Source organism: Emys orbicularis, chromosome 1 (assembly GCF_028017835.1).
Source record: "Emys orbicularis isolate rEmyOrb1 chromosome 1, rEmyOrb1.hap1, whole genome shotgun sequence".
Classification (NCBI taxonomy): Eukaryota; Metazoa; Chordata; order Testudines; family Emydidae; genus Emys; species Emys orbicularis.
Window position 1 is genome coordinate 131,307,529 of NC_088683.1, and position 72,089 is coordinate 131,379,617.

Genomic DNA, 72,089 nt, shown 5'->3' on the forward strand with positions numbered 1-72,089 from the left:
AGTTTACCAGTACACAGCAACACTACACAAAAGTTTAGGACAGTAGCTGAAAGACAACAACCAGTTCAAGCTTAAAGGGGAATTTACACAGGCATAATGTCATTAATTGTTTTATAATTTGGGCACAGCACTGGGATTAGAACCAGATTTTTACAAACATGCCCTGAGATCTTTAGTGACTTCAAGTGATCAAGATTTTTGTTTTACTTCTCGTCTAAAAGACAGCACTGTAACTTGAAGTTAGATGCTAGGACATTGCATAGAAAGAAAGAGTACTTCTTGTGTAAAGGGCTAGAACCTTCCTTTGAGATTTAGAACCGCTCTGTGAGTCACATTGACTGACACATCAGGCTGGTCCTATTTGTTCCAACTGAGGAGCACAAAAGGGTTTCAGTGTCTGTCTGGGGCAGAAGAAACAAGGGACAAGGTCAGAGATATCCTGCAAGGAAAATCCCTAGGTATGGACATCCCAAGCCCAGACAAAAGTTTAGTCTGAGTTCTTAGGTTTCGTTTGCATTTACTTAAGTTAACGATAAAGGCAAACCCCAGGAAAGGGGCATATTTGAGCCAGATTCTATGCTCTTATATTGTGTTATGAGCAAGACGGAAATGCCGCCTGTTATCCAGAAACCTCCATCAGCACAAGTAACACAGCACAACCTCAAATTGAAGAATTGGTTCACTATTGCTAAAAGGAAAAAAATGTCAAATGAATCACCATCATCACTTTCCGCAGCACAAAGGTGTTGCTTACATGTGTCTGTGACAAACTGGCCCAGAAATCTGTATGGTCACCAGTGTCTTGCGAGTGGACTCAAATTGCTGGGTACTATGTGCTTCCAATCCCAATGGGTCTGGGTAGAGTCACACAGACATACTCTCCCCTAATCTGAGCTCCTCTTCGGTGGGTCTGTGGTTTGTCAGTGTTTCAGGCTGGGAAGAGTGCCCCCTGCCTCTTGTTCCCACATTCCTTTTATGGCAATGGTTGGCCCCCTGCACACATCAGGACCCTACTATAAAATAGGGTCGTGCCTCTGTGCCAGGTGCTCACACTCCCAGCCCAAAGGGTAATGCTTCTCCCCTCTCCCTTCCCGGGTGTGCCCCTCTGCAGAAACACTGCTGGTCCCTGGAGATGGCCCATGAGTTCAGAATCATTGAAAGTTGAGGGTCCCAGTTTGCAGTCTTGATGGCTCTTAGGCTAGGTCTACACTACAGCGGGGGTCCGACCTAAGATACGCAACTTCAGCTACGTGAATACCGTAGCTGAAGTTGCGTATTTTAGGTCGGCTTACCTAGCGGTGAGGACGCGGGAAAGTCGACCGCTGCCGCGCTGCCGCCGACTCCGCTGCCGCCTCCTGCCGAGGTGGATTTCCGGAGTCGACGGCAGAGCGATCAGGGATCGATTTTACCGCGTCTTCACCAGACGCGGTAAGTCGATCCCTGATAAACCGATTGCTACCCGCCGGATCGGCGGGTAGTGAAGACAAAGCCTGAGTGATGATCTTTCAGTGAGGAGTTAAATGCCTTTCCCCAACAGACTGCCCCATGGCAAGTCCAAACTAGCACAGCTTCAGAGACAATATTTCAACACAAGAACAAAACAGACTTCACAGTTTTTTAGTCACTTCCCATTCCGTCACAGAGTCTCATTCAAGAACAGACCCAGCCTGACTCCACTTTGGTTGTAGGATACAATGAGATCACAGCTCGAGGTTGAAGCAAGAGAGGGAATTCTTCAAATGGAACTTTTATGTCTTGAAAATGGATGCGTGGAAACAGTGAACTCTGTGTATGTTGGGACGGGGGCAAGAGACACATTCCATTTACAAGGCTAGTCCATTTCAGTTCATAGGTGTCAAATTCGACTGGGGTTTGAAATTTTGTTCAGAAATGTGGTGGAGGGGGTAGGGGGGAGAGGGATAAGGAGGATGGCTGGGGGAGTTCTGTATGTTTGCATGCAGCCATAACCAACTAAGACACGTAGAGGCTAATACAACTTCCTGTTGATTCCCTCATGAATTCTGACCCAATCCCAGGTGCTGATAGCTGCAAATTTTTCCTAAAGAAGGAACTCTAGATAGAAAGTCACATTTTGGGGAAGGGCATATTTTCCAGGGCCCCCTCAGAACCTGACACACCCTCTCTATTCATAGATGTGCTGTTCTGTCACTATACGTTTGAATACATGAACACTATATACACCTCTACCCCGATATAACGCTGTCCTTGGGAGTCAAAAAATCTTACCGCGTTACAGGTGAAACCGCATTATATCGAACTTGCTTTGATCCGCCGGAGTGCACAGCCCCTCCCCCCCCATAGCGCTGCTTTACCGCGTTATATCCGAATTCGTGTTATATTGGGTCGTGTTATATCGGGGTAGAGGTGTATTTGCATACACTGCAGGTTTCCCAACAGCAGCTTGGAATAAGAACTCCCTTTGCCAATCGGCACCACAAGAACTCTTATGTCCTTCAAAATGTGGAAGGCCTGAAATGTCAGAGAGGTTTTGTAGCACAGCTACTGATGGCACCGCCCCTCCCACCCCCAAGTAGTTCTGCAATGTTTAGAAAACAAAAAACAGGTTTGAATTTTTAACTTACCTTTGTCTCTGCACTTCTTTCACTGTGCTTAACCAGGCTGTGTCCAGGGAGCTTCTGTGGTCTGAAGCATCCCTTTCACAATATACTGAAGTTCAGTTTGGAAAAGTAACATTTTATGTCCTTGAAATTCCACATGGATGTTTTCTGTGCTCCTGCAATGGGCTATGTGAGACAATAACCCTCTGTGTCTTGTCCTGTTCCAGGCCCCTCAACCTCTACTGGCTGCAGCTCCTCCCCAGCTCACCCACACGGCAGCAGAAGACTGAGCCAATGTTCCTTCACAGGCCGTTCCAAGGGGAAGCGTTGCTGTGATGAACTTATGGTTGAAGTTCTGGAGAGGGCCAACAACCAGGTCCAGTACCAAAGACAGTGGAATTATAGCTAGAGGAAAGGCATGGCGAGAGGCAAAAGGAGAGCCTCAGACTGGCTGCCCTGCTTGAGGACAGGGTTTCACCGTGGGAACAGGAATGACAGCTAAGTGGGGAAGGACAGAGCTCAGCAGAAAGAACTGTTTGAATAGCTGATATCATTAATAGCTGCAAGAATACCTGCTCCTGCTGCATTACCTGGACCATGGCCTGAGTCCCCTCCGCAGCTCAGAAGCAGTTTGGAAGACTCCTGGCCCATTCAATTGGGCTCCATGAGCAACTATGTCCCATGCAGGCCTCCATATTGACGCCCTCCCCTGTGGATTCCTCCATCCCCTCCCCCATGGGCAAGTGCACAGCAAATGGGGAAGGAAGGTAAAGGAGAATGGGGGACCAGGGGACATGCAATACTGGGGCATTTCTGTCTTGGACATGGTTTCACTGTTTGCACTTGTTCATGCACTTTGTTTGTTGTTGTTACTGGTGTGTAGGTGATGTAATGGCAGCTGGCCTGCCTGGCGATGGGTGAATGTTGTACTTTTTCTAATAGATGTTTACACATAAAGCTTTTCATTTCATCAAAACAGTTTATTACTATCACTGCATCACATCATACAATGTGTATCTGAGATAATAAAGGTAAATACACGCTCAGGGACCATTAGGAATTAGCATGCAAATACTGCGATTCACTGTCCCACACCATTTCATAAGTGACCATATCATTCATAAGTATGTTGCATGGCAATCAACTCCCCACTCCTGCCCAAGCACTGAAACTCCCACAATAAATGAGCCCCACCCCCATCGGCACATTCATAAAGGCACTATTCCCCTCTCCCGCACCTTCCATTGGGCCATGCAAGTCCATAGCATGAGAGCACAAAGCATCCCTGACTTTTGTTGCCAAGGTGCATCCAGCTCCAGCAGTAGTAGTGCACTTTCTGGCTGAGTGTACCGGTTCACTGGTCCCTCGCTGCCATTCAGAGGGAAATGGCTCACCTCTGGCTTCACAGAGATTGTGAAGAGCACAGCAAGCCACATAATGTGCACAGCGCTGATGACACTGGGATCCAAATGGGTCTGTAGATCCAAATGAGCCTGTCCATGAATGTAGACGCCCTAACAGCAAAAAATGCTGGCATCATGAATTTTTCCAGTGCAGTCCATGCTGACATTCATAAGTCGATGTCTGTGGTCCATGAGGGCCTGCATAACAATGGGGTAGTTCCCTTTGGGGTTCGTGTACTTACGTGCTCCTTGAAGAGGGAAATTTACAGGCATCTGAGTCCCATCAATGGCCCCATCACAGTTTGGAAAGCACATTCCCTCTAAGACAGAAATTACCTCAGGAATATCATTTATGCTGGCCACCTTGGGGTAAAGCACATGCCTGATTGCCTCAGAAACCTCTGCCTCCACTTTACCCACAGTTGATTTTCCAACTGCAAGTTGGTTGGCAACAGACCAGTAGCAATCTGGGGTTGCCAGCTTCCAGATGGTTATAGCAACCCGCTTCTGGACTGGCAAAGCTGCCCCATGTGTGTGTCTTTACATTGGAGGGTCAGGGCAAGCTGCCCACCAAGCTCCTGAAATGTAGATTTCTTCAGGTGAAAGAGCTGGACCCATTGATAGTTGTTCCAGGCCAGTATGACAATGTGGTCCCACCAGTCTGTGTTCCAGAAGCACTAGTCTATGTAGGGGGCATCAGCAGCTGTACCGAGTGTCATGAGCAGCATCAGCCAGTTCAGCTGTGCCATGTCTGTGTCCTCTTCCTCCTCTGTCATTAGCTCTGTCAGGTGCCTTTGGTGGGTCAGAAAATGCTACCGAAATATCCACCAGCATCTCATGGAAGCTCTGCCCATTTCCTGGCATAGGAGTGAAAGCACAAGCAAGAGGAGTTCTTCAAATGGCACCTCTTCCATGTTTCTGGCTGAGGTTGCTGGGAGCACACAGACCAAAATGACTATTTGGCAGGCTGTTCAAACTTTCTGCAACATGCAGGATGAACAGTAAAGTGCACCACAGAGCAGCATGGCCAAAGGGCCTTGAGCCGCCATGTTTCAGGAGGGCACTAGAGAGTCTGGGATATAGTTGGTTTGACTCGGATCTGAGTGCTGCAGTGTGGAGCCCAGAGCCCCAGGTTCAAGTCCAATTAGAAAATTCTTAATGTAGGGTAGATAAGCAGTATAGATGCTCAAGCCCTTGGTTCTCTAACTCAGGATCAGCTGCTCCAAATCCCACTAATCCTGGGCTTACATTGCTGTGTAGACATACCCATAGAGGCTGTTTCTGAAAATCAGGCCCTGGTTTTGCTAGAGTATTCTTTGGATGGCTCAAATGTGGATTATGAATAAACACTATTTTCATTTAATGTAACTGTGAAATGTATTTTGTTGTATTTAGGATTTAAGTTTACAGAAAAAAATACTGCATAGATACACAAAGGAAAGAAATAAAGCCATAATCCATTAGATGAGGTGGACGTGCAGAATGACACTGATGACTAGAAGTTAAGCAATCCCACAAGAAGCAGTGTTTATTCCAGTCTCATGTCAAGGACTGGTTACCTAGTGACTAAAGCAATATATTATGTTTGCCCTATGGACCATTCTAAATTGATTAGGTTTTGTGTACTTGTGTTACTTCCAATCTTCCACTGCATCCTACAGAGATATAATTTAGGAAGAGGATGTTTGCAGCGGTCATAAAACCCAAACAAACTTCTTCTTTGATTAGATATAGAGGCCAGTGTCACATACGAAAAGTTTTGGATCAAAAATGTTCAGACTAAGATAAACAGTTGGGTTTTTGATGTTATCACTGAAAGGCAGTTATAAAACTATAAAATGAGCACACCTTGTTATCTTAGCTGCAAATTGCATTTGATTTTCAAAGAAATACACAAGTGTTTTCAGAAGGTAACATGTATGGCCTAATCTTGCAAGGTGCTGGACACTCTGAGCTCACTGCCATGGGAGTTGATAGCGTTCAGCGACTTACAGGTAGAGAAGGGGCGCGTGGAGATGTGTGTGTGTTTCTGTTACGTATAATAGATTTAGAAAACAAAAAACTGGAAGCAGGCTATGGTCTCTGTGGCTTCCGGGTTCATAGTGGTACTACTAATGGTAGATGGAAATTTCCTTCCTGTGAATATGTTACTATGAGAAAGAAAAGAGCAAGAGAGACAGTACAACAAAGATAATGAATGGACTAAGGCGCATTCTGCCAAGAATAGCCCAGAAATGTGGGAAGCCAATGATAAAGACTGAAGAAGAGGCAGGTGAAGAGTTATTACTGCCAATCCTCTTCCTCATACATTTCTCATTGTTATATTTAGATGACTGGGCAACAGAGCATCTTCCTGACTCCTGCACAACTTTTATGCAGAGAAGACCCAACAAGGGATTTCTTCACAGCAGCACTTCTCTTTCAGAGAGCAGGGGCCCAATCCTGCTTCCATTCAAATCAATGGGAATTGTTCCACTGACTTCAAAGAAGCAAGATCCAGTTCTTAGATGGTACTTGACTACAAAAGTTTCCCAGACACACTAATCAGTGGCATCTCTTAATCTACCCACTTCCACTCAGAATTAAAACTGCATTTATTTCTCAGCGGTAAAGTGGATTTTTTTTAATACAGCTCACTATGTGATGCTCATGCAATGTAAATATCATTAATAAAATATAGTAGGGGGCTGATTTTCCTGTCTTTTACTTCACTGACTCCATTGACTACAATGCAAGGTGAGAATCAAATCCCACATATATGCAAAAAGGGGAAGGGGATGGGGGGGGGGGTGAGTTAGACCAATAGGCTTAGATTCTTGGCTGCTGGTGAGGTGCTCACAGCACAAATGATGCTTGGATGACCCTGTGCCAGGCTGTTATGCTAGCTTTAGAGCAGCCTGAAGGCTGTTCTAAATTGCACAAGTTGTTAATGGTACCAAGGGGCTGTTATAACATCAGGAGAGCACTGGGACATAGGGAAGACTCAACCATCGTGCCTGTCCTCCAGCCATACCTCCTATACAAGGTTAAGGGAGGGATGGCAGCATAGGAACCAATGCACTGGCATTACACTACCAGGGAATGTACCTACACTGTACTGATCTTTCCACAGTTGACTACACTGGCTTTTGGACCATGTTGTACCAGCAGTGTAACACAAATCAGCCCAGCATAGTGGAGAATCTGGGACACGGAGTCATAACTTTACAATTTCTGACTTTTGTGCATGTAAAATCTCCCCACATAGTTGGTTACAAAGTTATTGTTTATTTTCTGGCTGGAATCCAAACTTCTCAATTGCTGCCAACTAACAACATTTTTAAATATGAAATATCACCAATGGCTTAATCAAGGAAATGCTGAAGTACAGCCATGCTTTAAAGAAGGATCACAATGAATTATTCTTGAGCTCCACGTAATCACAGTGGATAATGAGTATGATTATACTGAACTTACCCAATAAATATGACTCCATCCTTGGGATCAGCTGCAGATGATTTTCTCTCAAGTCTATTCAATTCTAGCCAAGTCTGTCAATGAGCTGAACCCTCTGAGAGGCCATATTGTCCTCTCTGTTACACCACTGGAGTCCTGTTGACTAGTGCTGCACTAGCCTGACTGAGAAGGGAATTTTGCTCAAGATGTTGGTGACGTTATATTTAATGGGGAAGGTTTTACTATTTTCACAAGTATGGATTATCACTGAAGATGGCTCCGTACTCGCACAATTCAGATAGAATAGTCCCAGTTCTACTCTCAGACGCATGGTTTGTCCATGAATTTGGAGAATGCAGTTTACCCATCTCTCTAAAATTCTGATGTCGTACCCATAAGCAGTGCAAACAGTATGACAGGGTCTTTCATTTTTATTAGTGTGCTGGATAGCTATCTCATGAATATTTTTTAATTAATTTCTGAAAATAACTTTTAATTGTTGGTCTTGGGGGCAAACCATTCATAATGTTTTGTCTGGCTGACATGCCCAAGTTTCTCTTCTGAGGCTGGTATTTAAAACAACTATTCATACGAGGTTGGAAGTGAATATTTAAAGATATTGGGCCTGAATGTCAGAGGTGAAGACCGTGCTAAATTCTAGTTGAAGTCAATGTTTGCTGTGGGTATATGGCAGCTCAGACCCTTTTGTTTATTTTCTATAGCTGTTGCAGGACTGGGATGAAGGAAGAATTGTCTGACTCTGAAAGATGACATAATGGCTACAGATCATATGGCTACAAGAGGGAATGATAAAGTAACTGGTTTTACTATAAAGTGTAAAGATCCACCTGGTACTGAACCATTTTGTTGAGACAGTGCCCACAGACACTTTCTGGGGCTTGAGACATCCATTCTGATCTGAGGGAGCCTGTGACAAACTGCCTGATGGAGATACAAAGAGCTTTCCAATATGCAAACTGTTCAACTTGGTTAACCCATGTGTGTAGCTAAACTTTGCCATCTGCTTAGTGCTATTTCTTGTAACAACATGCTGAATTAGTATTATTCCAACTACCCTTTTAAAACGACAATTTGGGCCTGATTCTCATGCCCACTGAAGTTCAATGGCAAGCCTCCCTGTGACAGTCTGTACCCTTATGTTCACCCCTTGTACAAGACCATGGTAAACTTTGTACAAAGTATGCCTTGTGAGGTATCATTTGAAAACTCATAGTTTGCTAATCATTATTGTCCTGGTAAAATGTGTGTGGCAACACTGTATGCAAAATTATAAGATTCTACTGTATAACATTACTGAGACATGTTCCAAATTTAGAAAAGCAGGCACAAACCAGTTTCTCAAAGATAAAAGGCAAACTGATGCCTCAGCCAGGGGTCAACAAAATCAAATGAACTATCATCTGGTTAAGTGGCCATTCTTTGGCAGGAAAAAGAGTGTGAGTGAGAAATCTACATTTTGGCAAAGAAACAGCTGGAGGATCCCATTGCCCCAAACTTCTGTCTCCTGAACTTCAGCTAGAGGTGATTTTCAAAGAAAAAGAGAACGATAAGAAAGGGGAGCAGATGCTCCCAAAAGATCTCTTCCTTCATCTCTACTCGCAGCACAACAACACTTGAAGGAAAAAGGAAATATAATTGGGCTGGGGAGGGATCCTCGCAGAAAGGAATTCAGCCAGTAAGACTGCTAGAACATGTGGTGAGAGAGACCTTTGCTTTGAATTCACTCTAGCTTCTTAAGTTAGGTATTAGTTGCGTTTTACCTTTTATTTACTTGTAACCAATTATGACTTTTATGCCTCATTACTTGTAATCACTTAAAATCTATCTTTCTGTAGTTAAATAAACTTGTTTTATTGTTTTATCTCAGCCAGTGTGCTTGGATTGAAATGTATGGACAACTCCATTTGCGCTAAAGTTTGTGCATAACATTTTCTATTAATAAAACGATGGACTTTATATAAGCTTGTATTGTCCAGGAGAGGGCTGGGCAGTACAAGACACATGTTTCTCAGAAAGCCTGGGACTGGAAATTTCCTGGTGTTGATCTACAGTGTAATTCAAGAATAGCTGATTGTAGCACTCTTGCAAAATAGCTGGAAGTAATTTACATGCTGAAGGCTGTGTGTGAGCAGGCCAGGAGTGGTTGCTCTCACAGTGAAGGAGGGTAAAAGGCACCCCAGGTTGGAGAACTGAGGGAACACAGCTGTTCAAAAGTCCAGATTGTACCCTGGGGAATGTCACACTCCCATTGTCTTAAACAGGCTATCAGAGGCTGGCCTGGTTCCATGCTGAATAGGCACCAGTCTGTTGCAAGGGACAGTGTGTCTTGGAGACTGGTGACTAGACTCTTCCAAACTCAGAGGTCTTAGAAGCACCACTCGTTTTCAGTGCCAGACACCCTAGCCCACAGCAGTGAAAGCAGGTCACTGTGGGCAGGTCTGCTAAGTTTTGCCAGTCTAAGAAGGTCAGCATACAAACTAACAGAATCACTGTACAGGCAGTCTGAGCCACAACCTGGGTAATTAAGCATGGTGATGATGGGCCTCTCCTTTCTTCTTAATCAAGGAAATATTGATGCAGTTTTGAGTACAATAACTCAAAACATTGACTGCTATTGATTAAGGGGGAAAGAAGTGTATGCTGAGCAGTTTGTATCTACTGCCTCCTGTAGCTAAAAAAGATAAGAATCAGTTTGACCATCAGAACTGACAACGAGGGAGAAGATAGGACAGTTAGAAGAGAGGAAAAAAAGACATAGGGTAGTTTTCTTTCACTGTTTCGGCTCTTTATGGGTATTTCCAAAGAACGGAGAGAACAGACATTAGCTCAATCATCTCTTCTCAAAAACCTTGCCTTAGAACAGGGGTCGGCAACGTTTGGCACGCGGCTCACCAGGGTAAGCACCCTGGCAGGCCGGGCCAGTTTATTTACCTGCTAACACGACAGGTTCGGCCGATCGCGGCCCCCACTGGCCGCGGTTCGCCGTCCCGGGCCAATGGGGGCGGCGAGAAGCAGCGCGGGCGAGCGATGTGCTGGCCGCGGCTTCCCGCCGCCCCCATTAGCCCAGGATGGCGAACCGCGGCCAGTGGGGGCCGCGATCGTCCAAACCTGCCGCGTCAGCAGGTAAATAAACTGGCCCGGCCCGCCAGGATGCTTACCCTGGCGAGCCGCGTGCCAAACGTTGCCGACCCCTGCCTTAGAATTTGGTATTTACTGGACAAAATAAGTGATTCTTGAGGAGTCTTTGGTGGCTTTGCATGACCTCTTGACACATCTGTCTCTCTGACAACTCCTAATCTCTTCTAGAATTATACATGTAATAATTCAAGAGAAGATTCTACTATGCTACTTATAGATATTGGGCAGCTTAGATACTACATTAGCAGAGAATGGCATAAATCTGTCTTCTGAACTCATTTGAACTGGCCAAAGGCTTTTTCCACAGGCATATGTGTATTGTTCAAGAAAGGCTGTGCTATTTACACTGGGCTATTGTACATTAGTTCGTGTTAACTTTTGTCCTTTTCTTCTTGTGTGTAGTTAAGAACGTTGGCTCTTTAGGGAAGGTAATGTACCATGCTATGTTAATGCTAGTTAATACTAATAGTTTGCTTATATTTATTTTGGTCATTATCAATAAACAAATCCAACCATTTCCCCTATTTTTTTCTGCCACTTTGAACCATATTCATCTTCTTGTGTGTTGCATTTTTCCTTTTTGTTTTTCATTAAATTTTAAAGGAACTCCTGAGAATAGTCGCTTCTGAAGTCTGAAGGGTATTTTCCAGATGCTGAAGTAAAGGCTATAGAGTAAGGCTAACTGCTTGCCACATTTCTGAATTTCTGTCTCTGTCTGACAGATCAGTTAACTTGCTAGAATCACAGCTACTTGTTTTGTTTAATTATGTAACTGTCACACATCCACACCTTAGCTGGGATGTGCCCCTCCAACCAGGAGCAAATGAATTCTGTACAACTGTTGAGACCATGCAGGGCATAGCAATCTTGACGACTTCATTCTGCCGAGTCTGCAAAGGCCAAATATGTAGTCCTGACTTTGTTTTCAGGGTTTTTGAAAATGTGATCCTTTTGTTCACTGCAGGGCCAGCTCCAGGCACCAGCCGACCAAGCACGTGCTTGGGGCTGCACCTTGTAAGGAGCGGCCAATCTTGGGGTGGTGGGGCGGCGCTCGGGGGTATTTTTTGTTGTTGTTGGTTTTGGTTCAGTGGGGCGGCGCTCGGTGGGGGTTGTTTTTGGTTCGGCGGGGTGACGCTGGGTTTTGTTTTGTTTTTGGTTCGGCGGGGCGGCGCTGGGGGGGGGGGGGTTGTTATGGCGGGGCGTTTTTGTTTTTTTTTTTGCTTGGGGCGGCAAAGAAGTTAGAGCCGGCCCTGGTTCAGTGTCTCTGAAGCAGTGAGATCTTCTGATTTGCTCTCTCTCTCTCAGATCTGATCCACTTTGACATATATGATTTGGCTTTTGTTTTTTCAGGCTTCTGGAAATCAGTTGAATATTACCTGCCTCATCCATTTCTGTATAACTTTTCTTTTTTAATTCCTGTTTTCTATGTGTGCTATTTATATTTTTGTCTGTATTTTTAAAAATCTTTCTTGTCATAAATTTATTTAGGGCGAAACTGTGATCGCCTTAGTCATGCAAGCAGTCCTGTTCAGTGCAATGGGACTACTTTTCTGAGTAAGGCAATCACAACTGCTATTCAATAAACATTCATTTTGCTTTTGGTAAATCTCAACGATTTCCTTCTACATTTTTCTTTGCTTTTCACTGAGCCCCCAACCACTGAACTACCCCTTCAGTTTTTGGCTTGAACAATAACAATGTTCTGAAGAAAGCAACAGAGAGTCCTGTGGCACCTTTAAGACTAACAGATGTATTGGAGCATAAGCTTTCGTGGGTGAATACCCATGTTCTGAAGAGATATATTTAAGCAGAGTTTCTTTTTTATAATTCTGCAAACCATCAAGAGTCTCAGTGTGACTGGTGGGTTTGGAGGGTGTACAACTTGAGACATTTTAAAGAGCTCTGATTTTCAGAGTCCACTATCCAGAAATCAGAAACTTTGGGGGGGGTGGGCGGGTCTTGAGTTTGGTATCCACAGTCACTAGATATTTGGAAAATCTTGGTACTTAGTTCCTTAAAGAAAAAAGAACATAGCACAAGGCAGAACTGATCAAGATCTCCATACACAAAAGTTCAGGCTCTTAGGAGGAATGAAATGAGAGAGCCAGGGGCATAGCTTTGTTTTACTTTGGCTTGTACCAATATGTGAAAATATGTTCTTTGTTTTACATTACCTTATTTTGGCAGCTGCACAGTGACGAAAGGCAGAAATAAAACTTGCAACAGATGAGAGATCATTTTCAAAGTCAATTTTTCAGCAGTAAACCTTTCATAGGAAACAATCCTGTCTCAAGCTAAAAGACTTAACAATGTACCAGAGGGCATTTGTCCCCTGTACGGGGGTTCTGTTGTATATGAAAGCCAAAAGAACATAGCTGGACTTATCACCAAATAGCTCACATTTTGAAGTATAAACGTTGTTCCAGGGGGTCTATCAAGAGCTTAATTCAGCTCTGAAGTGCAGTAGTTTATAAAGTACAGCCATACTTCCCTAGTTTCTTAATGACATTTCTCACTCTTACTAAATCAAATGGGATGATGTGTTGCGGGCAGGGAAAAGAGATGCACTTGGAAATGCCGCTTCCCCATCTCACCCCCCCTCAATCCAAAAACACAGAAAATTAAGATTATGCTGTGGATAGGTGGTCTGTGCTGACTTATGTCCTTACTGAACACTTTGCCATTAATATGCATATTATAAGGTCATAAATATTGTATTTTGACATTCAGAGAGCATATAATATAGACATACACTAGCCCCAATGGGAATCTTGAGTGCGCAGGAAATGCAGGATTGGGTCCATATTATAAACTCATGCAATTAGACCTCTGGAGAGCAAGCAGATTAATTTTTATGGATGTTACTTTATCCTTTGAGAATGTCTGTGTTTTTTTGTGTGAAAGAGAAAGTTCAGTAAATGTTAGTGCTCATAAAAGTGTTTTTTGTTTGTTTGTTTCTTTACAAAAAAAACCCTCTTCCATTGCACCTCAGCCCCGAACTGCAACAAGCCTGCTATTCACAGCATGGCATGTCTCAAACAGTGACTAGCAATCATGCCAAATCATTGTGGTTTTGGGGATACAGAAAAAACGTGACTATTATTCTTTATTAGTAGTATTACAGCATTGTCTAGATGCCCTAGCAGAGATTGGGGCCAGATTCTGCTACACACGGTCTAGACACACAGTAAGAGTCTGTACCCTGAAGAGCTTTATATGCTAAACAGACAAGAGAGAAAATGGGTGAACAGGGAAAAAGAGACACAGAGTGGTAAAGTGACATGCCAAAAGTCACACAGCAGGTCAGTAATTGAGCCGGGAATAAAACTCAGGCCTACTAACTCTCAATCCGGTGTCCTAATCACTGCACCACACTACCTCTCCAGCACTGAGAAACAAGTTGATACCAGCAGACTTATTTTTCACTTGTGACCGAGATTCAAGGAGTACTTAGCTAGTGTATAAACACACAGCCTTCTAATGGAAGTTTGTATTCCAGTGTTCAGGAAAAAGTAGTACATCATATCTAACCTACTTGGGTATAATGGATACTTTCTAAACGAATAAAGTGTATTTTAAAACAATATAAAAGTATAATGATCCTATGGATTTAGCCTTTACAAAAAATTATATATGCAGATATTTATGTACCTGAATTCCAACACCTTCAGCGATAATTAATATTTTACAGTGATTACGTACTGGAAAATAACTGTAAAATAATATAGGTTTTATGTATATTCTCTCACTGACTTCTTTAGCAAAGGTGATTCTTTTACAAGTCAAAAAAAAAGTTTTTGGTGCAAACTCTACCACGGTTGTGAAAATTAAAATGAAATATAGTTCCTCATCATCGGTACTAAAAAAGATTATGTAGTTAGAATTGAACTATGTTTTGCTGAGCATGTGCAATATTGAATAGGATCTAGCTCATTTTTCTCTACTTGTATTAGCTCTGCAGCACTAAATAGTAAGAAAACTTGGGTGAAAGGGGGTAAATAGTTAAGTAAAGAACCATGATTCAGTAATACATAGGGAGCAAATATGCTGAGTAAGAAGGTGCCATGTGTATTATTTTCTTTCTCTTTTTCTACAAAATGATTCAGGGCATTGCTATAAAGTCATTTCACTAGGGCCAGTAGTGCTGATATGGTCATAACGTCTCAAGAAACAATTTAAGTCAGGTGTCTTGTTGCTAAATTGTTGGAGATAATGAAATTCAAAATCAAGGTAATGGGCCTTGATTCAGCAAAACACTTAAGCACATGCTTAACTTTAAGCATAAAAGTCCCATAGAAGTCAGTAGACTACTCATATGCTTAAAGTTAAGCATGTGCTTAAGTACTTCCACGAATCAATGCCAGAGTCCAGCCTTCCAGGGTATCTTCAGCATTTGAAAGGCAGAAGGAGTTTATTTTATTCCTGCTGTAGGTTACTGACTTAAAAGGAAAAGTGTCAGTAGAAAAGAAAAGAAAAGAAAAGAAAAGAAAAGAAAAGAAAAGAAATCATACTTCTGACTGAACATTGTTTTCCTATTATTGTTACCAGTAGCATCTAAAATGAATAACTGAAATAGATTAGAGACAAAACAATATTTTGTTGTTTGTCTCCGCCCCCCCCCCGTGTTAACTGGGCATTGTGCAATACTTTCTATATGTTCAGTTCCACTGTTTCCCCTGTAGAATCAGTTAGTTTCCCTTCTTGATCCTGCTAGTTCTTTCACAAAGCAACCAGGGAGGGGGAAAAAAACCTTTTAAAATAATAGAAAGTGATTGTTGGGGGGAGGGGGGAACCCACAAAAATTGGTAGGAGGCATGTCCCAATATAATACCTGAAACTACTTTCTATATGTTCCGTTCCACTGTTTCCCCTGTAGAATCAGTTAGTTTCCCTTCTTGATCCTGCTAGTTCTTTCACAAAGCAACCAGGGAGGGGGAAAAAAAACTTTTAAAAATAATAGAAAGTGATTGTTGTGGGGGGGGGACCCACAAAAATTGGTAGGAGGCATGTCCCAATATAATACCTGAAACTACTTGTAACTTTTTTTAAATTGACTATATTTCAAGTTGATTCACAGATTCCAAGACCAGCAAGGACCACTGTGATCATCCAGTCTCACTTCCTGTATAACACAGGCCATTGAATTTCCCCAAAATAATTCCTAGAGCATATATTTTAGAAAAAGATCTTGATTTAAAAATTTAATCTAATCTTGATTTAAAAATTGCCAGTGATGAAGAATCTACCATGACCCTTGTGCCAATGGTTAATTACCCTCACTGTTAAACAGTTACACTTATTTCCAGCCTGAATTTGTCTACCAGCTATTGGACAGTGTTTTACCTTTCTTTGTTAGATTGAAGACCTCATTATCAAATATTTATTCCCCATGTAGGTACTTATAGATTGTAATCAAGTTACCACTTAACCATCTCTCTGTTAAGATAAACACAGTGTCCCTTTAATTTTTTTCAAGTAACGTGCTTGAGTCTTTCCTAGATTATTCATGACAGTACAGCAGACAATCCAAAGTATTGTTCTAGTTTATAACATTGTGTCTGTTTTACTATTGTGTTTTTGGCCAATTGCCTATTATTTCTTATACTCTATAATATAAAAAATGTTCCTATAAACAAAAGAACAACTACTGAAGAGTCCACATTTTTAATTTAATTTGATTTGATAGAAAACCAACCATCAGTAATTAGAGAGACACAGTGGAATAGTTTAAAAGTTTAAAATGTACTGAGCTAGAGCCTCAGCTGATGTACATCGTCGGAGTTCCATTGACTTCCTTGATGAGACACCAATTTAACTAGTTGACATCTGGTGCAATTGTGATTTATTTTTAAAAAAATAGATGAAGGTTAGAAAGGGATTAGTTTAGATTCTGTCTATGTCTGCTCGTTTTCTGTGATGATATATGCTATCTTTACCAATTGTACAAAAGAGATGTAATGTACTGAAGTTTTCTAAAATAAATATTAATTAATATTTTACATTTCAACCGTCTTTTGACCAATTATATCAAATCACTTCACAAAGATTAGCATCATTGTTCTCCGTTTTATAGGTGGTGATACTGAGGTACAAAGAGGTCCAGTGACTTGTCCAAGGTCATACAGTGAGTCAACAGCAAGGTCACACAATGAATGGTGCCTGATTCCCAGCTTTCTGCTCTTAACAACTGAACTACAGGATTTATAAGATGAAAACACTGAAAGGACAGGTCATGGGATCATAGCACTCCTAAATACATGGCAAAACAAAATGACAAACTTATGAAGTATGAACAGTCCTCAAAAGTATTTTGAACAAGTAACCATATTTTAATTTGAACCAATATATTTTTTAAAACATCAGGACACCCTGCAGTATGTTTGCTTCTTACACATCTCCCTCCCCTCCCAAAATATACCACTCACTGTGAAGCGGGGGGGTGGGGGGGAGGGAGGGCAAAGAAGGGGTACTTTTTGTTTTTTTCTAACTGGGATAACAATTGGATCCCCACAGCCTTCCATTTCTCTTCGGAAACATAGGAACCCAAATTGGACAGAAAGATAGCCTGAAGAATCTTACTGTCATGGAAACAAGTCATCATTAATGAGCTTTCTAATAAGTGATTAACACCTGAATGCCATACATAATTATTGATTGGGAATCCAAATGTACACAGAGCAACCGCAGTGCCAGAAGTCTGGATAATGAGCAAACAAACAAGTTATCTCACAGTTTCTTCTTTCCATCACTTTACTGAGCAGTGCTATTTACATGCAATACGGGCTTCCTTTCACATCAGAAGCCACAGAAAGTTTCCTAATTCGGAGCTGACAAACTGCTATGTGGAAAAAGAGCTTCTCACACTACTGCTGAATTGCTCCTCTTCCCCCATCGACCTTATTCCACTCAATAGTTACACTTCCCAGGAGTCAAGATGACTCTCTCACCTACCTCAGAGGTTTGTGGTGAGGCTGCCATGAATCAGGACAGGGAGCTTGCTTCTTGTTAGCAGGGAGTTAGAAGACATTAACAAAACTCCATCCCCCCATATAACTAACCTAACACATTTTCACGCCAGAGCCACTTTTCGCAACACTTGTTTGCTGAACCAAAGAAGAAAACAAGTCAGTGGCTGCCAGAAAGACCAAGCCTGTCCCAATGCGAAAGCAGCTCTGTGCCACTGGCACTGCCAAGGTAAAACTTGCACTGGAAGAGACAGCCAGAGGTGCTGCAGGGAGATGCCTGACAGCCACATGACTTCTCCGGACGGAGGGGAGGGGATGGTACCTTTCAGTGCAAGAGAGACACGCTGGTGCACAGGAGCCATCGCCACCAAACTCAATCTCCTTCCCTAGCTCTCCTCTGCCCTCTTCGACTCCCCCAGCCCCCTTCTGCCCTCGCTGGCTCGTCTCCCCCCGATTTCTTCGCCTCCCCTACTTGTTTCCTCTTCATTTCCCCCTCCTCTTACGCCTTCTTCCCTCTGCCCTCCCCAGCGTCCCTTTCCACTCTCCCCCTCTTCCACCTAGCTCTTCCTCTTCCGAGCCCCTTTCTTCTTACTCTCCTCCACACCCCCATGACAGATTTGGTGCGGGGCCACCTCGCCCTGGCTTCCCGTGTCCCAAGCGCCCAGACGCTACCTGCAAACTTCACTGGCGCTACAGCGGGCTCCAAACGCATCCCTACAAGCTCCCAAGCAAACCCCGAAGTGCAGCCTGCGCCGCCAGTCCGGGGAGCCTCGCCTCCTGCTGCGCCTCTTGGCTAGAGCCACCGTGATCCCCGCCTCGCCTCTAACCCTGGCCCGTTCCCAGGAGGCTAACCTGATCTTTTCGATGCCCAGCCGGAGCCATAGGAGGGTTTGTGCTGGCTGGAGGACCGGCCTTTTGGGGAGTTATTCCGCAGGGCTGTGCTCAGGACGGGCGGGAGTGTTTAATCCACCAGGCTGAGTTTTAGGGAGCAGCCCACAGGGAGGGGGTTAGCGCCGGAGGGCACGGTGCATGCTGCACTGGATTGCTCTGAGAAGTCAGTGCAGGGATGGGGCTAGATCTGGGAGGGGGAGGGCTAAGCGAATTGAGTTAGTTTTGGGGGTCCCTGCTGGGACGAGGCATAGGGGAGTACTGCACGCAGGGATGGGGGGCATTAGGGAGTACTGCACATATGGGGTACTGGGGGCCCTGCGGGGATGGGGAAGAGGAGAGAACTGCACACAGGGATGGGAGTATTGCATACAGGGATGGGGCACTAGGGAGTATTGAATACAGGAGAGGGGCATAGGGGAGTACTGCACACAGGGATGGGGCACTAGAGAGTATTGCATACAGGAGAGGGGCATAGGGGAGTATTGCAAACAGGGATGGGGCACTAGGGAGTATTGAATACAGGAGAGGGGCATAGGGGAGTACTGCACACACGGGGCACCGGACACGGCCCAGCTGGGGCGAGGTTTATAGCCCAGCGCCCGGCTGGGGTTGGAGGTGGGAGCCCTGCCTGGCTAGGGCGAGCCCTGGCGCGCTGCACCGACACGGGCACTCACCTAAGCAGAGCCGGGCAGATTCCTCCGGGGAAGAGCCAGCCAGCCAGCGGCACTGGGATCCTCTCGAGCCCGGCGGCGGCTCCCCGAAGCCCGCTAGAAACGGGGACTCCAGCCGGGCGGCTCACAGAGCGGATCCCATCTTCCCCTCCTGCCTTGGGACCCACCAGCAGGCGGGGAAAGGCAGCTCTGGCTGCCGCTGGCGGGCGGGCGGGGAAGGGAGGAAGAGCGGGGAGCGCCGCCGCGCCGGGCTGCCTCTCCCCTCGGACCCGGCCTCGCTGCCCTGCCCAGGCGCTCCGCAGACTTCACTGGCCCCACCGGGTAATTCCGCCGCCGCCGCCAGTGGCTCCCGGCGCAGGGAGGCGGGCCAGGGGAGCCGCGGGTCAGGGGCAGGAGCCTGCAACCAGCCAGGTTTCCCGTGCGCTTCCCCCGGTTTTCTCAAGGCAGCAGCGCTCCCTGAAGGCTGGGGCGAGTTCCGCTGGGACCCGAAAAGCCACGAGCCCAGCAGCCCCAGGTAACTCACTGCTGCCCGAGCACACCAGGGCGAGAGCTTGGGTTACTCCACATTTACCGCTCGGTTCCCTGGCCAGCAAGTCCTAGGCTGCAGGGAGACCCCCCCCCCCCCCGCCCCTTTCTCCAGGCTGTTCTTCGGTGCAACTGCATCTGCTGCTTTACAAAAAAAGAAATGTCCCTACGAGCCTGATACTTACTTCAAACAATTCCTACACGATGTGGTGATTTGCTTGTCATTCTTCATCATAAAGGCTCTGTGTTAAAGGCTGTGTCATAAAAGTTAATTACACTGAGGAGGGAAATAATATGAAACATGCCAAAATAAAAGGAGGCGGGGGGAAGAGTTCAGCGTCTATTATGATGCAAAGTTTTGATCCGGATTTAACAGAGTAATATACTCTGCTTTTAGTATAATAACTATTATCCAAATAATGATCAGTTGATAATGCGGAATAATCTTGTCACAACATCGCTTAGAACGCGTGTCATTTCCCCCCTTCTACAGTCGCGCTCCCTATTTGTTACGATGGTTTTTCAGTGTACTTCCAGTTTAAGAGCGTTATTTGATAAATGGCATTTTGGGGGTTATGCACATTCTAGAGCATTTAGTAACCCTGTGAGAAGCAATCCTCTTTTGAGGATGTTTCAAGTCTTGCTAAATCTCCAGGCTTTACATTTTTGAACATCGTTACTGATTTAAGGATATTTATCACATACATTTTTATTTTCAAGATTAAGGTTTTAAGGTTTAATACATCTATTGGCATCAGCAAGGAATTTATTTACTTCAGATTTTTTTTAAAAAAACATCTAGCTTACAGCTCTAAGGAAAATATTTCTTTATCAAGACAAAGCCACACATGATCCAGTTTAGTTTGAATGAATTGTACACTGAGCTAGATCCTAGCGCATTGCTCGTCAATAAAGCGATTCAGTTAAAAATAAATACTATCTGTGAGAGTTGTGCCCTATCTATCTTCATGCATATATCTAGAGAGATACGCCTTGGTTGGAACAAAATTAATTGCTAATGAAGACATGGTTACTATGGTAAGCGTGTGTTTGTGTATGGTACAACCAAGCCTCAATTAGAGTTGAAACTGAGCACAGCAAGTGCAAATACTATTTGCTACGAGGATGTGTTAAGACACTTGAATAGCATCTCCTAGGAACAGTGACGCAAGTAGTAGTGTCTGGTACCACTGCTGGCAATCAGTAGCTTTTGCTTAGTAACAATACAATAGTTTGATTCCTGCATCTTACTACAAATTAAAATAGCTAAGGTTAGACAGGTCTAAAGTACTCTTACTTAATTTCCCAGAGTTTAAATAGGCTCTGGGGAAAAAAGCATCTTGCAAGAGGTAAAAGTCTGATTTTTAATGATGTGTTTCCACAGACACATACACACAAAACCACTGAAGATTTCATCGTTCCTAATTGAAATGTGTATTTAAGCAGATCTACATAGGTAATCTCGGTATCTAGTCTGAAATAGGATACTCCTATTTCTCTGAAAGAGAAAAGCAAATGCTTTGTAAAAGCAACATCATCGTGGGGTGACACTCTCTCTCTCTCTCTCTCTCTCTCTCTCTCTCTCTCACACACACACACACAAAAGAATAGGGCAGTATTAATAGGGAAGAAACAGTGCAGTGATTTATGAGCTGTTTTCTCAATTGCTCTTGCTCCCTTCTTCAAGCAATCCCACCCCAATCACATTGTGATCTGAAAAGCATTCAGAAGAGACTCACCTCAGTGCAAGACAGCCTTAAATCTACCAAAGGTCTCTGCATGTAATTTAAATTCTTAATAATACCTCTATCTCTTCTACCTTGTACTATGTAAACTGTGCTCCTGCAAAACAGGAATAGACACTGTTGTGAAAGTGATGACTCATGCTAGCCAGATGTATATTATTTATTGTTTGGGAATGGAGCTACATTTAAATTACGCTGCTTAATAATACACTTTTGTATGTTCAAAACTGCTTCAGTTCAATTATAATATAGAGGAAATTAAGTACCATTTCGTAATCCCAATTTCTCTCTTTGCAATATTTTACCTAACTCTTGTGTGTGACAGTATGGCTTCCTAGCTTTCAACTCCACTATTTGAATATAGCACATTCCAGCTGGTGAAATACACTTCATTTATAATATGCACAGGCATTGGACATGGAAAGGAGTAATTACAAATGTATTTAGCAAATCAGATAAAAATACAAACAGTGAGTTCTATATTTTAGATCAGCATGTCTATTCAGAAATGTAAAAGCTACAGCAGACAGTTTGAATTACTAATTTTTTAGGATATTAAAAAGAGATCAAGGTGTTGTGCCATCCTGCCCCTATTCTACATAACAGGGTCTTTCATTACATGATCACATGCAACGAGACAATATTATACTCTTGGGGACAATTCTTTTACAAACATGAGTTAAAACTGCAGGATGGTGGGTGGGTAAATGTTAATATTCCATACACTTACTGTGGCAGATTTTCAGATTATACACAAAAATTGGCATATTAGTCTATCAATTTAGTATTACATAATGATTCTGTACGTTCACTGATTCCCCAAACTTCTAAACCCAAAGAACAAAATACTGACTAAAAAAAACCTAATAGCTGAAGGGAAAGCAGCAATGAGCTATTCCATTCTGTATTTTTTCCATTTTGTTTTGTCAGTAGGCATACACAGGCATCCTTGATGTAGGTTCTCCCTTGACAACCTCTATCCAATGAAGAGGAATGTGTCAAGGAAACTCTCACCAGCCTGAGTCAAAGATTCAGGAGTAATGCCAGGTGTCTCGTAGTGAAACAATAAGGCTTAAACCACTCATTTATTCTGTTATTGTTCTTTCAGTTAAGCCAAGACCCCTCACTCATCCATCGGGTTGTTGCAACTGACCAATATGGATCAGAGGGGGAGCTAAAGCAGCTAGTTTCCTCCAGGCAGCACAAGATGACAGAGGCCTGAATCCACAAAGGGACATAGACAACTTGAAAATCACAGGAACACCAATACGATTCACAAAGCCTGAATTAGGTGCCCAGGCTCTCTATACATTGCATAGGGGGAGAGAAGCACCTAAGAATTCAATCCACAAAAGCCAGAATGCTAGGCAGGGAGCTGCCTAAACTAGCCAATAGGAGATGCTGATGTGAGGGGTATCGCCTAAGTCCTGCCCTTCTCACAGTGTGGGCATTTAACTCTGGGCAGCTGGAAGGCTCCTGTTTCTGCTAGTAATCCACAGCCAGGAACCCCTCTCCTGGGGTCAGATCATATGGCTTAGGTGCCTAAGTCATTTCTTGTGAGAATAAGTTAGGCACCTGCCTCACGCCACACAAAACGGGGGGGGGGGGGGCACCTTATAACATTTAGCCCAGTTATTAGGTCTGGGTTAAATTCCCCTTCTGTCTGATGGGGAGAAAGGATTTGAACAGGAAACTACCACTTCTCAGGGGGTGCTCTAACCACTGGGCTATGGGATATTCTGATATGGTCAGGCTTTTAGCATATCCAACACCAAGATATATTTGTTGCAGATAGACTTCCTAGCTAATGTTAATGATCGCTACAGCTGTTTTACTTTTTACATCTCAAGGCCCAGATAAGTCTTGGGCATGAACTATGCATAAAGTTAAACTTGTGTGCAAGTCTTCTTAGGGTTGGGCCCAAATCTCTGAGATTTTCATTACTAAAGATTTTAGTTTACCAATGTCAACAATTTGATGAAGTTTCTTCTTTGGAACTTTTGCAGTTTATATAATGCATAATTGTATTAACACTATTAATTTATTCTTAGTGTTACAATGTAACATGGATAATATTAATAATGTATTATTAGTATTTGCATTCCTATTATCATTCAGGTATAGAATGCCAGATTCTTTTTTTGATTTGGTAGCTCTCTCTCTCCTAAATATTTTAAATTGTTTTTGGTGGTGGACTAATATAGTATCTTGTTGCAGTCAAATGCACACTCTTTCCACACAGTACATGGAAAAGGGATACTATTGCAATAGCGTTTCAGCCATCTGTCGTAACTCATCTTTAATTATTATCAAGGGGATCTTTGTAGACTTTTTTTGGTAGGGAATTTGCATTCTGACCAGTATATCCAAGACACCAGACCCTACCAGATGAGAAGCGTTGATATCTGCAGTGAATTAAAAGTCAGACAGCTGACTCTGGGGCTGGTCTACACTGGGAACTTACATCAGCATAGCTACTTCTCTCAGGGGTGTGGATTTTTCAAAAAATTTACACTCCTAAAAGAGGTAGCTATGCTGACCTAACCCCTGGGATAGACAGCACTAGGTCAACAGAAACATTCTTCCATTGACTTAGCTACCACCTCTCGGGGAGGTGGATTACATCGCTGGAGGTAGTGTCTACACAAGTGCTACAGCGCTGCAGCTGTGCCACTATAGCATTTTAAGTGTAGACATGGAGAGGTTCAAGCTCAGGTGGTTTGGACATAGTTACCACATGGCTCAGAAAGATTGCCTAAGAAGGTTTTCAAAACCAAATGTTAAGGAAATGGCTCAGGGACGGGATTTACAGTTGTTGGCCAGGCTACATATATCATTTGTAAGAAGAAATGGAAGTAATATCTAAACGGTGGCCCAGAACCAAGCACTGGCACACACTTCTGCAGACATTGGTGGAGCCATCACTCCACTACTCTGCTACAGTGAAACTATTCTGTTGATTGAATTAATTTGTGTTTCCATCCCAAGGGGTTAAAAATGGAAATGTAATAAGTTTGAAAACTCTTTTAATGTAAGCACATATGTATATTCACAAAGGTATCTATATATACACACACGCACCCGTTCCATTTTCAAGAATGTTTGAGCTAATTAATTAGCAAGTCATTAAGGGCCAAACCATTAGACTGGTTTACACAGTAGCCCCTTACAACAGTATAAAATGGTGGAGCACCAAGGAGACCTAAACTCACAATGCTATTGGGATGAAGCTATCACCATTTGCTCAGCTATTAAGGAGTGGAGCTCATTTACACTTGGACCCACTGAGCATCCTACCATGGTTTCAGGATGCTCTTTCTTTCCATGCTGTGCCCATGCATGTCAGATTGGAGCACCCCCATGGTACTCGCACACTCCACCCAGCTGCCATTCAGAAGATGGGAGAGGCAGAAGGGTAACCATTTTTAAGCAAGCAAACAAAATATACTGGTTATTCCTTTGTAGAAAAGAGTGGGCTCGGCTATAACACTTAACATTTACAACCTGTTAAAATTTATCGTATAAATATCATATGATAGGCTCTTTATCACTTAGTGACTAAATACAATCAATACTAAGCCACTTTCTGGCCTTTCAGACACCCTCCTCCCCAGATGCCTGGTAGAAAAGATGGGCCCCTTTGTTGTGTGGGTAAAGTTAATCTATCTGGGCTGTGGTGGACTCATGTGAGGGAAGAGAGTCTGAGAGTCAAGGGGCATGTCACAGGCCTCAGTACCATGACAGCTGAAATGGAGCTGCCACAAAGTGTCAACTAAAATCTCTGTTTGGGCTACATTAGGAGTAAAGATACCCTGAAATGGTTCCCCATGACAGTCTGTCAAACACCCGGGGAGAACCCAGCCTTTGGAACCACATGCTCTGTGTCTCCTCAGCCTCTCCCCCAGCTCAATGGAGGGCCCCCACTCCTACATGGGGAGAAGTCACAAACTCTCCTGGCCTCATCAATACCAAGTAATCTTGCCTGAGGAGAGGTTGGCTCTACAGAATCCAGGCAGACCTCTGTGGTCAGAGACCCTAGCCAGATCACACAGCTGTGACAGGCTCTGTGCCAGAGATGTAGCAAGAGCCAAAATTTGGCCCTACATGTGAAATGCTTAAGAACAAAAATATAATTAAAATGAGATGCAGAAGATATTACATGTGTAAGGAATGGGAGAAAGACTTTAATGTGAAGCAAGAAAATGCGAGCAAATACAGTGAAGGTCCAATACACTGAAAAATTAAATAGAGTAGTCTGTATTTCCTGTCTAAATGTCAATTTACGTAATTAGACAATGAGGTCACTAAAAATTTACCCTGTAGTTTCAGTTAGTTAAGGTATTCTTCACTTTCTGTTCTAAACTGTTGTGAGGAGTCCTGCATTGTTAAACAGTTGCTACATTTCAGTTCAGAGGTGGCTGTACTTCAGTGATGGGTCAAATCATTACAGATGATGTATCTTGTAAAATATATAAGGTTTTCAGATCCTTATGGATGGAAAGAGCTAGATATATGTAAAATTACTATATTTTACTGGGAAATAATAAACTGGAATGGGGAGGATACCTAATTGGGACTATTTTCTTGTGGTTAGACCGTGAATCTAGGAATTAGTTCTTTTTCCAGATCTTCCCTCTGTATGACCTTGGGAAATCTGCTGAACTTGTTTGTTTCAGTTCACCCATCTGTAACATGGGTGTAATAATATGTCTCCCAGATGTGCTGTGAGACATATTATTTGAAAAGCATTCTGAGATCTCCAAATGCAAGGTACTATAGAAATGCAACGTATTTTAATTACATTATTGTATCTTGTATATTACAGGCCAGATCCTGGCTCACACTACATTCCCATTGTGCTGCTCCAGAGGCGCAAAGAGAACAGAAAGCTGCCCTAATGAGGCATAAAGGGCTTCCCTGGAATGGGGATTCCTGGCTGCTGTATATGTCTTCTTCCACAGGGAGGGGGTAGAAGGTATTCAAGGGTTCATCTAGGAGTGGGAAGGGCCATGGGTGGATGAAGTGCACTCTGGGGATTCCCAGCTGGTGCAATGGCCCCTAGCGGGTCATTACAAACCAGTGGAATTTAAAGAATCCCTGCTCGGTGCTGAACCTTACAACCGGCGTTGGGATCCCCTATCTCATTCAGAGTTCTACCACAGCTGAGGATCTGGACCAATATTCTTAGGGGGAGAATATGGTCTTCAGTTAGTAAGTAAAGGTTTTATTTTGATGGCTGCTCCAGATGAGATTTTCCTTAATCTGCTGTGCAATTCATTCAAATAATCTCTTTGTAGGCACATCACATTAATCCCTGCTATTGTGTGCATGGGGGATGGGGGAGAGAGAGAGAGCGAGAGAGCGAGAGAGAGAGAGAGAAAAACCCAAAAAAGCAAGAGTGTCAAATACATTGATCCATGGAAAAGGTTGGATGTGACTCTTTCTGCAATAATAAAGATTTATGTTGTTTAATTTTTAACATTTCGTTGGAAATTCCCTGCAGTTGATTTAAATGAGAAACATGCAGCATAACAAACTGTAGTGCTGTGTCAGCTAAGGGATTTCTCTGATGTATGGTAATAAACTGCAAAAAGCTAGGTCAAGAGATTTTTAAACATCATCTGAACCCATAGATTGAAGCATATTCTGTAGTCACTTATGTTTTCCTTTATATTTAGTCTCCATGGAATCTGTCAGCACAGAGCAGATACACAAAATACATTATAAAATCATGTAAATAGATTTTTTCTATAATATTCTACAGTCAAAGATTTTCTCCTCCCATCCTTGTGCTAGGGATTTGCATACAGTAACTAACTCCCATTACTATTAGTGGGAGTACTTGTATAAATCCCCTGTGCCTTGATGAGAAATTAGACCCAGAGCAGTGTGCCATCCTCTTGCTTAATTTTTTACTGGTGAACTGGAGGAGACTCTTGGCAACTTGCTAAAGTTCTACCCAGATAGAAAGGGAAATCACGGATGGGAATTAAAGAGAGGAAAGTGTTTTAAATGTAGGTATGGAAAGAAAACCCAATGAGGAGGTAACTGGGGGTGATAGCTTAGTTGTTTAAGCATGTTTGAAGTACTTGGCCTGTCTGGATCCATAGGTTCAAACTCAACCACTTCTTCTCTTTGGCCTGGTCTACACTATGACTTTAATTCGGATTTAGCAGCGTTAAATCGAATTAACCCTGCACCCGTCCACACAACGGAGCCATTTATTTCGAAATAAAGGGCTCTTAAAATCGATTTCTGTACTCCACCCCGACGAGCGGAGTAGCGCCAAAATCGATTTTGTCATTTCGAATTAGGGTTAGTGTGGCCGCAATTCGATGGTATTGGCCTCCGGGAGCTGTCCCAGAGTGCACCATTGTGACCACTCTGGACAGCAATCTGAACTCGCATGCACTGGCCAGGTAGACAGGAAAAGCCCCAGGAAAATTTGAATTTCATTTCCTGTTTGCCCAGCGTGGAGCGCACAGGTGACCACAGATAGCTCAGCTCATCAGCACAGGTAACCATGCAGGCTGATAATCGAAAAAGAGCACCAGCATGGACCGTACGGGAGGTACTGGATCTGATCGCTATATTGGGAGAGGATTCAGTGCTAGCAGAACTTCGTTCGAAAAGACGAAATGCCAAAACTTTTGAAAAAATCTCCAAGGGCATGATGGAGAGAGGCCACAATAGGGACTCAGATCAGTGCCACGTGAAAGTCAAGGAGCTCAGACAAGCCTATCAAAAAACAAAGGAGGCAAACGGTCGCTCCGGGTCAGAGCCGCGGACATGCCGCTTCTACGCCGAGCTGCATGCAATTCTAGGGGGGGCCGCCACCACTACCCCACCTGTGACCATGGATTCCGGGTCGGGGATAGTCTCATCAGCTACACCTGAGGATTCTGCGGATGGGGAAGAGGAGGAGGAGGAGGAGGACGAGCTTGCAGAGAGCACCCAGCACTCCGTTCTCCCCAACAGCCAGGATCTTTTTCTCAGCCTGACTGAAGTACCCTCCCAACCCTCCCAAGCCAGTATCCAAGACCATGACCCCATGGAAGGGACCTCAGGTGAGTTTACCTTTTAAAATATAAAACATGGTTTAAAAGCAAGCGTTTTTTAATGATTACTTTGCCCTGAGGACTTGGGATGCATTCGCGGCCAGTACAGCTACTGGAAAAGTCTGTTAACGTGTCTGGGGGTGGAGCGGAAATCCTCCAGGGATATCTCCATGGAGCTCTCCTGGAGGTACTCCAAAAGCCTTGCCACAAGGTTTCTGGGCAGTGCAGCCTTCCTCCATGGTAGGACACTTGACCACGCCATGCTTGCAGCAAGTAATCTGGTATCATTGCCTGACAAAGCCTGGCAGCGTATGGTCCCGGTGTTTGCTGGCATTCAAGCAACATCCGTTCTTTATCTTGCTGTGTAATCCTCAGGAGAGTGATATCGCTCATGGTAACCTGGTTGAAATACGGGAACTTAATTAAGGGGACAGAGGTGGCCGTTCCTACTGGGCTGTTTGCCTGTGGCTGAAAAGAAATCCTTCCCTGCAGTTAGCCAAGCACAGGGGGGGCGGGGAATTGGCCCTGAGCTTTTCGCGTTTGGCTAGCAGGGATCTTCCCTGTTACCAGCCACGCGGTCGGGGGAGGGGTACATTGATCATCCCAGAGAATTCATGGCGGGAGGGGGGGGGCCGGGGGGGTTAGTTTGGTTTCTGCAGGGATCTTCCCTGATACCTGCCACGCGGTGGGGGAAGGGATAAAGCGATCATCCCAGAGAATTGGATGGGGGGGGGCGTTAGTTTGTTTTCTGCTGCTGAAGGTTAACAGGAAAACCGCAGCAGTCAACAGGCTTTGCTTGGTATGTGGGAAAGGAGGGCGCAGAAGCCGAAAGACAATGGTTTACCATGGCTGCCTGCAAGCTGAATTCTGTTGCCCGGACCTGTGTCTGTGATCTCTAACACCAAAGCCACAGGCACTCAATATTAAGATGGAAAATGCGACCTTGTACTGAAATCACATGTGCTATGTAATGTGAATAGTGTTTTTCACCATGAAAGAGTATAAGCATTGTTCTGTAAAATGTATCATTTTAAAAACTTCTCTCCTTTTTTTCAACCCTCCCTCCAGCAGCTGCAAATTTTTCAAGCCTCCCTCCTCCGTCCCGAAGGCTATCTCAGATAAGGCGGCGTAGAAAGAGGACGCGAGACGACATGTTCACAGAAATAATGGAATCCACCCGCAATGAAAGAGCTCATTTGAATGAGTGGAAGGACACTGTATCTAAATTTAGGAAAGATGCCAGTGAACGTGAGGTCATGAGGGACGCTCGAGATGAGAGGTGGCAGGCTGCAACGCTGGGGCTGCTGCGTGAGCAAACGGACATGCTCCGGCGTCTGGTGGAGCTTCAGGAACGGCAGCAGGATGACAGAGTGCCGCTGCAGCCGCTGTATAACCTCCCTCCCCCCTCACCATGTTCCATATCCTCGTCACCCAGACGTGTAAGAACGCGGGGGGGGGGGGGAGGCTCCATGCACCCTCCCACTCCACCCCAGTGGACAGCCCAACCAAAAGGCTGTCATTATATTGAATTTGTTCAGTGGCCTTTTACTTCCCTCCTATCCTCCTCCCAAACCTCACCCAGATTACCTTCTTGGTTCTCTCCCTATGTTTATAATCACTTAATAAAGAATACATGATTTTTAAACGATAGTGACTTTATTTCCTTTGAAAGAAAGCTGGGGGAACGGGGAGGGTGGGTTCCTTACAGAGAATGAATGAGTCAATAAAGGGGGCGGGTTTTCATGAAGGGAGAAACAAACAGAAATTTCACACTGTAGCCTGGCCAGTCATGAAACTGGTTTTCAAAGCTTCTCTGGTGCACAGCGCTTCCTGGTGTGCTCTTCTAATCGCCCTGGTGTCTGGCTGCGCGTAATCAGCAGCCAGGCGATTTGCCTCAGCCTCCCACCCTGCCATAAAGGTCTCCCCCTTACTTTCACAGAGATTGTGGAGCACACAGCAAGCAGAAATAACAATGGGGAGATTTCTTTGGCTGAGGTCAGAGCGAGTCAGTAGCGATCGCCAGTGACCTTTTAAACGGCCAAATGCACATTCTACCACCATTCTGCACTTGCTCAGCCTGTAGTTAAACAGCTCCTGACTCCTGTCCAGGCTGCCTGTGTATGGCTTCATGAGCCATGGCATTAAGGGGTAGGCTGGGTCTCCAAGAATAACTATTGGCATTTCAATATCCCCAATGGTTATTTTCTGGTCCGGGAAGTAAGTCCCTTGCTGCAGCCCTTTAAACAGAGTAGTGTTCCTGAAGACGCGAGCATCATGAACCCTTCCCGGCCAGCCCGCGTTGATGTTGGTGAAACGTCCCTTGTGATCCACAAGTGCTTGCAGCACCATTGAAAAGTACCCCTTGCGGTTTATGTACTGGGTACCCTGGTGCTCCGGTGCCAAGATAGGGATGTGGGTTCCATCTATCGCCCCACCACAGTTAGGGAATCCCATTGCAGCAAAGCAATCCACTATGACCTGCACATCTCCCAGAGTCACTAGCTTTTGTAGCAGCACCTCAGTGATTGCTTTGGCTACTTGCATCACAGCAACCCCCACAGTAGATTTGCCCACTCCAAATTGATTCCCGACTGACCGGTAGCTGTCTGGCGTTGCAAGCTTCCACAGGGCTATTGCCACTCGCTTCTCAACTGTGAGGGCTGCTCTCATCTTGGTATTCTGGCGCTTCAGGGCAGGGGAAAGCAAGTCACAAAGTTCCAAGAAAGTGCCCTTACGCATGCGAAAGTTTCGCAGCCACTGGGAATCGTCCCACACCTGCAACACTATGCGGTCCCACCAGTCTGTGCTTGTTTCCCGGGCCCAGAATCGGTGTTCCACGGCTATAACCTGCCCCATTAACAGCATGATCTCCAAAGCACCGGGTCCCGCGGTTCGATAGAATTCCATGTCCATATCCTCATCACTCTCGTCGCCGCGCTGCTGTAGCCTGCTCCTCGCCGCCTGGTTTTCCAGGTTCTTGTTCAGCATAAACTGTACGATAAGGCGTGAGGTATTTACAATGTTCATGACTGCTGTCTTGAGCTGAGCGGGCTCCATGCTTGCCGTGGTATGGCGTCTGCACTGTTCACCCAGGAAAAAGGCGCGAAACGGTTGTCTGCCGTTGCTTCCTGGAGAGGGGGGAGGATATACCCAGAACCACCCGCGACAATGTTTTTGGCCCCATCAGGCATTGGGATCTCAACCCAGAATTCCAATGGGCGGAGGAGACTGCGGGAACTATGGGATAGCTATGGGATAGCTACCCACAGTGCAACGCTCCAGAAATCGACGCTAGCCCCGGTACATGGATGCACACCGCCGAATTAATGTGCTTAGTGTGGTTGCATACATTCGACTTTATACAATCTGTTTTACAAATTCGAATTATATAAATTTGGATTAATCCTGTAGTGTAGACATACCCTTTGGCGAGACAGTTCTGTTGGCTTTGCTGTATGAGGGTGTTATGGATGAGATCTTTATAAATTGAGATCCCTGTCTGTTCAACTTGGACATAGTAAGATCTCATGGTGCCCTATGCTAGAAGGGTGGTTGCATTTCACTGATGCTTTATGAATAGGGGTGGGTTCCTTTGGGATGAAATGTATTAAAAGAATATGATATGTAATAACTAATATTGTTTAAATTTCTCCCTCTTCACCATGAAAATAGAGAGCCAACCTGCATGCTGTTTCATTGAGAAGATCTAGATCTGAATGCTGCATTCTGTTTCCTTCATGGAGTAAGATCTCCACATTATCCTTGAATTAACAATGAATGTAATATTGATTATATAATGTAAGATTGTCTCACACAGCAAGGGCTGACTTGTTCACCATATCCAATATTTCCCCAATAAAGATCATCCCCACTGTACTGTGGTACTGGGGTTTTCCCAGAGGAAATCTCTGGCTAACGGGATTCTGAGAACCACATTCCCACCATGAAGTTTGGAAATACGTTACTGCATATGGGGAAATCAACCTGTCACCTCTTGTGCTTCCTGGGGAGGTGTTGACAAATATGCTGCTGCCACCTTTAATGCCATGTATTTGAATGCAATGGGCAACTGGAACCATATTGGGGACATTGGAAAAGTTCTTTATAAGCAAAATATTCATATTGCTGCTATACAACAAACTGTTTTCTGACAAAGTTTATCTATTACAGGCATTGACTGCTTGAGAAAGGAATGCAGTGGAAGAGCTAGTGATGGTCTGATGTTTATTGTCAGGGAGACACTCAGATATGAAAAAGATATGGAAATGTATAAGATGAACAAGCATACTGAATTAGACGGTATCACTGTCAAGTTCAGGGGTGAGAAGTTAAGAGCTGTCAATGTCTATCATCCTGATGAGAGCCCAACTGATAAAGAGAATCTTGTGATAGCATTAGGAAACTGTAGCCAAATCTATGGAGATTTTAATGCTTAAAGTTAAGTTTGATGGAACAGAACAATCAATGTGAATGAAACATTGCTAGGGACCATCCCTGACAATGATTTAGTTGTCCTGAATGCTGGCACTATGATTTATACATTAAGATTATATAGCACACAGTCAACATTAGATGCAACTTTGGTGAGCAGTAGCATGTCCATGAGCTGCACATGGAATGTATTGGAGGTGTTGGAAGTGATCTTTGCCCTGTACTCACCTGTTGAATAGGAAGATAATGAGCTCTCAATTGATAAACAGGAGGTGGAACTTTCATAAGGTTGACTGGTTCTATTGCACAGACACACTTGAGAATATTATTTATCAAACACCTATGAAATATAACAGAGGAATATCTCAAGGTTTTTGAATCTGCTGTGCAGAAATTGGCAAAAAAGAGCATCCCAAAGGCAAGAGGAAGAAATGGGTTGCACTTTGGAAGGATACTGGCATAAAAAGTCTTATTAAGGAATGGAATCAGGTTTGATTGGAGGCTGAACAGAACTCTGGAGATGAACAGGCCAGCCAACAACACAGCAGTCTCAAAGGAGGTCACTGTGGAAAATAACAATGTAGATTAAGTTATTGGGAAGAGAATTATGAAAGGCTGGATCCTCAGAGAGGAAAAGATTTATGGATGATAATAAAGTGAATTGAAAATAAACTAAGGCTTACATTTTTTTAAAGAAATATATCAATCTCCTGAAAAGTGGAGGTGTAGCGGCATTAGATGACAAAAAATCTGTGAATATTCTGGTTGAACTTTATGCCAAGACTATCAGGCTCAAGTATAATGATGAGGACAAAGCCATTGCAAAATGCGCACGATGGAGTATTAAGGAGGAAAGACAAAGAGAATTTTAAAATCTGCACACAGATCTAAATGAGTACTTTGGCTTTATTCAGTGTTTTTGTAGCCATGTTGGTCCCAGGATATTAGAGAGATAAGGAAATACTGAAATATGTGCTAATGACTTATGCTAAACAACCTGTTCCACCTTGTATTTATCTGTTACTCTCTGAGTACGTTTCTCAGACCTGAAAAAGAGTTCTGTGTAAGTTTGAAAGATTGTCTCTTTCACTAACAGAAGTTGGCCCAATAAAAGATATCATCTCATCCATCGTGTCTCCCTACTTTGGGTGTGGAAAGATCTTTGTCATACATGAATTAGAAGATGAAATAGAGAAGCTCAAACCAAGCAGATCCCCTAGACTGAACCTCATCTCTGGTTGTATAATAAAGCACTTTGGAAAGAAGGCTAAAGCCAGATTACTGGACATCATAAACAAATTGTGGATAAAAGAGAAGGTACTTAATAGGTGGAAGTTAGAAGTTATTGTTTCTCTTCTTAAGACTAGCAAAAACCTCTCTTTTCTGGGTAACTATCAGCCTGCCAGTTACCTTTGCACAATAATGGAAAGAATGGTACAAGCAAGGCTTCTACGGTAGCTTTTAAAAGAAGTGAAAAGAGAACCTACCCAAAATGGCACATAAGTCCTTGCACTCCATTATGGACCTATTGGTGTCCTTCTGTCAGCCCATTCTCCACAGATTCCAACAGAAGCTACCACAATCATCAGTAAGAATCTTTTTTTGGATGTCAGTGTGGCATTTGATTGAGGTTGACATGGTAAGCTCTTAGTGAAACGCAGTGAGGTGGGAATCTGTGTAAGATTTATATTTAGATAAAAGACTCCATATGATACAGGACAATAACACTAAGACTAAATGGTACTTTTTCCAAAAACAAGGCCTCTTAGGGTGGGAGTTCCTGAGGATTCAATTTTAAGTCCTCTTCTTTTCCTGCTGTACTCCTCTGGACTGCCAGGTGGCTTTAAATCATCAGTATACATGTATGCAGACGATATTGCACTTCACATCACAGGTCGTGAAATAGCTTTATTGGTGAATGAATTGAATGAGTACTTGGAAATTGTAACTACATGGGCAAATGAACAAATTCCAGCTGAATCCAGCAAAAATAAAGTCCATCTATTTTACCATAAAGGCATTTCAACTACAGTTTGAAATTGACACTGAATCGAGAAGATGATGTTGTTGAGAGGAACGCAGTATATTCTGGAATGACCTTGGGAACAGAATTCAGATTTGGACCACAAGTCAGGAAGATGACAGCCAACATAAAGAAGAAATTGAATAATCTATGATGTTCTGCCAGTACCAAAGGGGGTTCACATGTTAGGACACTGAAAACAACATACTGCAAGATAGCTTGTCCAATATTTGAATATGCCTTACTTGTCTGGTCACAAACTCTTCTTCCTTCCCACTTCCCAGGGTTGGCACCTTTTATAACCTTCTTCCAAAACTAAAGACTGTATACCTGGGTGTTATGTAAATTGATCTCTCTAAGCTCCACTGATATCCAGTCCATGTACTGAGTCTTTGGCCTCCTCCTTGGTTGTCTTCCATCCATGATCATTGCAAGGGCCATCCTACCAATATAACTCTTGGGTCTCTGCTAGACATGTCCATACCAACATAGCCTAGGCTCCCTCAACTTTTCTTCAATTGGGGTAACCTCCATTAGGCCCCTTGCAACCTCACTTTGTTTCCTATCATGGATTGTCGAGCCATTTGATCATCTCAACATCTTCATTTCCGTAGTGGAGAACATACTGTTTTCTTTTCTTGTGGTTGACCAAGTCTCTGTTCCATACATTAGGATGGATAGAATTACAGTTTTATACTCTCTGCCTTTTAATTTTATTGGCATCTTTTTATCACAGAGAATTATGGTCAGCTCCCGCCATGTGCACCAAGGAGCTTTTGTACGATGCTAGGCATCACTCAGGAGGGCACCATTGTCAGCAACCATTGATCCTAGATATTTAAATTCTTTCACTCATCTAAGATTTCTGCCTGTAATATCCTTTATGGTGAGTCCTCCCCGCCCTCCGTTATCTAAACCTTAGTCTTACCAACATTCACTTTAACTCCTGCCTGCTCAAAACCGTGTTGCCACTGTTCAAAGTTGGTTTGCAGTCTCACAATCTTCTGCACATATCACTAAGTCATCATCAAACAGCCAACTCCAAGGTGGCTCCTTTTGTGTAACCTCAATCATCACATCCACGACAATCACAAACCAAAAAGGGCTCAGTGCTGACCCCTGATGCAGGCCAACATCTACTGGAAATTCTCTGCTGTAGCCCCAAATGGTTTTGATTATGGTAGTGTTTCCATCACATATATCCTAGGTAAGAGAGACATAAGCTTCTGGCACACCTCTCTGTCACAAACCCCACCAACCTAAATCTCTTGGTACATGATCGTAAGCCTTTTCCAAGTCCATAAAGGCCATACTGAGTTGCCATCCCTTTTCTCTGAACTTCTCCATGAGGATTCCTAGGACAAATATGGCATCCGTTGTGCTTGTTCCCAGCATAAATCCACACCAACCTATCCAAATTCCAACTGTTCCACACAGATGCTTTTCAAGAATCTTCTCCCATATTTTCAAAGCATGTGACGTCATTGAGCAATAATTAGCACACGGTGTAATATCTCCTTTAGGTTTAAAAATGGGCACTACAAAGCTTTTACACCATTCATCCTGCATTCTTAATAATATCATTGAACAGGCTCATAAAATACTCGAATACTTAGAGTACCCTTCCTTCTCAATTTACTTCAGCACATCCATTGGTACTTCATCAGGCCCAGGTGCTTTCTTCCTTTTCATTTTCCTAAGTGCCTCTGCAACCTCTTCCTCCTGTATGAAATCTATCACACCCAGGTTCAGCTTCCATGTTCTTAGTACCTTCCTTGGGTTCTCCTCATTCATCACGCCTTCAAAAAGATCACTCCAGACTGTTGGTTTATTTACCATTCATTTGCATTATACCATGTTCATTTCTAATATAAGCAAACTTGTTAATACCCCTTGATTTAGTGAGTCTGCAGACGGTCTTTTCTCCCTCATATCCACCTAGTTTGTTATATAGCGCATCACAGGCCAATTTTTTAGCGTTTGAAATACTTTTTTTTGTCCTCTGTATATGCCATCTTATCACTGGCTCACTGGCCTGTCATTTTTTAAAGGTTACCTTTTTCTTGTCAACATTCTTTAACTTGAGGATTCTATCACCAAGTCTCCCTTTGTATCCTTTTTGGCACTGGTTTCAGCATTGCTACGACTTCATGTGCCGTTTCCTGCAATGTTAACTATAGTTTGTACCAGTTATCCTCCACTCAGCCCTGTGTGTAGTCAGGAAGTTTATGCATTACATCTTGTTTAAACATCTTTCCATTCACATCTTTATATTTCCACCACTTAGATGTTTCCAGTGCCCAGGGGTTCAGACGTTTGAGGTCTCTGCATTTCTGAAGTCCATAAGAAATAGTCTGTGCTGGCTCACAGTGCACCTGCCATGCATTACCTACAATTGATTATTTGTGACCTATTGCTTTGTCTTATTAACAAGAAATCAATTTTGGACTCATTTTCTTCACTGGCATAAGTTATGAGGTGGCTTTCCCTCTTCTGAAAGTGTGTGTTTGCAAGCACTACATTCAGTGCCAAACAGGTCTGTAGGATCGTATTCAATCAGAGTTTCTGATTCCAATACTGTGCCTTCCATGGACTGTTTCATATTCAGCCTTTGCAGTTCCAATGTGTGCATTTAGATCTTCACCGATAATTATTTTCTTATTAACATAAGAATGGTCAGACCAATGGTCCATCTAGTCTAGTATCCTGTCTTCTGACAGTGGCCAGTGCCGGATGCTTCAGAGGGAATGAACAGAATAGAACAATTATCGAGTGATCATATCCCTTTGAGCAGTATGTTTCCAATAAGGCACAGCAATTAACTGAAAAACTCCTCTTTTACCTTTCAACCCACTCCTTACTGTGTCTGGTCACATAGTGCTCCTAGTAATCTTGCTAGGATCATCACTGTGCAGTCATCTGCAGTTCACCTGATAACTGGAGCTATAAGATCCACTCCAATAGCAATTTGTGAACACAAGTCTGATGTTCAACCTCTTGAGAATCATAGAAGAGAACAGCTAATTCATTTTGGAAATTGTCTTTGTTCCCTACATGACTGTCATCACTGCTCAGTAATTGGAAAACAAAATCAAGGCTGAAATGATCATCTTGTGTTGGAAGGTGTGTAAAGGCTACTGAATAAACTCAAGAACTTGATGATGTTAGGAGGTAGTGTGTCTCAAGAAGTTTGTATGTCCAATAATTCATCCACATTAACCTATTTGCATTAGTGTCTCCCCCTTTAGCAACTTTGCTCAAAGGAACACACAGACTTGGCCACAGTAAGGAAGATTGTAGAAAAAGCCACCCAAACACAACAGGATCAGTCACAAGGCAAACAGATTCTTGTCTACACTGATGATGCGTTAGACAAATCCTTCAAGAATGGTGGTCGTGGTGTAGTATCTCCATTAGGCCACTGGATGGAGACAAGAAAGAGCACTAGTTCAGAAGATATCAACTCAAACTTTATGGCCAAACTGAAAGCAATTCTCACTGCACTGCAAGAAATAAACAGAGCAGGAACAGAAGCAGATATTTGTTGACTCACAGGTGGTGATCCTCAGTTGTTTTTGAAAAAAACAGAACACTACTAACAATTCATAAGGAGGCTCAGAGGATTTGGAAAAGAGGGAATAAATTGACTTTTCAATGGATTCCATCACATGTTGTATACAGGAGTGAGGTAGCTGATGACCTGGCCAAAATTGGAAGATTGAAACTCAGATTGGAATGACAACAGTTGAAGATACTGATGCCTTATCAGGGGAAATATTAGCTGAAATAAATAGTCAATAGATGAAAGATCCTCTGATTGATGTCAAAGCATCTTGAAAAATAATATCCACTATTATGAGATTGCACATGGGGCACACTGCAGGAATGAAAATCAACAGAGACGGGACCAAGATATATTCACTTTGCGAGATGTGTCGGGTTTTAACACCTGCCCATGCTTTTGAATGTAATATTGTAAGGAAAGTAAAGTTTTTCAATTTGGATGCCTTGGATCAAACCCTTATAAAGAATCCTATATAAGTTGCCAAATTCATTCTCAAACTTCATGACCTGATACGATTATCTCAGGACAAGACAACAATCCCCCCATTCCCCCATTCTCCATTCTAAGAACACATCAGATTTTTCTGAAAAGCGGGTCAGATGAAGAGATATCAGAATTGGAAATGGGGAAGGAGACAGAAGAAGTAGGGACCAGAATCAGTAGGTACGCAGGCTTCAGGGTTGGCGCAGAATAGAAGAAAGAAAGGGAGGTTTCAGAACCTCGGAGAGAGTAGCGTGAGAAGGAAAAAAGGGAATTTGCAGAGGTATAGAGAGAATGAAGGAGTGAGGAAGAAAAATGTCTGGGGTGTTGTTCAGGAAAAAATGTCAGGACCAAAGTGGCAAGAGGAGAGGAGAAGTTTAAAGCCAGGGACTGAAGGAATCTGCACAAAGAGCGGGAAGATTTAGGGATCTACTGGAACCAGAATCACAGTGGGAGACTGTGAACTCTTTGGGGAAAAGAGCATACAGCATGTAGCACAGTGAGGCCCGGATCACTGCTTCGTGTCCCCAGATGCCACTCGACCACAAATAAAGAATAAATCACAGAAACTGAAAAATAACAGAGATGGATTTGCAGGGGGAGAGAGTGAAATAGAGACTGGAATTGGCCAGGGAGAGAGGTAGTAGCAGATTCAGGCAGATATTTAGACTAGAGCTGTGGGAACAATTTATTCAATTTATTCAATATAACCTTTTTTTCTACTGGTGAATTAGCCATGATGAGATTTGGATTATTCAAAATTATTAAAGGTTTATTAATAAAGGGTTTATTACTCACCAGCCACTCATGGCGACTACTGATATCACTACTTGCTATTTATGCAGCCTGATAAACTGCTCGTGGTGACCGTTACTAGGAGTATGTGGTATTGATGCAGTAATTTTGGCTACTCAAGTCACATGATCATGTTTTTGTCCCCTATCCACAGAGCTTTCAAGATGGCCATGCAAACACATCCTGAGTGCTCATGCAAACACAAATTCATAACACTCTCTTGATGTAAATGTAAATAAAAAGGAGTCACAAACACTGTCAGAACCAATTCATATTTTTAAGACGAATGATCACAAATACTCCCCACCTCTCCATCCAAAATACTTGTCCAACTTTAGTAAGGACCAGAATCGGGTAGGAAAGGCATTGCAGAGCATTAAACAAGATCATATAATATCCTTTCAATTTCTCATCCCCAGTTTTAAACAAATCCAATTTTTGCAGCCTCTTTACAAACATATTTTCAGACTACTACTGTAGACATTCACAAGAATAATGTTTAATCAGTTATTGTTACTGCTTTAATTATAATAGCAATATTCTCCTAAATGAGTTGTGTATATCAGGCACTATCTATATCTCTTTCATAAGATTTCCACCTCCTGTTTATCTGCAATACTTTAAAGAATTTCATAAACACAATTTCTACTGATTCTGTCCTCCTCTGCTAAGGAAACATTTTGCTGTATTTCTACTGCATTCAGAGCCAGCATGACCTCCTTCAGAGCATTTATTTGCCTGTCCACCAGCCCAGTCAGAGAAGCGAGCAGGAACATGCAGTGCTCTGGGAATAGTGTTTATGTGTTAACTTCTGTGGCAGAACAGTAGGAGATGTCACACATTATTTCGTGGTCATTCTGTGTTGCTGAAACTTGCCCAGAGTATGAGCAGATTTGGTGGAGCTGCTGTAGCCTATCATAATTTGCATCAGCCACTGGGGATTTAGGAAGATTTTTTATGAGTACATTCAAATAGTGAGCAAGATGTGCTACATGGGTACCGACACTCTTTACAGTATTGGCTCAGTTATCAGAAACCATATCCAACTGCCATAGTCCTTGGAGCATGTGCATTTACTTACAGCCTTATTTAGGCAAAAGTCCCACTAAAGTCAATGGGAATTTGCCTGAGTTCAGACTTCATGATCAAGCCCTTAGATCTGAAGACAGATCCTGTTGAAAACCCTTGCTCATGTGAGTATCCCATTGAAATTAATGAAGTGCATTGTTCAAGGTCACACAGGAAGTCTGGGGCAGAGCCAGGAAATTAACCCAAACCACAGAGTCATAGTCCAATTCTTTAACTAAAAGACCAGTCCCTTCTGCCTCCTTGTTACAAAGTTCAGAAACACTTAGAAAACACCACTATGCTGAGAAGTAGTGGGAAAATGATATCCATTGGAAAAATAACCCCCAGGAAATCTGTTGTTCAGGAATTTGTCCATACACCACTACTGAGATGTAAAGTTCTGCTCTTGGACAATAACACTTACCTGTCTCATTATGAGGTATTATTAAAGGGAGACACTCAGATTAAAAATAAATAAATAAATAAAATAATGACTTAGATTGTCAGGAGTGCAGAACCTCTGCTTACTGCACCTCAGAGTGGTGAGAAATAAAGGTGGTGTTGCATTACCTTTTCACCTCCCCTGATACATAGTTTAGAGCAGCCTAGGGACTGCTCTAAACTATATGCAGCTGCCTAGTTCTAACAATGTCCCAAGGTGCTCTCTACCAGCCAGGGATCCTGTAGTGTACTATGCTCTGGTCATGCCCAAGTCCCCTTTTCACCTTCAGCACATCCCCTAATTTGGGGGTAGCCAGGGTCAGGTGATGCTCCTTTGCAAGGGGAATCCAGGTAGTCGTTTAAACCAGCTTTCCACATATTTTTATGTTGCCAGACTAGCACAAGGGAAAATGGGGAAAGGGTCAGGATCTGGCCCCATGTATTTATAAAATAAATGAGTTTCCTTACCCAGATAGCAAACACCACCTTAGTTCATTAAACCAGAACACATTTTAGAAATCTAATTTACTTTTCCCTGTATATGTTCTTTGATTACCTTGTGTGCTTCTCTCCATTTGGAATGAAAATAGAATACTTAGTTTCCAGTCACTTTCAATTTCAGGTTCTCCTGCACTTGCATACCTATGCAATGCTTGACTTGCAAATACTGCAGGGAAATGTTTGTTAAAATATCTGTTTCCACTGGATATTTTTTTTAAATCAGAAATATTTCTGTTGGTTTTAGATAATGTTTAAAGTTTTAGAAACTTATTTTTACAAAACCTTAATTTGGGGCTAGATTTGATGGGACATTGCTCCTTTAATATTTGTGATCCTCAGATGAAAGTGCTTTGAGATCCTCAGATGAAAGGCACTATGTAAATGCAGAGGATTGTTATTAATTTATAATATTCCTCACTTTATTTTTAAGATCATACATATTTGATATAGTTAGAGTGGGAAAATGTCTGTAATGGAATGCAATAACATTACTTCGCACACTTGTGCATGATATGAAAGCCTTATTTTTCTTCAGTGAAAAATATTGTCTTTCAATTCTGCTAATAGGCTCATTTTCCAGCTCTCCTAATATGCTGCTTTAGTTATTTAGCCTCTTGTGTGCATGTGTGTGCGCGCACACGTATGTGGCATAGGAACGGATACAGTAAATTTACTTTCTCTGTAAAGTGCCTTCTTAAAGATTGAGTCCTTTGCTATCAGAGGCTGACAGTTTGATTTCTTTACAATAATAAAGAATATAAATGACATTTCTATAGTGAATTTCATCTAAAGACTTCAAAGTATTTACATTCATTACATGCTACCCTACCCTTCTGAGGTACTATTCATTGTTGAATTTTACAGAAGGACATTATTGGTTTTATCACCATAGTATGGATGGCAGGAGCTGGAAACCCCAATCAAGATCAGGGACCCAGAGTGCTACACCCAGTGTAAACAAAAGGCAATCCCACCCCAAAGAATTTATGAACTAATTTAAGACAAGACGCAATGAGCAGGTGCAGTAAACATTCGGAAGGAATGGGGAAGGAGGATGAAGGAAACAATAATAAAAATGTGAATATACAAAAGTTAATATGTGATTAACTAGGTAGTTTTAGAATGATTCTATTAAACAATTCTAAAATAAAAAACAAATAAAATAACCCACCAGCAATCTGCCTGGTCTAGGCGTAAACTTAGGCAAAGTGACTTATTGAAAACTACACAGCAAATCAATGGTAGAACTGGAGAAAGAACCCAATCTTAAGTAGAGCTGGTCAAAAATGTTCAAATTTCTGATTTGTTTGGCTTTTTTGACCACCTTATAGGAGTGATTGAAATGTTTTGAATGTTTCTGCATTTTCCAAACAGCTCTAGTTCTAAACTAACTGTTACCCACCATCTTACCATATCTTCAATTATGAGACAAGGCTGGGGGAATCAGAGAGAAGATAAAATACATCCCCATTAGCCAGGACAGTGGTAACTTTTTTGAAAACGAGTAAAGGCCAGATTCTGCCCTCATTACTTCTGTGCAGCCCCACTGAAGTTGCTGAAGTCTATGGAGTTACTGAGGTATGAATGAGGGCAGAATGCAGGGCTGTGATCATAATTGCACATGAAAATTACAGAAGTCGTCCCACCAGGATCAGCTTTCCACTCAATGCTGTGAACAGCACCTCAACACAGCCAAGGGCGTGTCTATCACAGGGTGTGACTGGAATTCATTTAGATGTACCCAAGCTGGCTATAATCTAGCTAGGGTCCCAGAGCATGGAAGCCATAGAATCATAGAATCATAGAATATCAGGGTTGGAAGGGACCTCAGGAGGTCATCTAGTCCAACCCCCTGCTCAAAGCAGGACCAATTCCCAACTAAATCATCCCAGCCAGGGCTTTGTCAAGCCGGGCCTTAAAAACCTCCAAGGAAGGAGACTCCACCACCTCCCTAGGTAACGCATTCCAGTGCTTCACCACCCTCCTAGTGAAATAGTGTTTCCTAATATCCAACCTAGACCTCCCCCACTGCAACTTGAGACCATTGCTCCTTGTTCTGTCATCTGCCATCATTGAGAACAGCCGAGATCCATCCTCTTTGGAACCCCCCTTCAGGTAGTTGTAGGCTGCTATCAAATCCCCCCTCATTCTTCTCTTCTGGAGACTAAACAATCCCAGTTCCCTCAGCCTCTCCTCATAAGTCATGCGCTCCAGACCCCTAATCATTTTTGTTGCCCTCCGCTGGACTCTTTCCAATTTTTCCACATCCTTCTTGTAGTGTGGAGCCCAAAACTGGACACAGTACTCCAGATGAGGCCTCACCAATGTCGAATAAAGGGGAACGATCACGTCCCTCGATCTGCTGGCAATGCCCCTACTTATACAGCCCAAAATGCTGTTAGCCTTCTTGGCAACAAGAGCACACTGTTGACTCATATCCAGCTTCTCGTCCATTGTGACCCCTAGGTCCTTTTCTGCAGAACTGCTACCTAGCCATTAGGTCCCTAGTCTGTAGCAGTACATAGGATTCTTCCGTCCTAAGTGCAGGACTCTGCACTTGTCCTTGTTGAACCTCATCAGGTTTCTTTTGGCCCAATCCTCTAATTTGTCTAGGTCCCTCTGTATCCGATCCCTACCCTCTAGTGTATCTACCACGCCTCCTAGTTTAGTGTCATCGGCAAACTTGCTGAGAGTGCAGTCCACTCCATCCTCCAGATCATTAATAAAGATATTAAACAAAACCGGCCCCAGGACCGACCCTTGGGGCACTCCGCTTGAAACTGGCTGCCAACTAGACATGGAGCCATTGATCACTACCCGTTGAGCCCGACGATCTAGCCAGCTTTCTATCCACCTTACAGTCCATTCATCCAGCCCATACTTCTTTAACTTGGCAGCAAGAATACTGTGGGAGACCGTATCAAAAGCTTTGCTAAAGTCAAGGAATAACACATCCACTGCTTTCCCCTCATCCACAGAGCCAGTTATCTCATCATAGAAGGCAATTAGGTTAGTCAGGCACGACTTCCCATTGGTGAATCCATGCTGACTGTTCCTGATCACTTTCCTCTCCTCTAATTGTTTCATAATTGATTCCTTGAGGACCTGCTCCATGATTTTTCCAGGGACTGAGGTGAGGCTGACTGACCTGTAGTTCCCCGGATCCTCCTTCTTCCCTTTTTTAAAGATGGGCACTACATTAGCCTTTTCCCAGTCATCCGGGACCTCCCCCGATCGCCATGGCAGTGCAGGCTTCAGCGCGGGCTGTACAAGCCCTCCTGGAACCATGGGTAATTACTCCGGTGGCTGGCTTGTGCTGAAGCCCATGTCACCATGGCTTCACTGCTCCAGGACCTGAGCTAGCTAGATTAAATCTAGCTTGGGTGTGTCTACACACATTCTTATCACACCCAATGATTGCTGTATAGTCATACCCCTAGATTCACACCTCAGTGTAATTATTTCTTCTGGAGTCTGAATATGCTTTGGAGCACATTGTAGGGAAATGCATCTTGAGGTGTCACAAGAGGTTTAGGATGCACTTCAGTCATTAGGGTCTGACTCTGATCTCATGCTGGTTAAGGCATTGAAGTTACACCTGGGGTAAGCAAGATTTATATCTTGCCCTTAGTCATTCTGCTTAGGGCTTGGCTACACTTGCGAGTTACCGCACAATAAAGAAGCCCTGGACGCACTAGCTCACTACCCATCCACACTGGCAAGGCACATAGAGCGCTCTGACTCCGCAGCTACAGCGCTGCTGGTACTCCACCTTGGCGAATGGAATAACGTTTGCTGCGCCCCCGCTGGAGCGCCACGGCGCCAGTGTGAAAGAGGTGTTGCATTACTGCACTCTGATCAGCCTTCGGAAACAACCCATAATCCCCTTATGTCAAGTGGCCACTCTTCTCATTATTTTGAACTTGCTGTAGGAATGCGGATATGCTGTTTGAAAGCTCCGTTTCTGACAGCCGGCTGCTTATCTGCTCTGAGACAAAGCAACCATTAGTGTGGAATGCTGTGTGTGTGTGAGAGAGAGAGGCGGGGGGGAGGGGAAGGGAGCCCTGTTGCTGTCTGAATTTACAAGACAGCATGCTGACATGCTCTCAGCCCCCCCAAAACCCCACTCTCTTTCCCCACATACACACAACACACTCCCTGTCACACTCCTCCCCACCCCACCCCCCATTTGAAAAGCACATTGCAGTCACTTGCAATGTGGGATAGCTGCCTATAATGCACCGCACCCAATGCCGCTGCAAGCGCCACAAATATGGCCACGCCAGTGCGCTTGCAGCTGTCAGTGTGGACAGACTGCAGTGCTTTCCCTACTGCGCTCTCCGAAGGCTGGTTTAACTCAAAGTGCTCTACATCTGCAAGTGTAGCCGTGCCCTTAGATTACTAAGTATAGTGGTAGTTTCTGTGACAGACACACTGTGAAATGGACTTAAACCACCAACTCATTTCATATTGATTGCCAAACTGGAGATGTACCAGCACCTCAGAAGTGAAAGTATGCTGGAACAATTTTTATAGTGAGGGTGCTGATGATGGAAACCATGTATTTGGGGTGTTATTACTACTTCAAGCCAGTGGATGTGGCAGCACTCTAGGGTGACCAGATGTCCCAATTTTATAGGGACAGTCCCAATTTTGGGGCCTTTTTCTTATATAGGCTCTTATTACCCGCCACCCCCGTCCCGATTTTTCACGTTTGCTGTCTGGTCACCCTACAGCACTCCCACCATCCCTAGTTCCAGTACCACTGCTCCTGAGCCATCCAGTCCCCTCAGCTTCAGGAGGTGTTTTTCCTCTCACTTATACCAGTGTAGCCCCACTGCTTTCAATGGAGTTAATTGTGATTTACACTGGCGTAAATGAGATAAAAATTAGGCCCACTGTCTTGACTTCTGTCACCACATGATGGCTCTATTCTTTTGGCAACTGAATTCTCTCCTATCTTATAAATGGCTATGCAAATTGTACTTGTAGTATAATTGATATAAAATCCTATCAAATCAGGGTACTGGTGTTTTACACCCACTCCACACAGTACAAGATGAAAGGGAGTGGAGAATCTAAGCTTAAGTATTTTTGAATGATGTCCTAGGGCCAACTCCTTAGGTAGTGTAAACCAGTGTTGTTCTGTTGACTTCAGTGGAGCTAAACTGATTTATACCACCTGAGGATCCGGTCTTTTGTTTTTGGGGAAATACTATATACCTCAAATCCTTGCTTAAAAAATTGCCCCTGCTTCCACTGAAGTCAATGAGAAAATTGCCATTGATGTCAATGGGAGCAGGATAAGGCCCTAGGGATCTGAGTTTCAGAGGTTCTGAGTGAAAGATGCTTTGAAAATTAGGTCCTAAGTACCTAGGTCACTATTGTCTTGCACCTTGTATAATCATTTGCTCCCATGCAAAGTGAGTGCAAAGTGGATCTACAAAGCAGAATGGTAGCATTTCACACCCACTTTGAAAAAAGTGAAAAAGCTACACACAGTGCAGGGCAAGGGTGAATGAGGCCCTAAAAGTTTTAAGAGCAATATTAACAGACACTTAATACTGCTGTTAGCTGAGCTCACGCATGGCCTCTTTTTAAAGAACACAGCATTGTAGAATGTTTGCATGATAAGATGTTTCATTAATTAGACAGCATGGTATTATGGTCGAAAGCAGCAAAATAGTAAATGACTGAGTTATGTTAGCTGTTCTTTGACAATAGCTCACACAGTAAGCAAGATAAGGAATAAGGCTATAGAGATAAAGTGAAAAGAATATGCTGCTTGCCACAAATTCAAAATACTGAATGTGTCGTGATAAATGATAATTAAGTCTGCTTGGACATATTTAAACCATATGGTGTGACAGTACATAGATCATGAAGCAAAAGGAAACTCCAAGCCTTCTATTTCCTGAGAATTGTTATTTTCCCAGCAGGGTACACCATCCTCCTACTATCTTACTGCATTTGTAAATTAGAACCAAATATTTTTAAATGCTCTTTTCATACTAAATAATGATGGATGCTTTAATTTTGGGAAAAGTTGCTGTAGTATATTATATAATGGCATTCCTAGTATTTTTTCTCTCTCCTAAACTATGTCCCCCTTTCTTCCTCAAGATGGGTCTGCTGATTGCATTTCTGCAGCTACCAGTCCACCGTAAGCTTTTACTATTTATTAGAAAATACATTCTTAAGGTTTGTATTACTCCAATTTTTATGGCTAGACACACAAATGGAAAGCTATTACGGAGCAATATCAACTGAAACATTATTTTAAGTTGCAAACATGCTTACAATTTTTGCTCTGTAACCATTGTGGAAACCTGTGGGATGAACATGAAAAATACTCGGCTAGAACAGACTAATAGTCCATCTAGTCTGATGTCTTATCTCTGACAATGGTTCACCCGAGATGCTTCAAATATAGGCAGACCAAGTTCCTGATCTTAGTCTTTTGCTAAGTAGTTGGAATTGGGATCACAGTGGAGATGAACTTCTGAACTCCAGGAGCCACCAGGGTCTATCTATATATCTAAGGAAAATATAGGTGGCTAATCACCATAGGATCTAGGGCAGGGGTTCTCAAACTGGGGGTCGGGACCCCTCAGGGGGTCGCGAGGTTATTACAGGGTGGGTTGCGAGCTGTCAACCTCCACCTCAAACCCCGCTTTGCCTCCAGCATTTATAATGGGTTAAATATATATTAAAAAGTGTTTTTAATTTATAATGGGGGAGCGGGGGTCGCACTCAGAGGCTTGCTATGTGAAAGGGGTCACCAGTACAAAAGTTTGAGAGCCACTGATCTAGGGGCTCTGGTAGCAGCTAATGGCTGATTTATGTGGAAGCAAAACTGCCCAGGTGTCTGATTCCTTCCTTCCTTCCAATGAAAAAATGTTGCTAACAAAACTGATTTGCCAGTATGACATCCCAGGATGCTCTGAAAGGAGTTTAAATGTTGTGTGTACTGGCAAGGAGAAACAATGTCAGTGACAGAGAAAGAATAATATGGGTTTTGTCCTGAAGCTACACAAAGGTCAAAATCTTGGATTTCAGAAACTCTAGATTCTCATCCCTGGAAGGGTTCTTGAGTGGAATGTGAGCTAGAGGTATAAAATCAGGGTATGTCTACACCGCAATTAGACACCTAAGGCTGGCCAGTGCCAGCTAACTCAGGCTTCTGGGGATCAGGCTAAGGGGCTGCTTAATTGAAGTGTAGATGTTCGGGCTTGGGCTTCAGCCCATGCTCTGGGACCCTCCCACCCCGCAGTTAAACAGCCCCTTAACCCAGGGGTGGGCATACTACGGCCCGTGGGCCTCATCCGGCCTGCCAGCCATTTTAAGCCGGCTCTCGAGCTCCTGTTGGGGAGAGGGGTCTGGGGCTTTCCCCGCTCTGGTGCTCCAGCTGGGGAGCAGGGTCGGGGGCCGCTCCACGCGGCTCCAGGAAGCATCGGCATGTCCCCCCTCCGGCTACTACACATGGGGCAGCCAGGGGACTCCGCTCTGCACGCTGCCCTAGGCCCCAAGTGCCACCCCTGCAGCTCCCATTGGCCAGGAACTGCAACCAGGGTGGTGCCTGCAGACGGGGCAGCGTGCAGAGCCGCCTGGCTGTGCCTCTGCGTAGGAGCCAGAGGGGGCATGCTGCTGCTTCCGGGAGCCACTTGAGGTAAGCGCTGCCCGGAGCCTGCACCCCTGAGCCTCTCCCCATGCCCCAACCCCCTGCCCCAGCCCTGATCCCCCTCCCACCCTCCAAACCCCTCTGTCCCAGCCCGGAGCACCCTCCTGCAGCCAAACCTCTCATCCCCAGCCCCACCCCAGAGCCCGCACCCCCAGCCGGAGCCCTCCCCCCCCCCCACCCCAATCCCCTGCCCCAGCCCTGATCCCCCGCCCACCCTCTGAACCCCTTGGTCCCAGCCCAGAGCACCCTCCTACACCCCAAACTCCTTATCCCCAGCCCCACCCCAGAGCCCGCACCCCCACCCTCGCTCCCCCTCCCCTACCCCAGCCCAGCACCCCCTCCCACACCCTGAACTCCTCATTTCTGGCCCCACCCTAGAGCATGCACCCCCAACAAGAGCTCTCACCCTCTGTCACACCCCAACCCCAATTTTGTGAGCATTCATGGCCCGCCATATAATTTCTATTCCCAGATGTGGCCTTTAGGCAAAAAAGTTTTCCCACCCCTGCCTTAACCCGAGCCCGAGTCAGCTGGCACTGGCCAGCCTCAGATATCTAATTGGAGTGTAGACAGACTCTTAGAGACTTGTGCTGAGCAGGTGAGGCTTCACACTGGATGAACTGTGCGCTCCCTTCTAGTCAAGAGAGATAAAGCAACACAAATGGCTGGATTTACCCCGGCTGGTGTGGGGGGTGTATACACATTTCACCCACCTGCCGCCAAAGAAAGCTACTGCATGCGGTGAGAGTGCCAGTGGTGTTTGTACTAGTGCCCTTCCCAAGGATCTGGCTGGAGGAGGGCAACTTTAAAAAGACAGCCAACGGAGCCCCACTGGTGGGAGCTGCCATGGGGATATGTTGAACTTATGCATCCCGCAGGCATACTGGCCGTGCCACCTTTCTGACCAATATGCATTGTTGTGGCCCATTATTCCGGATGATCGTCCCCAATGTTTTGGTTGGCTTATGTTCTATAACTTCATCTCCCTGTAAGATCATTGGGCCCAATATAAGTAGAAATGTTTTGGAGTGGAAGCTGTTTGTTAGTTGGGCCAATTTAATCATTTGCTTCATTTCTGAGTGAAGGGCAGGTACTGATGGATGCACTAGGAACTGTCAGATAGAAAGACATAGTGAGTCAAACACAGAGATTCTAATATTCTGGAACTGAACTACAATTTACATGTTTTTACCAGCTTAAATTTATTGTAGACCATAATACTGCATTAAAACTCCTAACAGTAAATGAGATTCCAGTTCACCCCTGAAATTATCTAAACATTTTCATTCTACATGACAGATCTATTGAATACTGAAAAAGAGTACAGGATTATAACTGTTGACAATACTGTGACTCTTTATATGTTTTGATAGACTTTCCTATTTCTTTGGAAATGTAGGATCAGATTGTTGATTGTATTGTTGACATTTTCTTTTCTATCGGTGTCAATAAAGCTCTGAAAATATATAGAGGCAACAGATAATAAAAGGTATTCACTTCCTGGTAGCATAATTTTAAAAAACCCAAACAAGAAACTCAGCTAGACAGCCCTACCAGACAAGCTCTCCAAAATACAGTACATCATCTCCACTGCCACTTTGCTGGAGTAAATCAGACCAGCTGGCGATCTGACCCATTAACTCTAATTGCCTAAATGAAGTGTCACTATACAAAACCACTTTCTAGACTCATCTAAAGGATACACATATGCCTCATTTTGTCCTACGGATATCTCCATGGGATGCTGAGTGCATATTTTATCCAGACTTATACCATTATAATTATGCAATGGTGAGTCCCTTCCATAGGTTTGCATTCCCTCACATTTTTTACTGCATAGTCAGTCAGTATTATAACCATATAAATGTTAGGACTTTTTCAAATAAAATATGTTACTATTTGAATTACAGTAGCTCAGTGGTTCTCAACCAGGGGTACATGTACCCCTGGGGGTACGCAGAGGTCTTCCAGTGGGTACATCAATTCATCTAGATATTTGCCCAGCTTTATAACAGGTGTGATAAAGTTCCTCCTCTATCTTGGTGGATCCTGTGCTTATTGGTGGATTTTCTTGCCTCAGAGATTCACCATGTGGGTTGGGGAACAGCCCAGAGACCTTCCCCTCTGGAAGAACCCACAGTCCACGTCAATTGGGGGGTTTGGGGGGAACCCGGGCCCGCCCTCTACTCCGGGTTCCAGCCCAGGGCCCTGTGGACTGCAGCTGTCTATAGTGCCTCCTGTAACAGCTGCATGACAGCTACAACTCCCTGGGCTACTTCCCCATGGCCTCCTCCAAACACCTTCCTTATTCTCACCACAGGACCTTCCTCCTGGTGTCTGATAACGCTTGTGCTCCTCAGTCCTCCAGCAGCACACCCTCTCACTCTCAGCGCCTTGCACCTCTTGCTCCCAGCTCCTCACACTCGCACCACAAACTGAAGTGAGCTCCTTTTAAAACCCAGATGCCCTGATTAGCCTGCCTTAATTGATTCTAGCAGCTTCTTCTTAATTGGCTCCAGGTGTCCTAATTAGCCTGCCTGCCTTAACTGGTTCTAGCAGGTTCCTGATTACTCTAGTGCAGCCCCTGCTCTGGTCACTCAGGGAACAGAAAACTACTCATCCAGTGACCAGTATATTTGCCCTCTACCAGACTGCTGTACCCCACTGGTCTGGGTCTGTCACACAGGCTACATAAAAAGCACTAGTGAAGTCAGTACAAACTAAAATTTCATACAGACAATGACTTGTTTATACTGTATACTATACACTGAAATGTAAATACAGTATATTCCAATTGATTTATTTTATAATTACACCTCTACCCCGATATAACGCTGTCCTCGGGAGCCAAAAAATCTTACCGCGTTATAGGTGAAACCGCATTATATCGAACTTGCTTTGAGCCACCGGAGTGCGCAGCCCCGCCCCCCCGGAGCACTGCTTTACCACGTTATATCCGAATTCGTGTTATATCGGGTCGCGTTATATCGGGGTAGAGGTGTATGTGGTAAAAATGAGAAAGTAAGCAATTTTTCAGTAACACTGTGATGTGACACTTTTGTGTTTTTATGTCTGATTTTGTAAGCAAGAAGTTTTTAAGTGAAGTGAAACTTGGGGGTAAGTGAAACAAATCAGATTCCAGAAAGGGGTACAGTGGCCTGGAAAGGTTGAGAGCCACTGCAGTAGCTTCTAAAGGCCTGTGGTGTTTAGATGCTGCATGTGATTATTAGAACTGGGAGCACAGGCTGTTGGGAGTCTGAAAGGACAGGAAACAGGAAGGAGGGGGGAGGAGTTGAGGAGGCTGAGTGAGAGTTACAGAGTGTGCAGTTACAGCTTGGTAAAGAGATTTCCACTGTAAATAAAGTTCTGTTCAAGTTTGTTAATACCTTGCCTGGGTGATGCAACATTTTGGCGACGAGGATGGATCTTCTGCCTCTGAACCCACCTGCACCCTTTCTGCAAAACCCAGGTGAGCCTCCCATTGCTTTTACTGTCTGGATCCATATGTTTGAGACTTATCTGCTTGCAATCAGTGCTACAGAGATTTCTGAAGTAAGAAAGCGTGCTCTGCTAATCCACTGCCTTGGAGCAGAAGGGCAGCATATATTTTAAACGTTTCCCCTTGCAGATGATAAATATGAGACTGCACTCACTGCATTAAAGAACTTTTTTGTGCCAAAAGTGAATATAGTAGCTAATCGCTACAGATTTCGCCAGCATGAGCAGAAACCAGGGGAGACTATAATGCAGTATATTGCTTCCCTGAGGAGTCTGATTGTAACTTGTGACTTTGGGAATATGGCAGATGAGATGATTAGAGACCAGCTCATTGAGAAAACAACCATGCTTTGCGTAAGAGAATGCTTACTTCTGGAACCACAACTTACACTAGAAAAAGCAATAACCATTGCTACTCAGATCAAGTCAGCTACAGCTGAAGCCAAAATAATGAGCAACGGTACAGGAGGCCCAATCCAGGCTGTGACTCCTTTGCAGAAAAGTTCACTATCACTGCAGACAAACAATTGCAAAAGGAAAACTAATGAAAAGCCACTGAATCAGCAAATGCAAAATACGGTAAAAGCATGCTTTCGCTGTGGATCCCCACAACATCTTGCAAGCTACACAGGATGTCCAGCAGAAGTAGCTCAGTGCAATCATTGCAAAAAGATTGGGCATTTTGCTAAAGTATGTCGCAGTAGCCAGTTCAATCAACAGGTGCATGCAGTTACAATACCAGATGTTACTGTGCTGAGTGTGGACAAAATCACTACTGCACATATTCCAGAACAGATAAAGTGCACTGTAAATGTTTCTGCCATACCCTCAGGCAAATCACACTCTATTCAGCTAATGTTGGACACTGGCTCAGCAGTATCTATACTACCTGATTCCATCTATTTGCGTTACTTTAAGGATGTGCCTCTTACTGAACCCAAAGTTCACTTGGTGTGCTATTTGAAAAACCATATTCCAGTACATGGCTGCCTGCCAGCAATAGTTACTTTTGGTGATTGCTGTGTAACTGCGGAGTTCTACATTGTCCACAAAGGCACTGCTATCCTTGGCAGAGATTTATTAGCTGCCTTAAATCTCAGGGTAGTTAATGGACGAATTGATCTTCCTCAGCAAAGCACTCTTGCGGTACACACAGCAGTTTCATCTGGGACCCAACTCCAGGTTGAGGAGAAACTCGGCTGTGCTTATGGGTTTCTGCATAAAGTTAAAATGTGGAATAATGTGATGCCTGTACGACAGAAATTACGGCGCTTACCATTTTCAGTCAGGGAAGCTGTTTCAGAGGAACTTAGAAAACTTGTTCAAAAGGACATTATTGAAGAGATTAACTCCTCGGAATGGGTTTCACCTATAGTAGTGACACAGAAGAAGGGTGGAGACATTTGCCTTTGTGTGGAATTAAGGGAGCCTAATAAAGCTATTGTGATTGACAGCCATCCTCTTCCTCACATAGAAGAAGTATTTGCAGAACTCCGTGGAGCAAAGATGTTTTCTACTCTTGATTTGCAGAGCGCATACCACCAGGTTATGTTGCATGAAGATAGCAGAGACCTCACAGCATTTATTACACATGAGGGACTATTTTGTTTTAAACGTGTTCCATATGGTCTCGCATCAGCCCCAAGTGCCTTCCAAAAAATGATGTCATTAATTCTGAAGAATCAACATGGAGTTCAGTGCTATTTGGATGATATTATTGTGTTTGGAAATACTACTGAGGAGCATGACAATAACCTGCAGTCTGTACTAAACTGCATCAGCAAAGCGGGCCTCAAGCTCAATAGGTTTAAATGCAAATTTAGACAAACTGAACTCTCCTTTCTGGGGCATACAATTTCACAGGCTGGACTAAAACCTGATCCAGATCATATCCTGGCAATTGCAAATGCTCCTCTTCCAACAGATTTGCAAACTTTACGTTCCTTCTTGGGTCTTACCTCCTGGTATGCAAAATTCATTCCCAATTATGCTTCTGTCATTGAACCGTTACGAGAATTACTACGGAGAAGTTCAACCTTAGCGTGGACAACGGATGCACAAGCTAGTTTCAAAAGGATGAAAGACTTGATTGTACATAGTCCAGTACTTGCACTATTCAGTCCCGCATTGCCCACAATTGTAACTACTGATGCTTCTGATTATGGACTTGGGGCTGTCCTCACACAACTTCATGAGGACAACACTGAGAGGACTGTTGCATTTGCTTCAAGGACACTAAGTAATGCTGAGAGAAAATATTCTACAGTTGAAAAAGAAGCACTTGCTTGTATCTGGGCTACTGAAAAATGGAGAACTTACCTGTGGGGCCGCACGTTCAAGTTGCGCACAGACCACAGCCTTTTGACGATGTTGCTCACCACAAAAGGACTGGGAAGAGCAGGATATCGTATTGCTAGATGGTCTGCAAGACTACTCGCTTTCAATTATGAACTGGAATATAAGCCTGGAAACAAAACTGTGGTAGCTGATTGCCTTTCTCGCCTGCCTTTGCCTTCACCAGATGGTCCACCAGAGGATGAGGATGTAGTAGTTGCGCTTATTACAAGCACTCTTACTGCAGTTACAAGAGAACAATTTCAAGTTGCTTGTTCAGCGTGTCCAATTCAACAAAAACTACTGGAATTTCTAATAAAGAGATGGCCCAGTAACCCTAAAAACCTTGACCCAGTTTTGCTGCCTTATTTTAGAGTTTGGGATGAACTTTCTTTGCTCGATGGCTGTGTGCTACGAGGTACACACCGGCTACTCGTGCCAGAAGAATTACAGTCAAAACTCATACACCTGACACATGATACTCATCAAGGAATTGTCAGAACCAAACAACGACTACGGGATCTGTATTGGTGGCCAGGGATGGACTCTCAAACTGAAGCACTCATAAAATCTTGTGTCACTTGCCAAATGCATGATAAGACAGCAGTGACATGTAACCCTCCATTACAGCCTGTTCCTCTTCCTGAATCTGCATGGGAAAAAGTGGCGATTGACATTGTAGGACCCTTTGATACTGCTCCAATTGACTGTCATTATGCCATCACTTTAATAGACTATTTCAGCAAATGGCCTGAAGTGGCGTTTACATCGCAAATTTCTTCTGCTACAGTAATTAAGTTTCTCTCTTCAATTTTTAGCCTGGAAGGTAACCCCAAAGAACTGGTTTCAGATAATGGTAGTCAATTTACTTCCCTGGAGTTTGAAACTTTTCTAGCAGAGAGGAACATTTTACACAGGAGGTCATCCCTATATTACCCTCAAGCCAATGGAGAAATCGAACGGTTTAACAGAAATTTGAAAGAGAGTTTGCAAACAGCTCAACTGGAAGGGCGATTGTGGATACCCTTCACTGCTGATTTCTTGCAAGCATGCCAGGCTACACGACATGCCACAATGCAAAGATCACCCGCAGAGTTACTGCATGGGAAACAGCTGAATACTAAACTGAACATTGCTGGATTGTTAAAGGCACGACCTGATGCCCCAAACAAGGATGATGTGAAAAAGACAGTTGAACAGAACCAAGCAAAGTCTAAGGCTTTCACAGACAAACGGCTGGATGCTAAGGAACCAAAGCTTGAGTGTGGTTCCTTTGTTAGAATACGAAAACCTGGAATCTTACGCAAAGGGGACCATAAATTCACAGCTCCTCTTAAAATCATAGAGAAGACGGGCCCTTACACCTATCGACTTTCTGATGGGGGGGAATGGAATGCTTCTTATCTTGCACCTGCCTATGCACCAAGAGGAGATTATGCCAACACCCAGTCTGCATTGGATGACTTCACAGTAGAACCAACACAACAAGACATTGCACTGGAACCGGGGCTTGAGAGATGGCCTGTCAGACTCAGATGACCACCTGCCTGGACTAAAGACTATGTTATGTAGTATCTACAGTGTTTTCAGTGTAATATTCCTGCCAACAGTATAGTGTCTTGTTTCATTTTTGTTCCTGGGGTTAGAACAACAATGTTTATTTTAATTTGGAAAGTTTCTTAAGAGAGGAGGGAATGTGGTGTTTAGATGCTGCATGTGATTATTAGAACTGGGAGCACTGGCTGTTGGGAGTCTGAAAGGCAGGAAACAGGAAGGAGGGGGGAGGAGTTGAGGAGGCTGAGTGAGAGTTACAGAGTGTGCAGTTACAGCTTGGTAAAGAGATTTCCACTGTAAATAAAGTTCTGTTCAAGTTTGTTAATACCTTGCCTGGGTGATACAACAAGACCCCACTGGATTAAGCTCTGTACATGTACATTTTAAGGGCTTGTCTACACGACTGGGGTTACAGCGGTATAGCAATGGTGCCACAGCTTTGTTGCTGTAACCCTGTAGCATAGTCACAGAGTATAGCAAGGGCAGAGATTTTTCCCCTCGCTGTAGGAACTCCACCTCTCCACGCAGCAGGAGCTAGGTTGACAGAAACATTATTACAGTGATGTAGCTCTGTCTACACCGGAGGTTAGGTTGGCTTGGCGACAGTGCTCGAAGGTGTGAATTTTGCACGCCCCTGAGTGACGTAGCTATGTCAATCTAAATGTTTAGCATAGACCAGGCCTAAGACACTATCCCTGCCCTGAAGCACTGACAGGGCATGTAGAAAAGGCAGGCAAAGGGAGTGTTTTCATCTTCATTTTACAGATGGGGCCAAAGTCACACAGGAAATCCATAGCAGAGCTGGGAACTGAACCTACGTCTCCTGAATCCCATTCTAGAGCCTGAATCACAAGGCCAACCTCCCCGAATAAGCAGTTATACTCTCATTATTCTCCCAGCTCTAGTCATGGCAAAGTTACTAAGCCAAGGAAGGCTCTTCTCCTGTGCCCATCAGTACCATACTCTCTGCAGAACAGAGTCAGATTCTCCATTCCCATAGGAGCATAGTGAGCTGCTTCATTACTATTTATTATTTGTATGATGGTAGCACCTAGGAGCCCCAGTCCTGCCACAGGACCCCATTGTGCTAGGTGCTGAACAAACGTAGAACAAGACAGTCCATGCCCCAAAGAGCTCACAGTCTAAGCTTCACTGGCATTGCCAGTAGCTGAAGGGCTCCTCATTGTTAACAAAATCAGAAGTGTTCAGCTGTGATTAGTGTAAGACTTTGTGCACTCACTATACGTATATATTTATGGACTTTCAGACATTGTAAACTACCTACGAGGAGCTTTCCTGTGTGAATAGACTGATGAAACCACCCCTGTGTTCCTGTGCTCAGAAAATGAAACATCTTTGTTTGGAAGAGATTTATCACACCGGAAAGACAGCTTTTCTGCTTTTAGGAATCCTGTGCTCTCTGAGAGATTTTGAATGTTTCTTTGTAATTAAATTTCCTTTTCTTTTCCTTCAGTCTCAAAGATGATTATTGGGAGGGAATAAAGAGTATTGTTGAGATCATTTCCACCCCTCAGATAAACAGATATTCAAGTAAAATACAATATATTTGACATTTTGACTGAGGTTTTACTAAAACTTACTAATAAATACTGCTCTACAGCCAAAATGCTTCTGAAATAAATGTAGTCAAACTTTACTAATTCTGGGTCACTGAGAACGAAAATGATGCTTAAAATTGTTGATTGGCTCTAGTTTTCAAGATATGCTATTGGGTCAGTATATACGACCCTTGACTTGGGAATGGCGGAGGATAAGTGAGTTATAAAGGGAAGGGATCTCAATTTAAACCAGAAATGACTAAAATACATCTTTGACTGGATCTATGAATAAATCTATGACTGGGTTTGGACAGTACTTGCTTTTTAGGCAAAACAATGAATGATGCAATCTGAAGCTGGTATTGCGTCATACATGATATGAATTGCATCATCTTATTCCTAGAAGTCATGGATGATGCAATCATAACGAAGCTTACATCACTCTGCTGAACAAATTGCCCTATATCAGCTCTAGAAATCATACAGTGTCGTGCTCTCTTATTTGTCAGTGTTTGATTTTGCAAAGGGACACATTTCTGTTTAGCCAAAGTGAGCAGAGATGCCTCGTACTTGTGTGAACAGTGCAGATAACTTCTGCTATGTTTGTGGTGAAGTGACTTTTGCGTCACAAAAGCGCAGTATAACCACTATGGTTAAGAAAGCCTATCACCTTTATTTTGGCTGCAAAATTGGAGATCAGGACAAGAGGTGGGCCCCACACATATGCTGCTACACTTGTGCAACAAATCTTCGCCAGTGGTTGAACAGGAAAAGGAAATCTATGCCTTTTGCAGTGCCAATGATTTGGAGAGAGCCAACAGATCATACCAGCAATTGTTACTTCTGCATGGTGCCTCCAGTTGGGAAAGGTGTGTCAAACAAGAAAAAGTGGACTGTGCATTATCCAAACATTCCATCAGCTATACGCCCAGTACCCCACGGAGAAGGACTGACGGTTCCTGATGCACCAGAATCATTCTCACTTGAGTCAGATGAGGAAGAGGAAGAGGATGAAACTTCTGGTCCTGAACCATCAATGTCACAGGACCCACATTTTCTCCCATCCTCCTCCTCTGAACCACACCTCATAACACAAGGTGAACTGAATGACCTTGTCAGGGATTTGGAACTACCCAAGAGTAAGGCAGAGCTGTTGGGCTCCAGACTACAGCAGTGGAATCTCCTGGCAGGTGATGTTAGGGTTTCCATGTTCCGTAACCATCAAAAGGATCTTGTCCCATTCTTCTTCATGGAAGGTGATCTTGTAGCCTGCAACAACATCGATGGTGTGATGGCAGCCCTCAACATGGTTCACGATCCAGATGAGTGGAGACTGTTCATTGATTCATCGAAGACGAGTCTTAAAGCTGTTTTACTGCATAATGGCAATGTTTTGCCATCAATTCCAGTTGGTCATGCAGTCCATATGAAGGAAATCTATGACAACATGAAACAACTTTTGAGGTGCATAAACTATGACCAACATCAGTGGCAGCTCTGTGGCAATTTGAAGGTTGTTGCTCTCTTGCTTGGTCTGCAGACTGGATACACAAAGTACTGCTGTTTTCTCTGCGAATGGGATAGTCATGCAAGAGATTCCCACTACATCAAGAAAGATTGGCCACTCCGACAGTCATTGGAGCCTGGGAGGAAAAGCGTTCAGCATCCACCACTTGTTGAATCAAGGAAGATTTTGTTACCACCCTTACACATCAAGCTGGGTCTGATGAAGAACTTTGTCAAGGCCATTGACAAAACACAAGCAGCTTTCAAGTACCTCCGTGGAAAATTTCCAAGGTTAAGTGAAGCTAAGATAAAGGAAGGTGCCTTTGTTGGTCCTCAGATTCGTGAACTTCTTCAAAATGATGCATTTGACCATGCACTGCGTGGCAAGGAAAAGACGGCATGGAAAGCCTTCCAGTTAGTGGCAATAAATTTTCTCGGAAACAACAAGGCAGACAACTACAGGTTGTTGGTGGAAAACCTCCTCAAGGCATACAAAAGCCTTGGTTCCAACATGTCACTAAAGATACATTTTTTGCACTCTCATCTAGATTTTTTTCCACCGAACTGCGGAACAGTGAGCGACGAGCATGGCGAGCGATTTCACCAGGACATTGCAACAATGGAGAAATGCTATCAGGGTAAATGGAGCCCATCAATGCTTGCAGACTATTGATGGACAGTGACAAGAGATGCTCCATTTAATGAATACAAGAGACAAGCCAAGAAGCGCCGAGTAGACACTGAATAGGACTAAACTATGTACAGAATAGTTTTTTGCCTTTTGTTTCATAATACATTTTATTTATATAACCCTTTTGCTGATTTTTAAAGTGTTACATAAACAGGACAGGTGAAATATTATCATGTAAAGCAACCATAAACACATGAAGAGACCTAGGTTTACAATTTATTATTAAAACTCTACTATCTACATAATATACATAGACATAAAATGTAAAAACTTAAATATCTTAGAAACAGTAGCCAATCAGTTGTTTTAATTGTCATATTTGAATTCAGCACATCAAAATACATAATAAATAGCACATTTTATCTCTGAAGCAGACGACTTCTCAAAAATTGTAGACCAGTGTATAACCCACCTGTATTATGGACAAAGGAGAAATATTTTTGAAGGATCAAAACAGCTGACAACCATTTTAATTATTTGTGTTGTAATTTTGACAGAAACCGTAAGAGGTTACGATCTTACACCTTTCCGCTCTGTAAGGTATTTTGAAGAACAGAGGGAGGGTGAGGGAAAAGATTCTGAGTCAAGAGCAGAAGATTTACTGGAATATTTACATTCCGCTTTAATTAAAAAAATGATCTGGCTATAGGTCATCCCATTGGGATTCTAAATCCAAGAAGCCATCGAGACAAAACCCAGACATTTTGCTGTGCACAGGGATTATGTGTAAATAATATTGTCTGATCCTTTTTAAAAATGTGTGCAAAGCCAATATTCTTCAATCACACACAGAAGGTCAGATTCTGCCGCCCTTATTTGTACCAACTAGTACCTTCCCCCCCAAATACTCTATCAAAATCAGTGGGCAATATTGCCACCCTTACTCATGTTAAGTAGCATCTTCCTCTGTAAGTAATCCTGCTTACTTCAATGGAGTAAAGGTGGCAGAATCTGGCCTTGAGGCATGAGACAGGATGGTAGCTGTGACAAAGCAAATCTGAGTTACTGCAATAGGAGACACAGTTCAGTACAGCAAGGCTCATTCGGACGCTCTGTTGGGGAGAGGAGGAGATTTGTCTCTTTAAAACGATTAATAAGCAAGTGACACACATCAGTTTTATTGAAAATGTTTTCTGACAACACACTCTAGGAAGTCTGTTACCCACAGAGAGTTAAAAGCTCGTAGACTTAAAAGCTAGAAGGGATCACCAGATCATCTGACCTTCTGTACATCACAGGCCACCTACGCCACCCGCACACTATACCACCTAATAGAAATGAGACCAAAGTAAATGATACTAGATTAGACTATTATGTGCCGCAGGCAGAGAACAGGAGGGACTGAGGTGCATCATTGCCTGAGCCCCCTCCCCCACACACACAATGGCAGGGAAATGATTGAGATGCACCCAGATAATCCTGGCAGGTGCCCCATCCCACACACTGCAGAGGAAGCTGAAAACCCCCCAAGGTCACTGCCAATCAGACCTGGGGAAAAATTCCTTCATGACCCCACATATGGCAATCAGTTAGACCCTGAGCATGTCAGCAAGAACCAGACAGTCAACCACCTGAGACAGAGAATACTTGGTGCTACCTCAAAGCCCTGGCCCACCCCATCCAGTGTCCCATCTTCAACTGTGGCCATTCCTGATGCTTCAGAGGAAGGAGACAAAAAACCCTCCCAGAATTCAATGGTCAACAGCATCTAAAGCAGTGGAACCAGAAAAACCTTTCCAGGTCCCAGCTACAGCAAGGACTGGCCATCCAGGATTACTCCCTTAGGAGTTTGAAAAGCTAAGCATGCTGAAGAACAGAGAAAAGAGAGTGGGCCAGCTAGTCACCTCCAAATAGCAATGAGGTGAGAGCTGGTTGTTCTCTGACAACACAGAAGGGGATATATAAGGCTGTGGGGTCTCTGGGATTATTGGAGGGAACTGTATTTTTCTTATGTGGCCTGTTGTTTTTATGGTGAAATTTGTAACTTCTGTTAAAATCTCATTATTTGCTCACTTCAGAATATAAAGTTATTTGACAATCATGTATCACATTTCAATCTGTTGTTTTAGATGAATATGGCCCTGTCTACACAGAGCAGCTATAAGTGACACAGTGCAATTGAAAACCCAGTGGTCCACTACACTTGGCTCACACCATCGCTAAACACAATGGGGGCTGAACTCATGTTAGCAATGGCAAGAGATTTTTAGAAGATTTAGGGCCTTACAGACAGTCTGGGTGCTTGAGTCTTATCCTTTTTCTAAAAAAATGTTCTTTCTGGGAGCTGAACAAGAATATTCTCCTCTTGATGTGCATGCGTAATTACACATTATCTCAGACTGAGCTGTCCTCAGATCTTGTAAGCAAATCAGGGTCAGACCTAGTCAGTGCTTGGATGGGAGACCTCTAGGGAATACCCAACTACTGTGGAAAATGTGTTAATGATTCAGCAGGTGACAGTTTTCCCTTTGAATCAGTTTTAAACAATGACTCAGCAGGTTATTAAGGGACACTGGGCAACAAGAAGTGCTGTCTTTTGCATGAGATAGAAAATCAAGGCCCTAGTCACTTGTGGTCACCATTAAGAATATCCTTGGCCTTTTTTTTTTTTTTGCAGCCTAATTAATTTTGGTATCCTCACCAAATCTCATGTTCACCTAAGCTCCACATGTCCAGTTGTGGTTTAACTGGATAACCGTCCCCTCAGCCTGTTATAATCTGTTGTCCAATACATGGGTTCTCAACACCCAAGGTGGTCATGAATAGCTCCAGGGGGATCATGGTTACCCTCCCTTTTTATGGCTAGATGCGAGAGGGGTCCTGAATTTATTTCTGTTGTAAGGTGAGGTCACATTACAGAGAAGGTTGAGATCCATTGGTCTTGTGCTGCAGTGTGCTGTTAAACAGTTGCTGCACTCCATTCCTAGTGGTGAGTGAGTTAATTCCTACATCAAATCACTTGCAATGTGCTTTAGGATCCTTTAGGATCCAAATCACAAATGTATGTTAAAATTGTTTATTTAAGTCTTTTTTCTTAAATTACTTTTGGACAAACCATCTATGACAGTGGAAGATTCAATATATATGAACCATGCCCTCAAAAATAATTAGGTAACATTTTGAGCAATGACCCTCTTACTATTTGCATGGACATAGCACAGTGAGTACTAAAAACCTGCTCTTTTCTCATCCAGCGGTACTCCTGAGTTTAAATTAAAAATTCAGAATAATAATCAATCCAAGAGTTTTCTTGCTTGAAATAGAATAATGTTCTAAATCTTTATACACTTGGCAAAAGAAGAATAGAGAAACTGTGTGTCTGCGTGTGCATGACAAGTAAAGGCTGTTAATTGTTATTCATTTTAAGAACTTCATTCCCAAAGATTCCATTAAATCCCTCACATAAAACCTCATTTATGCATCTGGTTCCTCTCTTTTAGGCAAGTGCAAAATTCTATCATCGTGATCCCATTTTATTGTATACAAAACGAACATGATTACTAACTTATACAGGAAATCTAACAGAATTAGAGAATATAACAACATAAGAGTAAATGAGTTTCTCATGGTTCCATTTGCTACTCTCCAAAGGAACAAAAAATTATTAGCCACTTATTGTAGTGTTCCTGTTTTGCTGAGGGTGTCTTGTAAATATTAGTACCTCATTTGGTATTAATTACATTATACCAATCCTATTAAATTTGTTTGGTATTACTGTGTGGATGCCTTTTCTGTCTTTGTGAAGATTCTGTGTGAGTGGAGGGTTCCAAAGATCTGTTCTGAATTAGTTTTTCTTTAATGTACATTTTGCTTTCACATTCCTGCAGTGACAACTGAGACACAATTTCCTATGGATTAAATGACTGTCTGAAAGAACCAATCATTCTTCATTAGACTTGCATGCAGTAAGTCTCTTTAAACATGCAGATACCAGGATGATAAATGCTGTATATAGAGAGATTAGATTAGATACAAGCAGAGATGGGAGAACATGTGGCAATGAAAAAACCCAAACCCATTTTTGTTTTTGAAATTTAAGTCACAGAACCAAACCTTAAATAAAAGAAAATCTCTCATCCACCTCCCCCCAAAACAACAAAATATAAGCTCAATCAAAATGTTCCGGGACTCATGTTCTCCAATATAATGTGAAGAACCCTATATGCCATCACAAAGCGTCATCTTACTTTTTTTTTTACTCATGAGCTCCGCAGTGTTGTATAGTGAGTAGCAGCAGCAGTAAGCAACATGGCAAATGTTGTAATGAACAAAGGGCAGGACTGAAACCGCAGGAGAAGTGTTAGGGGCACAAAGTAGGGCTTGTGTGTGAGGAAGAAAACGAGGAGAGAGAGAAGATGTTAAAAAGCAAAAGAAAAGGGCAGGGAGTAGATGTGTGTGCCCAGAAGCAGCTGGATATGTGCCACATAGAAGCTTGAGTGTAAAGAAAATGGCTTTGGAGTGAGAAGCAACTGAGGAGAGAAAGAACTGGAGGCTGACAGAATGAAAACAAAATTGCAGGGGGACAGGCTTTTCTGAAACAGAGAGACCATTCTGGAAGGCAGTGGTGTGTGAGTGAGAGAGAGACAGACAGACAGACACCCACTGGCAAAGTGTCCCCTGTTCTTTACAAACTATTGTCACCTCACTCCTGACAAACTGACTACACCAAACACAGGGCTTACAGGATATTTATCCATAAGGAGTAACATGTAAGAACATAAGAATGACTGCACTGGGTCAGACTAAAGGTCCATCTAGCCCAATATCCTGTCTTCTGACAGTGGCCAATGCCAGGTGCCCCAGAGGGAATGAACAGAACAGGTAATCATCAAGTGATCCATCCCCTGATGCCCATTCCCAGCTTGTGGCAAACAGAGGCTAGGGATACCATCCCTGCCGATCCTGGCAAATAGCCATTGATGGACCTAGCCTCCATGAATTTATTTAGTTCTTTTTTGAACCACAGGTTGACTGTGCGTTGTATGAAAAAAATACTTCCTTTTGTTTTAAACCTGCTACCTATTAATTTCATTTGGTGACCCCTACTTCTTGTGTTATGAGAAGGAGTAAATAACACTTCCTTATTTACTTTCTCCACACCAGTCATGATTTTGTAGACCTCTATCATATCCCCCCCTTAGTCATCTTTTTTCCAAGCTGAAAAGTCCCAGTCTTATTAATCTCTCCTCATATGGCAGCGGTTCCATACCCCTAATCTTTTTTGTTGCCCTTTTCTGAACCTTTTCCAATTCCAATATATCTTTTTTGAGACAGGGCAACCACATCTGCATGCAGTATTCAAGATGTGGGTGTACCATGGATTTATATAGAGGCAATATGATATTTTCTGTCTTATTATCTATCCCTTTCTTAATGATTTCCAACATTCTGTTTGCTTTTTTGACTGCCACTGCACATTGAGTGGATGTTTTCAGAGAACTATCCACAATGACTTCAAGATCTTTCTTGAGTGGTAACAGCTAATTTAAATGCCATCATTTTATATGTATAGTTGGGATTATGTTTTCCAATGTGCATTACTTTTCATTTATCGACGCTGAACTTCATCCTCCATTTTGTTGCCCAGTCACCCAGTTTTGAGAGATCCTTTTGCAGCTCTTTGCAGTCTGCCTGGGACTTAGCTATCTTGAGTAATTTTGTATCATCTGCAAATTTTGCCACCTCACTGTTTACCACTTTTTCCAGATAGTTCTGAATAGACATTTATGAATATATTGAATAGGATTGGGCCCAGTACAGACCCCTTGGAGACACCACTATTTACCTCTCTACATTCTGAAAACTGATAATTTATTCCTACCCTTTGTTTCCTATTTTTTAACCAGTTACCACTCCAGGAAAGGACATTCCCTCTTATCTCATGACAGCTTACTTTGCTTAAGAGCCTTTGGTGAAGGATCTTATCAAAGGCTTTCTGAAAATCTAAATACACTATATCCACTGGATCCACCTTGTCCACATGCTTGTTGATCCCCCTCAAAGAATTCTAGTAGATTGGTGAAGCATGATTTCCCTTTACAAAAACCATGTTGACTATTCCCCAACAAATTATGTTCATCTATGTGTCTGACAATTTTGTTCTTTATTATCATTTCAACCAGTTTGCCTGGTACTGAAGTCAGGCTTACCAGTCTGTAATTGTTGGGGTCACCTCTGGAGCCCTTTTTAAAAATTGGCATCATATTAGCTATCCTCCAGTCATCACAGAAGCTGATTTAAATGATAGGTTACAAACTACAGTTAGTAGTTGTGCAATTTCACATTTGAGTTCCTTCAGAACTCTTGGGTGAATACCATCTGGTCCTGGTGACTTATTACTGTTTAGTTTATCAATTTGTCCCAAAACCTCCTCTAATGACACCTCAATCTTGGACAGTTCCTCAGATTTGTCACCTAAAAAGAATGGCTCAGGTTTTGGAATCTCCCTCACATCCTCAACAGTGAAGACCGATGCAAAGAATTCATTTAGTTTCTCCACAATGGCCTTATTGTCCAAAGACCATTGAGTGCTCCTTTAGCATCTCGATTGTCCAGTGGCCCATTGGTTGTTTAGCAGGCTTCCTGCTTCTGATGTACTTCCTTTTTTTTTTTTTTTTTTTCGCTATTACTTTTTGAGTCTTTGGATAGCTGTTCTTCAAATTCTTTTTTGGTCTTTCTAATTATACAGGAACCTAGAGAATGCTTGTAACTTGTCAAGACTCAATCATTGTAAGATGTATGTGTGGGTAATATTTAAAGAATAATGTCTTTATATTGAAAGTTTGCTTTATGGACTTGGAGTAGAAATCAGTCACTGGGAGGATAAAATGTCTCAGTGATGATCTACTCAAGCAAGAGGGACTTGACACACACCCCTCCCATGTCAACTGGAAACGTAATGCAAGATTCCACTGTCTCTACTCTTGCCACATCCCAGAACAGTTAATGGAAAACCATCAAGGACAATTGCGAATGATTGAAACCACTTGGAGGTGAAAAGGAGCATTATAGCAGGCAGGAGATCCTTCTGGCTATGAAAGACTGTCTCAAAAGACCGTTGCAGTGTAACAAAATGTAGAGAAAGGCACTCTGCAGCCATTTGCTGAGGAAACCACTTAAGGAGAGGGATGGGGCTCTCATGAACATTTGGATCCTAGTTCTTGTGAAAGAAGACAGCTCTGCAAGAGACTGAACTTGGGGGTGGGATGCGGGGGAGCCTACTTTATTAGATAGGAAAGGTAAGTATTGATAAATGTAGACCTAGGTTCACATTTTATGATTTTGTTGTGTGTTGTAAGCAGTTGTTTCCATCACTTTCTCTCACTTCTAGTTACCTCTTTATTCTTTCTTAAATAAACCTGCTTTCATTTTATTAAAGTGCTCACAAGTGCTGCATGGTTTACAGGTTTAAGGCAAAACTGGTAAACTGGGGTACACTGCAGCTTTGGGGGCAGAGGATCTGAAATGTCTGAGTAGCCAGTGGCAGGGACTGGATATCTCAGGGGAACGATTCAAAGGGACTCAGACTGGGATGCACCTATTGATAACCTGCCAGGCGAAGTTAGGGCTGACACAGCTCGAGTGTCTGAAAGATTGGTGATGCTAGGGAGCTGATACCCAGCTATCACAAAACTCTCTCTCGCTGTAGGCAACGGGTAACAAGGTGCCTTACAGTCCTGGAGCCCAGCAGGGGGATTCAGGGGCGATATTATCAACCCAAAGCGGCTATAAATCTAAGATTTAAATAAAAATCCTTGTCACAAGTTTAAGGTCACATACTTCATTAGAAAAAATGATACTGTTGACTTGACTGAGGAAGCAAAGATCATTTTAGAATATCATGAATCTCTATTGAACAGTTCATTTTCAGTCACTATGAATATTGTGAATGCATTTATATCTTTGCTTTATTATGTTCTTTTTCCAGTAGAAAATCTCCAGGAATCTGTCTTTTTAAAAAAAAAAAAAAAAAAAAAAAAAAGGTGTAAAAGACTTAAGTAAGTTGTCTGAAAGGGAGATAGTATGTTTTATTATTATATGCAGAGCCAGTAGCTCTGCCTATTACTAGGATTCTCCGACACTTTCCATTTTAAGAGCCTGTTTTCAGTTGCTTATAACTGCCAAATTTTAACCATTTTGAGCTGCAATTTTCTACAAAGGAGGTCTGCCTTAGGCTGCAATTTTGTTTTTTAAAGTTTCAGCCAAAACAGTCCAACCATTATCTGAAAATGGGATTAAGGAAAAATACATTGTTTTGCCAAGTTAAAAAAAATTCTTACAGCTGGTGCTTTGAGACGTTCTAGCACGTCTTTGCCTTGGACTAGGGATTTGAAATTTGTCAGGGATATGCCCTTTGTTGGTCCCATGAATATTTGCCCAAGTTTTGCCACTTTATAAACTTTGGGGGGGAAAATCTCAGTTTACCTGCACGCTCAAGAGAGTCTTGTTACAACTTCACAGTGAAAATCTTGAAAGATTCCTTCTATACTGAGCATGGTCCAGCCCAGGGCTGCAGGGGCTAAGCAGAACTCTCCCTGTGATAGATGTGCTTGGCAGAACAGTGACCCTGTCTCTCCTGTTCTGTGAATGATCCCCTTTATAGGGGCACAGGCAGTGTGGAAGAGAAAATGGCCTGACTTGAATGCAGAAGGCACAAGAGCCAGGAGGATGAAGGTGGGGAGCAGAAAATTGAGACAAAGAGCCTGGGGAGGGATGGAGACTGGGACTGGAAGCTGTTGGGAGGGGGAAGGAGAAAGAGAGACTGGGAATGACTTGGCAAAGAGCCAGGATGAGAGTGGGGAAGGAGCCTGAGATTGGATGAGGAGTGTGGTGAGGGAGATTGGAACTGGGAGCCAGAGAAGTGGAGACTGGGACTAGTATGAGAAGTCAGGCGTGAAGTGGAGACAGGTCTAGGACAGGGACAAGTTATTAGCAGAAGGGGTCAAATTTAGACCTCAGCAGAAGCCAGACTCTCCTCTAGAGCCTGGAGTGGAAGTTAGGATTCTCAAGTCTCATACTTTCTCTGCTGACAACAAACATCCATGAAACTGGCACTGTGTATCTCTCAGTCCCCTCTAGTGCTGGTCCCCAGAGAGGATGACAAACTTCTATTGCTAGTTGTTACTCCCGTAGCTCCGGTGTCAGAGGTCTGGGTTATGGATCAAAAAATTCCAACTCTGCTGATGACCATGTGAGCATCAATATGATGCCACGTGATAGAATTCCTGTTTTCTTCATTTGCTTTTTTTTTTTTTTTTTTTAAAAGGCATTTACACCCAATAAAACCACATTATAAAGATTACAAAATAAAGCACTCAAAAGTTAGGAAACACCAAAATTAAAATTATCTGACTGCATCCTGCCTTGCAGGAATATGGACTCCATTTTCAAGATAAGTCTTTTCCCCCTCTGAATGCTATGATCCTGTATTTCTTTAGCTTTGGCTATTCTGTTTGTCACGCACACTTGTATCCATTTGAATATTTTACTGGGGCTATATTTATCAAAGTGATTTTGAAGAAAGCACTCACCATGATCCTCAGGCCCTGTCAAAGTTTTCATTCTACGATCTTGTCAAAGAACTCTGAGATGCATACATTCACATTATACTGCAAATACATATATTGAGCCAGATTTTAGTAGATGTAAACTGGCATGCCTCCATGGCGCATTCAATGGAACTATCGCAGATTTACACCAGTGTTACACCTTGCGCATGTGTTAGAACTTTTTTCCCCTTCAAAAAGTTATTGTTGTTTTTGAGTTTCAGCTACAATAAAACAGATATCTACAAATGAAGGCAAATTGCCAGAAAGGTCAAAAACTCAAGCATACTAATGAGAAGGCATGTGATCAAGTTTAGTGGACATTAGTAAGTAATATAATAAGCCATATATTATTAAAAAGTGTTTTTATACCTCATTAAATGTTCACCAGCCTTTAGCATTATGAAGTAAGGAATGCAATTCTTACTTACTCTTCTTTAATACACTGGTCAGCATGTATGTGTGTCACTGCTCTCTACTGGTTAGAATCAGCATGGGATCAACTGTGTGAGTTATAGGCCTTGGTACGAACAGCTAATAGACATTCTTCTCTAGCTTCGATATTAGAAGCGTCTGCATATAGAACAAGAAGAATCTGAGTTCATAGAGTCTAAAGCCAGAAGGGATCACCTAGATCTTCTAGTCTGACTTGCTGCATAACACAAGCCATAGAACTTCCCCAAAATAATTCCTGTTCGAACTACTAAAGCGTATCTTTTAGAAAAACATCCAATCCTTATTTTAAAATTCCCCACGATGCAGAACCCATAGTAAGTTGTGTCAATGGTTAATTACCCTCACTGTTAAAAATGTGCACTTCATTTCCAGTCTAAATTTGTTTAGCTTCAATTTCCAGTGTTAGATCTTGTTATATTTTTCTTTGCTACATTAGGAAGAGACCATTTTCAAATTTCTATTCCCCATGTAGGTACTTATAGACTGTGATCAAGTCACCCCATAACCGTCTCTTTGTTAAGCTAAATAGACTGAGATCTCTGAGTCTATCGCTATAAAGCAGGTTGGCTAGTTCTTTAATTATTCTTATGGCTCCTCTCTGAACCCTCTCCAATTTACCAACTTCCTTCTTGAACTGCAGACACAGTATTCCAGCAGCAGTCCCACCAGTGCCAAGTACATAGGTCATAGCCTCCTTACTTTTAGTCAAGGTCTGTTAACAGGCTCCCTTCTCCGCGCTTTGGACCACCACAAACAGGCCGGATGCTTATGAGTTTCTAAGCATCCATGTGTTATTTATTGGGTGACCTCCACTAATTCTCCAGTACAGCTTTGTGCAACAGCATACAGTTGGAAGTAAATTCCCCCCTTAATCCACCATCCTGAGATCCTGTATCCCCCTGATCCCTGCCAGCCTCCCCACTTTTGCACTTCCTTCCTGTTCTTTATCTGTTCCCAGTTGATTGCTTTCATAAGCTCATCAGCCTCCTGTCTAATTAAGCCATTGAACATTTATCCCTGCCCCCAATTAAATCCATTCCAGGGGGGTAATAGCTGGTAACATGGTGACCAGAGTGCTGGGTCAGCTCTAGATTCCCAGAACTCTGTCACAACATCCAAGAATCACATTAGCCCTTTTGGCCACATCACCACACTGGGAGCTCATGTTCAGCTGATTATCCACCATGATCCCTAAATCTTTTTAAGAGTCACTGCTTCCCAGGATAGTCCCCCTTTCTGTAAGTATAGCCTGGATTCTTTATTCCTAGATGCATACATTTACAACTGGTCATAGTAAAGTACAGAATCTGCTTGTGCCCTGCTCACCAAGAGATCCAGATTACTCTCCATCAGTGACCTATCCTCTTCATTATTTACCACTCCCCTAGTGACCTATCCTCTTCATTATTTACCACTCCCCTAGTCTTTGTGTCATCTGCAAACTTTGCTCAGCAATCACTTTATGTTTCCTTCTTGGTCATCATAAAAATGATTAATCAATATAATATAGATCACATTCTCTTGATGATT